A 72,089-nucleotide genomic window follows, 5' to 3' on the forward strand; every position below is an offset into this window, starting at 1 on the left:
TTCTTCTGTTTTTGTCCCCTACCTGCTGCCAAGTCACTCTTTCCTGTGAAAGGGTTTTTATTATTTTTTCTTGTTTGGGCAGGCTCTGGACTCATCGCTGAGAAATTCAGCAGGGAGAGTAGTTACCACAGATGCCTGTAGGGCAGCAAATAAGAATGGGGCTAGTGTACAGAAATACAGTGGTGCGAGACATTTCCGACACAAGGCCTGCAAGGGAAACTTTTTGTGGAATAAAGATCCCTTAACTCAACTGACCCAGAGCTTCTGACTCCTCTGAACACCAGTCCCATCCTACCCTTTAAATCATGAATCCTATAGGAGGGGAGAAGAGGAACAAATAGCCTGAGTGTTAAGACACATTTTGTAGGCTTGAGAAACCTGATTGCGATTCTTGGCTCCTCCAAGAACTTCCTTCCTGACCTTTTCCAAGTGCTTTCATTCCTTCTGTGGAGCAATGCTTATTGACAGACTCTCCTCAGTATTGCTCAGACCCAGACCTGGAAAATGGGGACTGTATGACTTTTCTTCTTTTAGATATTTGTCAGGTCAACTTAGATGAGAAAGGTGTTTGGAGGGTGGAAAATGAACAACAAAAAGCAATTCAGCCCAAGGCATACATCCAGCATGGAAAACCTGAACCCAAACATTCAGCTTTGGCAAAATCATAAACAACTGAAAGCAGCAAGTGTTGTAATAGGAGGCGCTGGGGAGCCTTGCAAGTGGCCAGTGCTCCCAAGTCAGCCTCTAATAAAGTCACTGAGTTTCGAGCACATCATCACCTTGATTTTTGCAGAGGCTTTTCAGTGATGGTACGATGCCAGTCATCCCAAACTACAACACACTGTGGACAGAATAAAGCACACTGGGTGGCAAAAAACCCGATCTTGATAGTCTCAAGCCACCATGTAGAAACCTGTAGTCAAAAAGCATACTCAGGATTGTTGCTTGTCTCCCATCCACATGTGCCCTTTTGAAGCTTAAGAGCTGTTGTAAAATGCTGAAAGGGTACGAGGATCATCATGCACTCAGGGTGAGAGCTGGCACAGAGTGTGCTCCTGGTTCTTTCACTTTCAGGGAGAAGTTTATTATGGTGGGAGTCCTGAAGAACAGATTGTCCCCCTACTTCATAGAGAAAAGCAAAATCTCTCTAAAATAATCCATGCCAGATCTGAGCAATGGGAAAAAAAAGAAATCCCTTCCCAAAGCCAAATCTGGCAATGGGATTAATCTGGATGGCATGAGTACCTCACACCTGCTGTGTTCCAGGGGAAACTCTCACTACCTCTAGCAGCACCAAGATGCTTGCCCCACACCTGTCTCTACCTACAGCTCAGCCCCAAAGCACCAGGAAAAAAATGGGTAAGAAGAGATAGAATTGGGACTATGAATCATGGGAAATAAAATCCTCCTTTTCCCTCTGTCTAGCTGATGTGAGTCCCCTACAACTTCTGTAAACAACAGTGCAAATAGGATCAGCAAGGTGTCAATAAAATACTCTCACCCTCCCTTGCAGGAAGACACAAAAGACCTGTGCGCCTCCTCATTGAAACCTTTCTCTTAACTCCAGGTTTGCCCTGATCCTGCCACAGGATCCTAACTTCACCACGGTCCTCTCTGAAACCATGCACCTTCCCTTCCAGAAGGCTGTTTCTAATAGGCATGCAGGCTTACAGCTGTAAATGTTTCACTGCTTGTTTAGACTGTCACTGACCAGGAAGCATCTGCAACGATTTTGTATGGAGGAGGCTTGGCAGCAGTAAATTACCATCTGACTTGATGTTGTGGTTGTTTAGCTTTTTCTTCCTTTTTTTTTTCTTGCTCCTCAAGGAGATTTGGGATCCAGGACATGTTAAACATTATTTTGCTGACTTTAAATCGTTTTGCAATGTTGCAGTCAACTTGAATGCCAAACTTAAGCCTGTAAACTCTATTTTTAACCTTGACTTTGTCAGTGCAATGGATACTGTTATATCAAAGTATTTAAGGGTTTGTGGTAAAACTTCCTCAAACCAATTTTTGCTCAGATGAGAATAGTCTTACTGGAAGCCTATGCAGATAGGAGCTATAAAAATTGGGTTTAAAATTGAATCAGGCTGCAGGAAGAAAACAATCCTTTTGTACTATGGCAGCATAAAAGCAGGCAGTTTTTGGAACAGGGATGGGTTCCGTTCACAGCATACACATAAAACCAGCCTAACTCCAACACGGTCCTGAAAGGATCCCATGGATGAAAGCTCCTGTTCTGCAACACTTCTGCAAAATGCTGCTGTATTCATGTAACAGAGCTACCCCTTGTCAGCTGTGGTTATTTGCCTTCCTAGCCCTTGAGAGGTGGACACACACCAAGTTAGGTTTTGAGCACCTTTGTGGTGCCCTGAGAATTACGAGAAGGGAGGCTTATCCCTAGGCAGGTGGCTGGCTGGGCTTGCCTGTGGGTGAAGCCAGTGCTGGACATCCCACACGGCTCATGTTGGATGGCTGGCCAGCGGCAGCTGAGCACGGTACCAGCCACGTGGGACTCTGTGTGTGTAAGCCATGCAGAAGAGTCGGTAACAGCTGCCTGTAAAATGAGGCAAAAGGCGCTTAGTTTATAGGTATACAGAGTGTGGTCTTCATGGAGGCACCCAGCTTTCATCTTCTGAAACTGGGGAGACAACTGGCTATGGAGCAGGGAGTCTGAGTGCAGACGCACATCTAGGTCACTCCCATGCAGACAGCCATCTCTGCAGCACAGCAAGCACACAGTCAAGTAATTTCTCTCAGGAGCTCAGGTCCACTCTGCAGGAACCAGCTACCAGAAATATGATGCCACATGAAATCCCTGAGCTGTCACTGCAGCAGAGTAAAGCTGACAACTGTGTTTGAGCCTACTGCTGTTTTAGACAGAGACTAGAGGACCAGAGGGTTGGATGCTATTCATTTCCAGGAATATCACTGGGACGGTTGTTTGCGTGTGTGTATATTTTTGTTTGTTGGCTTGGTTCTTTATTTTCTTGGCCCTTCTGCACTAAAATACAAACAAACTGTGGAATTAGAAAGCTGTGGAAGAACAGATTTTACCCAAGAACCCAAAAGCACCTTTGTGAAATTTGATGGACACTCTTGGACTTGTCTGAAAAATAGGAAATTTTTCAAGGTAAATACACCATATCTACCCAACAACAAAGAATATAAATGGGTCTCATATGATTACAGCAAGGCTGGGCAATACTGATGGTAAAAAAGTGAGACATAAAGATGAATAAAAAAAGACATTACTGTTGAAAAATTGCCTTTGAGTATCACAGCAGTTTACCATCTACTTAAACTGCAGGACCCTTTCAGGATATCCTAGCTGGACAAAAGGATACTGCCATGACTAGATTCTTATTGATGATATTGTAAAGGAAAAGATGAACTAAAGAAAAAGATGCTGAGATCAGGAGTAACAGCCTGAAATGACTCTGAAGAGCATGTTAAGTGCTAATTCCCTCAGGTTTCCATTAGGACAGACAGATGAAGGGTTGAGGTCTGGTTCAGCTTCTCTTGGTGCTGATGGGGCTGCAGATACCCCATCTTGGTATCTTAGATAGCTTCTCATTCCACACTGGGCCGTGGGCAGCTTTCAGTTTCACATTGTCCCCCATCCTGCTTTGGCTATATCTGCACTGCTCTTGTGCAGGAGTCCAGAGAGCAACCAGGAGGACAATGTCCTCCCTTTCACCCACTTGGCTTTCTTACAGACAAGCTTCAGATTGCACCTATTTCTGCCTTCCAGCACACTAAATCACATCATGGACTGTGAAGGCATCAGTCACCTTTTGGTACACAATGGTGCATGGTCTAAAAAGCACTCAGGACTTGTTGGCTCATTGTCTGAGAAGAGACTCTAGCCCAGCAACAAGCACATTGTTTCAGAACAAGACTCTGACTGAGAGTTTGTAGGACAGATGCAAATGCTACTTGGGAAGCAACAGACCCATTAGAAGGAAATACAGCAATTAAAAGGTCTTGCCCTGAAAAGTCCCATGTGTTCAAGCAGAGAGCATGTGCATCCAACACAGTATGCCCAAAACACACATTTGTGCTTGCAAACTGTGCTTACGCAAGAAAGTGCTTAAAACCTGGCCCAGGTCAAGTCTCAACTGGAAGAAATTTCCTTAAATGATCCATCTGGAGGTGTTCAACCACCAGACTCTGCTTCTGGGGTATAAGCATTCCTGGCTTTGGGCACGCATTCACAGGCAAGCCTAATGGTGCACAGCTGCATCACACCCCCATGAGAAGGCGGCTCACATCTCACATCTGGACACCAGTCTGTCAGACCCACCACCTTGCAACCTGGCTGTGCTAGATACACCTTTCCTGTGTTTTCCCTCACTCTTCAATGACTTCTTGGCTCTGCCTTATGATGCTAATCTCAAGCTATAAATGACACAAAAAGATGCATTTCACATGTTTATGCAATGGTGTGTCCTCTTTCTGCCCAATGAAATCCCCAACACCAGTCCTTTCTCAAAAGGAGCTGAAAAATGACAAAAGGAGAAATGCCTGGCTCCTGCTCTGATAAGGTCATGGTTTTCTCCATTGGATTTGGGCTCACCAAGTGGTGCTTAATCAGCTTTCAGGACATGGCTGGTTTATAGCATCTGGATTCACAACAGTAAAACTGGGTCACAACATGCGTGATACATGATAGCCATATTTAATATTCATACTAGAACCAGATGCCTTAGAAACTGGACAGTTTGTGTAAGCGCTGAACCTCCTCTTTTCTTTAACCTCACCACAATTTCATCAGCACCAAACAGGCCGAAACATTCCTGTGAAGTGACCAATTAAACCACATTAATTATTTAAAAATAAAAATAGACAAGGTGGTTTTTTTCCCTTGTGTCTTCTGAACCAAGTGCTAGAAGGAATTTCCACCCCCCCAAATGAAGATTTATTTTTTGAAAAAGCTCAAATAAAAGAAGCAAAAGACAAAAATAAACTCTTTTCGTCTTTCAAACTAACATTGCCTTTGAGTAAATTGGAAATAATTCAGCCGTTATAATTTTAGCTGGAGGTGATGATAGCCTGAGAGATCTTATTTGTTTGCATGGTCTCTGACTGGAGGGTGCAAAAGTCTGTATTGCAACTTTCCTATAGAAACATGGCTTAAAGTATTTTTATTTATGAAGGGAGAGGGCACAAGCAGGCTATATAGACACATCTTTAATTGCTCATATTTAGCAAATAAGGGAGTTCGAGAAGGAGCTTTCATTCCTTCTCTTGTTAAACAAGTTGCAGTGATTTTTCTGGTAAAGAAAGTGACCTAAGAACAATGCTGGGAAAACATTGTTGGGAATGCCTTCAGCAGGGATGCATAGTCTCTTTCGTAGGATTGTGTCATTATTAGAGGGAATCCCTAGCAGGGGCTATTGGATTTAAGCTCTTCAGGTTATTACACACTCACAGGAAAGAAAAACCAAAGACAGAATCAGATTTTAGTGAACAGTTACAAAAACTGTGAGAAAAATTTTGGAAAATTTTTTATGTGATTAGACAGAATCTGAGCATCTTTTCTCAGTCATAGCAAATTTTCCACAGAATCTGGGAATAATCTCTCCTCCAAACTCAGTGGCATATGGGAAAGTGAATGATCACCCACAGGACATTGATGCCTTTGAGATCTTTAAGTACATGCTCTTTATGAGGTACAGTCACTCTTCCACAGCCTTGAATCCAAACCTTCCTGCTAGAATTGCAAAGAAGTTTGGATGTGATGCCCTAAAGCTGTGTGCTCTATGGGCTCCCAAGAAGCCGCAGCTGATCTGAAAGTACCAGATTTTCACATGATGGGTTTCAATTTCCCTGAGCTCAAATTGCAGAGGGTTAAGATTCATGATCACACTCCAAAGGTCATTCAGTTGTGCTTGCAGAGGCACACAAAGAGTTGGATATGGAACGGGCAAACACCTGAGATGTAAGTAAACCTGGGCAAATATTTTACACCCAGGAGAGATCTCATCTGAGTCACTTAGAAAATAGGATACTAAATGTTCTACTTTTGCCTTAAAGCTCAAAATACACCTCTCTTTTTCCTTCCCCACCACAGCAACTGAATATAAGGAAGATATGTTTGCTTTCCTCCTTGAGCATAAGCCAATGGAAAACAAAAGAGCTCATTCAGCAAGCATCCCTAGCAGGAAGCATCAGGAGAAAGAGCGAGGTTACAGACAACAGCAGTCTGTGCATAACAGGACTGCTCCTGATGAGCAAACGTTGCAAGATTTACTGGAAGGCATCTACTGCTTTTATACACTCCCATTCTCCCCTTACGTTTTCTCTTCCCTCGTCTGGCCATAGAGATCTCAATCCATCCTCCACAATTAATTGCCTTTACTTTTCACCTCTCCCTGAGCTGGGTGCTGGGAATTTGCTCGATGAGGCACTTTCTATTACTCTATTCCTGTTATTCCCAAGTTCTCCTCATTTTAGTGTGGAATGTGCTCTAAGTTATGGTGCTTACAGCCAGTTGCTAGTCTTTTATACAGGTCCCAGGGCTGTCTGCATTCACTCCGAGTATGAATGCTCAAGTTTTATGGGGAGGAGAAGAAAAATCCTTGTTCATTTTTCTTTCTGTCTTTGCTGCAAGACAAATGTTTAGCTGCCTTCCTGTTAGCAGCATTCAGACAACCCGCAGAGGGTAGGTTTTCAGCATAGACCAAGGGGGGAAGATGAGAGTACATATGGAAGGGTCTCCAGACTCCTATTAGCAGGAATTGCAAGGCTAATTCTCTAAGGTCCTTCCTAGAAGTTTGGCTCCAAATGTTCCTTTAAAAAAAAAAAAAAAAAAAAAGACACCCCCCCCAACTTTCTCTTGTTAATTTGTCTCTTAATTTGCCAATTCTGTCTCATGAATATTGTCCTGTCCCTTCATGTGTTCTCCAGTAATGTAGTCAGATTGAAATTTTACCCTTCCTGACCTACTTGGGAATTCCAGTCTTGTTTCTATTCCTGTTTCCTCATCAAGTTTACTAAAGGTCTTAGAGCACACTGCACACTGGACACGGACACAGAGGAATGCATTGAATAAGCAATTGCCCCAGCTATCCAAACAAGCTCCCCCTTTCCCAAGCCTTGCTGGGAGACTTTGGGTTCCCCCCGCTGCCCCGAGTACAGGCGCTCTCATGCACTATGCTAGTTGAATTCTCAGTGACCCAAAGACTCCTCTTCCAGTGAAAAATCATAGAAAAATGCACAGCTGGATACAGTCATAGGCTAATTTAGAAGATGACTGAGTGGGGACATGGTGCAATGTGACATAACGTAAATGTGTTTGCATCCCTGAAGAGTTCTTGGCTGGGTGAACCTCTCACCATGGATGTAGGTGTTTTTGGTTAAGCCACCCTTGCACAGTTGTCTTGGTCTTTTTTTGGACCCATATTCCTGAAGCTCAGGATATAGAAGGGGCTTTATCCCAGAGTACCAAGGGGTGCTATGTAAAGATACACCACACAGGTGTTACTCCCTGGGGAAGCTGTGGCTGAACTTGATCAGAGCAACAGCATTAAGATGCCTCATTAAATTCATATTGTTCTGCAAACTCCTCCTCTCCATGAAAAGTCAGAGCTCTGATCAACACTGTTGGGATGTTGTTGGTTATAAGGCATTGTTACCTTCCTCAAAACAAACAGAAGTGTTAGCTGATCAAATTTCTGACTGATTTCCTTTACTGGGACCATTTGTAGCTCTGTCACTAAACTAGTTTCAGAGCAGTGATTATTTATTTCTCAATCCTATTGACAAAGACCCACCAGTTCAAAGCAGTGAGGTTGCAGTAACGCTCCTTCCTCAAGATAACAATCCAAATAACGCAAAATCACAGACCGAAGGAGCTGTCCTGCTGTCTGTTCTCATCTGACCTCAAGCTATTGGCTTTGGCAAGCCAGGTGGCTTTGGCAAGGTGCTGTCCTTGGTCATCTTCATTGAGAAGCCACTTCTTAGACATGCATGCTTACATCTTTGTTTCCTTACACATGCTGGGAAGAGAAGCTGAGTTTCTACAACTTCATTCACCAGGCTACATCAGCAAATTGGCATAAGTTGCCATGAATTTTATTGGATATGTTCTTTTTGCTACTGTTACTCTCAGATTCCAGTTTTGAATTAAAATGCTGACAAGTTCTTTTCCTTCATCACTGTGGTTAGCAAAATAAGTTTGATTACTGAACTCCATATTACTTCTCTTCATTTATGGCCTAAAACTCATGCTAAAACCTTGGCATTAAGTTATTTTGGCTACATGGGCCTTGACAGGCGTAACCTTGCTATTAGAAATAAATTCCCCAAAGGCTTTTGGGTGCATCAGTCCTGCAGAAACCAGTGGCAATTTAGGAATGAGATTCTTCAAGTCCTAAGCCTAACAATCTTAAACAAGCCTAAGGATTCAGGTGACCTTTGTCTAGACTCATTCAACATTACTTAGTTCCTTACCTTGGGTTTCCTTGGACTTTTTTTACATTCTTCCTTTAGGTCCAGGTCAGTTGAAGAGTGTGAGGGTAGAACCCCTTGGATAGGGTAATTTCTAAACCTCCCAGAGAGTGGGATTGTTTAGGCTGTGCAACAAGAGGGGATGAAAAAAGCAGACACGTAAACACAGCCCTTGAGACAGGCAGTAGCAGCATACAAAAGTCACAGACCAGGAAACAGTAGCTTGCAGACAGACAGGATTGTTGACTAAAAGTGTTGTCATTAGAAAATGTTGCTGTTCTAACCTTCCCCCAACGGATCTTTTTACAAGAAAGCATCATTGTAAAATAAAACAAACCCAAACATTCAATAAAGGTGGGTTTCCCAGCTTGATGATGGAATTTCTGATCAAATGTAGATACTTTCAGCTCAGAACAGCTGCTAATATAGAGGATATGTGTCTTGGAATAAGTATGACCATGTCTCAGACTAGGAGGATGATGTTTTGGGGTCTTACCACCTCATTCATAATCATAAAAAGTTGAAAGAACGTCTTAAGCCTGTGTTGACTTCACAGGGGTAATGGCTCCCTCCCCAGCTGATCTCTTCGCTATTTTAGTCAGCTGACTCTTTTCCAGAGAGAGATAGTTTTTGTTTGTTTGTTCAGGGTGAGGAAGGGAAGAGGGAGCAAAACCCCCCAAAATCCCAACTAAACGAATCAAAACCACTACAAAAGAGTTTGCGTTTGTCCTGTGGTGGGACATGAAAAAAATCTGAAGTCTCAGAAAGCTTCACAGGATGAGAAAACCATTATCTGCACAGATTTATTTGCAAAGAGACATTAAAGAAAAAAAGAGCAATTTGAATTGGCTTTTTTCAAGCAGATTATTTAACTCAAAATAACTTGGACAAGTCCATTTGTCCCTAAGGTCATTAAAATACCATCTTACAGACACTTTTTTTAAGATTTAAGTCATCAACTTTACTCCGAAAGTGAATTAAGGTAAATCGGACTGAAGCCACATTAAATCCAAATGAGATCGTCTAACCAGGGGTTCAATGTAGTTTAAACATCAGCTTTAAATTCACCCCACTAGTTAATTCAAATGAATGATGCTGCATGCCCCTGTGTAGGCAAAGCTGTTCCGTGAGTTTCTGACAGCCTACTGAAGTCCAACAACATCCTTTCCTGCTTACACCCTGCGAGGAATGTGCTCTGGAGCCAACACTAGTAAATTATCAAGTAGTTGGCAAGATCACATCAGATTCTTGTTTGCAGCCACTGTTTTTCTCTAAGGGAAGATGGTGGCAACTCTTGTGCCTCTACTCACCCTTTCTGATGATTCCCTGCTCACTCTTTGGCATGCCATCAGACCTGCATTACCTTTACTCACTTTTTCTTTAGGATATATATACCTTGCCAGATTTATTTAGGGTATATATTTAAGATATATATTCTGCAGAACATGACTCTGTGTAGCTCACTGGCACAGGGGTATGATTGTCAACCAAAGTTTTGTCATGTTCAGTAAGAGCTTGAGCATCTGGGATTGCAACAGTGAATCCTAAACCAAAAATGAAATACATCCTACAGCTGTAGGATAAAAACCATTCTGACTATCAAAAGTCTCCCCATAACCTATGGCTTTTGCTCATGGGGTTTCTTGCACTTATCCTAGAGCAGCTGCCACTGGTCAGCATCATCAGACAGACCAGTCCTCATGATCAAGAACTGTTTGTTGTGGGTGTGAGAGGCCTGTCTTATTTCATGTTTCAATGCTAACACATAATCAAGTGCACTAACCCTTCATGTGTCATCTTGGAGGAACAGCCTATTTGCAAAGGCACATGAATGAACTTGAACGGTCCCTCACAGGTCTTGATCACAAAGCTCAGACATGGCTTCCTTACACTGCCAAGTCCAAAGGCAATCAGCTTAGTGCCTTGGCTTGCTAGCACAAGGGAACATACTTCTCACTTTTTATTCATAGCCTCTTTATTAAGCTGTCACAGCAGCATGCTCTGCTCCCCCCATCTACCCTCCTCTTCTTGAGAAGTGCAAATCCAAATCTTGTTTAACAGGGACTTGACACCTGACTATATTAGCAGACTCTTTGGATAAAGATGTGTGTCTCTCATGTCTTGGTTACTGTGCAACAGTCAGCAGATTTTCATTGCTTTTCAGTTTTTCCCAGGTGTAATGCACTTTCTGCTGACAGGGCAGATGCTGGGGGTCAAGCCCCGGTTTTTATTGGGGTGGGATGTGAGATATCCAGGAAAAATGTCGTCAATCTTCAGAATTCAGATCTTTGTTGGCTAACCAGGGGATGGCCACGGGGTGGACACAACCTCAGCCTGAACTGTAGAAGGAGAAATATCATCAACTGGTCCCAACTGGGGCACTAAGCTCTTTTTTCTTCCTTAAGGAATTTACACTCGTGATTTAGGTAGGGTTAAGTAACAAGGGGATTGCTCTGTAGTAAAGAAGAAAGCTATTAGATGGAATTGCCTACTTTCCAAAACTGTATCAGATAATGGAGGAATGGAATTTAAAAAACCCACTGTTTCAAAATACAGACAAAGGGAGGAAATTCTCCTTCTCTGCCTGAGCCTGCAGAGTGTTTCACTGTTTGGACTGTAGGTCCTTTGGCTATCAGAGGTAATTCAAAGCATCACAACTATAGCTCAGAAAAAATTCTGAATCTTCATCCCATGGGAAAATCTGACATTTTAAAATTTGCTTTAGGTTCCAAAACATGAGGTCAAAGAAAAAGAGAAAAAAAATCCATAATTTCTAATCTGCAGAAAATGTCAAAAGTTTTTTTATTAGTAGTAAATGTCAAAACATCTTATTTTGACATTTAAAATGTAAATAATGAACGCACTTCATCCCTGAGACAACCTGCAGAGGATCCCTTCCTCTGAAGTAATTTCAGAACTTAGTTTCATGCTTCAGCAGTGCGTTGCCTTCTGGGAGTTGTTGTCCCACCCTGTGTTTTCTTCTGTGGGCTAGTGACCAGATTGACTACAGCTCCCATTAAACTACCCAAATAGGAGTGGCATCATGTGCCCAAAGAAGCTCCAACATTTGCTTGCCTTGTGGGATATGTAGTTTTCTAGGAAATCTGCACTCCTAAGAGTGAACATGGGCACCTGATCTTCTGCAAAGTACCATAAAGAAACATACCATAAAGAAATTCCTATTTTGTTGCACAGATTTAGAAATAAAGCACTTTGAGATCACGTAAAGAAGGACACATTTGGGCTGGAGTTGAAGCAACTGAAACCCAGTCTGATTTTCTCCCTACCTCTAAAATAACATTTTTCCACAGAAAGGTTTGATATTCTTGTATCCCAGTGGAAAACCTCAGGTAAGCTTTCACTGCAGCATTTCATACCTTGTGCTAGTAAATGCACAGCTACTGTTCAGCTGCTTCTGGTCATCCAATACATAAATCGGGGGTGAGAGGCGGGAAGCAAGGAAGATCTGTTGAGTTCATTCCTTGAGTCAACACTGAGATTTAGATAAGACATTTGCTCAATGATACGAAGCACTGCACAGCCAAGGCAGCCAAGGACTAAACCTTGCCCCTTTACTGGCCTTCAGCAGAACTTGTTTCTTTTCTAGAAATTGCTCTCATTCCTGCATAATCCTGAGTTTCAAGGATCTCCCCATAGCTCGAAACCTCCATCGATTGCATGTTTTCCTGCAGGTCCCCCAGTGCCCATTTGAAGAAAGTGTCTGCATGTCTCAAACTTCCTCACTTCCTAACCCGCTCTGGGGGCTCACTGCCTCTCTGGCTGACATGTAGTTTTGCTGCGTGGCCTAAAGCCCTGGGGCGGTCATGCCTGGACATCAGGTCCTGCCCTCAGGCAGGAGCACATCTGCTGCTGTGCATAGGACCACTCACTTTCCACAAATATTATCCTATGTGTGGTGGCCCACTCTGCTCCCCAGGACTGAATTACATGCTTGAGACACGCAGAAGGCAGTTTTCTGTCCCAATACACGTGGATCTCCCAGCATTGCCCAAGGGTCAAAAGAACACATAGGTGTAAACTGCAAACCACAAAGGTTGCTTTAACCAAGGCAAGGTTAAGAATCTCCTGAATTTAAGTGTATACCTGGTAGTAGCCTTTGTGGTGCTACTAACATTGTCTTCTCTGGGTCTTCCTTCTCACCCAGGAACCTCAATGCAGTTTATAAAAGGTAGAGAAACCAAAGTCTAGAGAGGGAGAAAGTGACTTACCCAGAAGGAGTGACCCAGTTCAGCAACCTAGTGAGAGGGCATGGAGTCTGGAAAGCTAGAAGGGGGAATCTCAAAATATCTGTGCCACATCTTCACATCTGTCTTCATGGTGTGAAAGATTAGAGGAGAGAATGCAAATTCCTTGCCTTCAGTATATAGCAAGGACTAAGCTATTTCCTCCTTTGAGTAAAGTTAACTGAGACGAAAACATGTCAATGGAGATTAAAATTTGTTCAGAAAAAGAAATTATTCCTTGATGGATTGGGACAGCAAGAAAAGTGTGGGAGAAAGACTTTTTTAGAGCTTATATATTTTACCTGCCATGAACTGCTCACTGGTGAGCTGTGGGATTGATTTGTGCAATGATTCTAATGACTGTAGAAACACAACTGCACTCAGGATGGGGCTTCATCTCATTTGAGTATAAGCAGGATGAATTAACAAAAAGGCTGAAGATTTCAAGCCAGTGCCCCAAGGCTCTGTCTCTAGAGAGAGAAAAACTTCATCTGCAGAAGGTGCCAAGACCAAAGTAGCATAGAGCAGCTGAGCTGGGTGGAAAATGCAGCAGGTGGGCGAAGAAAGCAGGTCCCTTGGGTAGAGATGGATTCATATATGGTCTCAACCATACTGCAGCTGGCTGTGCCATTACCACTTGACTGTGGATTGCTATTGAAAACAAGTGAATGGATTGGGCTCGTAACTTGGAACCGATTCTTTTTGGGGTTGGGGAAGTGGGAGCATTGCACTTGTTCACATCACCTCTCTGGAAGAGAAAGAAACCTTCCCCTCTTCCCCAAGCAGTGCCTGAGAACTTCTCCAGGCCTTTTCCAGCTGACCTCCAGCAGGATGATGGGCCACCGGAGGCCCTGTGAATGCTGACGGCTCTGAGCCCTCTGCCAGCAGAGCTAATGGCCCGGGCCTTGCTGGCGAGAGTGCAGAGCAATAAATGTCCCAGAGATGCTGCCGAGTCGGTCCGTTTCCTGCACGCAAGCTGCACATTGTAAAAACTGAGGCTCAGATTCTTTTTCCTGTTTGCACTGGAGCAGACCGCAGAAATTGCACAATCCCCCAGGCCAGACCCAAGGTGAATCGTGACACGATAGGTTCCAAGGCAATATTTCACACTTGCTGAAAAAGTGATACAGCCCAGGGGAGAGGGTTGTAATTAGGGAGAGCAGTGACAACCCACAGACAAAGTGGTTCCATAAGCAGAGGAAGAAATGAAAGCTCATTCCAAAGGCTCTCACTTGCGTGGATTCTCTAGTGTTCAATAAAAGGTGTGATCCCTGGGTAAGAAAGTCTCTCTCCTTTCTCCACTTGCTTATTTTGATGAAATATGATAGTCACAGTATTTTTAGGCATTCTCTCCTGCCTGTCAGGTTACAAAGCTGTTAGCTGGAAGTTGTACGGGCTGACACATAAACAACATGATCACATTGAACTCCGTTTCCCAGGGAAGCCACTCAAGAGTAAAAGTTTTGATTTGGTGGAGACATCTGGAAGGGTGGTGGGGAGGAGGGTAGCAACTTTCAGATAAATAATGATAGGGGGTTGAAGAGAAAAGAAAGTTTCTTTTTCTGTCTTTGAATGTCTTCTGGAAGAAGTTTTTCTGAGGACTTTCTAAAAAATGCTTTTTTAATGTTGTACTGGAAAAGAAGAAGGGAAAGCTGATAAAATCAGCAAAACACTCATCAAAATGTTTGGTTATACGTTTCCCAGCAAATACAGATAGATAAATAGATAGATAGATAGACAGACAGACAGAGGGAAATACATAAGTATTTTTAAAACCTGAAAAGTCATTGTCTAAACATGAAGAATTATTCAGAAAGTGTTTGCCTTGTCTTTTGCATAACCTGGAAAAGACTGCACAAGCCATCCCCCAGAAAATCAAGCTCACTCAGTGCCTGACTGCTGACCCTAGAGGGTCAAAGCTCAGAGAAATGCTGGAGCATTATATGAACCATTCAACATTAACAAGAATTCATTCAAGAGCGTAGCTATCTCCATGAAGTAGATCTTCTCCTCTACTCTTACTTTACCTTCAAGGAGGCATACATTCCTTAGGCTGGTAAACCTGATCCTATGTGACCAATGCTTCCAGCAAGTGGACAACTGTTCTATGACACCCATGGTGTCATTAAACTAGCATGAAACTCAAGGACTAAAAAAATGGCAGTTTATTCCTGGACATGAGAGAGAAAAAATTTTAACATAGAAAGAGAAAGGATAAAAGTTATGCCAATGACTGGAATCTGGTTGGGAGATCAGCAGATTGGCTCCTGTGGAGGTGGAGACAGTGGACAGCTCTTGGTCAGATGGCATTTGTCCATCTAATCAAGGCTGACTCCATGTTCTGGGAAAGGATGACCGATTCTGCTGGTGTTCAGATCTTCTGGGGTGGATGAGGGACTGACTGCTAGTAAAAGAACAAGACTCATACTCTAGTGGTCTTAGCTAAGGTGCCAGAGCCATCACTGAATGGCATGGCAAAATGATTGTGGCTATCTTGACCTTGAAATGTCACTGTTTTTTCCATTCCTCCCACTCTGGAAAGGGCAGACATCCACAAATCTGCTTGGGGATGAAGTAGTGGAATGACTTTAGAAGTCCTGCTTTACTACCATCTTTGCCCCTCTGACTCTGTGGCCTGCAATGCTGCTAACACTTGTACTCCCTGTGCATCCATACACACGTGCATCCATCTCTCTCTGCAGCTCTAAACTCCACCTGGCAGATGCAGAGAACCAGAAAGAAAATCAAGTGCTATACCAAGGTAAAGAACATGTGTTCCTCCCAGTCTTGGGGGCTTATTTCTGCTGCTTGCTCTGGTGCAAGTCCCAGCTGTCCATTCATGCAGGGACTCTGTGCCACTCCATGTACAGGGGAGTGCAGGGACTGGTTTCTAAGCTCCAGAAGAGTTGTGTGTCATCCTGGAGCAAGGTTGTTTGTGTACCTTCCTTAAACATAAAGCATTCAGCAATGTCAAGCCAGAAATGAACACATGAAGGTGGGAACAGGACTGATCTAGCATCATACTTGAGATTAGTTTCAAAAGTCTTTTGTACCATGAATGGATAGACCTCAGAAAACATAAGTAGTTGTTGACAATGGTTTGAACGCAATTTCCATTCTAGGGAAAAAGTTTCCTCTTGTCACCTTTGCATGCATAAAGAACAACTACTGCCATTTACTTTTATCCTGAAAATCTATTTTTAGCAATGAAAAAACAAGAAGTGACTCCATCTCTCCATTCCCAAAAAACAAGAGCAAACAAAAGCGAAGCCTCTGCAAGAAACCATGATGAAGAGGAATCTCTTCTGCAGCAGATTGCAGGAAGCCTGAAAATAAAAAGATTGCTGTAGTTGTTAACAGGTCAAGCCTTTAAAAAAATAAAAGGATCATGTATGACCAACACAAGAACCAGTGTTTCTAGTATCAGACGGAAAACTGGAAAGTTGTTTGGCAGGGTCAGTGAAAGCCTTCTCTGGAGAGGCAGATCTAGAAGAGAATGACTGACACTAATACCTTACACAGCGTCTCCTCTTGAAGAGGAGACCTTTTTGATAACTACTACATCACATATGACAGACACATTCATATAGTCTCTCTCAAAAAAAGGCATATTTATTTCCTTTTCAGTGTTGATAAAGCCCAGCTATTTTGCACTGAATATTTGTTTTCAAGGGTGCATTGCTAGAAATAAGTAACAAATTTGTAATAGCCAAGCAAATACCCTGGCTCCACGTCTCCTTTCCAAGATTCAGTGTGAACATAAAACAGATGTGATCCCAACAGAGAGGCATCCTCTGATGTACCAGATGGGACTCCTGCATCACTTTCCCATTGGCTAAATATAGTTGAGGGGGAAACAACAGTGCCAACACAGAGCACTGAGGTTGAGTGATATGAGGCAGGATTGTTTCCTTCATTCTGGAACCTAGTGATGGATCTCTGAATGGGTGTTAAGTGGGAAATCAAAGAGTAAATTTCCCCTTTTTTTTGCCCTGCATAATTCTTCTGCCTGGTTGGGCATTATGGACTGCAAAGTATTTCCTAGCTTTGGTTTTGTTTTTAATTGCAATGTTCATCCTCATTTCAACCTTAACTGCTATAGTAGGCCTTTGCTATTGCTGCGTTACAGACAACAGCAGCAGCAGCAGGAATTTTAAAATAGAGCAGGAAATTTAACAACTGTAAAAAACTGCTTACCCTGGAGAGCCATTGTTTATAATCCTTTATGTATGCTAGCAATAATTATACTAAAGTCTGTTTAGGAAAAAGGGTCCATTTTACATCAGAGGAGAAAATGTAAATTTTTTTTTCCTCCTAAACTGAATACAAAGACTGTTTCATTAAATGTGGCTTTTTGGTAAAAAATGGAACAAAAAGTCTACCCATAAAAATTCCCATTTGAAAAAAGCCTTTTCCATCCAAAAATCCAAACAACTGAATAAAAAAAGTGGATCTCTCTTCTTTAAAAAGGGGAAAAAAACCCAAGTTGACCTTAGTTTTCTCTCTGTTAAACAGGGTTGCTGTTTGAGAGGCACCGCACAGACACACCACATACTCCGACCTCCCGCATGTGTCATCCAAAGCAGGAGTGCCAGGCTCATCTTTGCTGTATTTCTCTAGTATACTCTAACTGATGAAATTACAGGTTTATTGTGGATATACACCAGCCCTGGTGAGCGTGTGCCCAGAAATAACAGTGAAGCAGTGGGAGGTCTGTGGCTTGAGTGATACAGCATTAAAATACTGACAGCAGCCTCACAGACCCAAGTCGATCATTAACGTACCTTCTCAGCCTAAGGAAGCTTTTCACCATCAGGTTGGCTGAATATTTCCTAACACTTCAAACAGAGCTTCAAGGGATGGGTTCTTCTCATTTCAGAGACAAGTTTCACCCTCTTCTAAAGTCACGAGACAAAATTCTTTCATTGCTTGAATCGAAGTGAAGGCTTCACCCAACATATCGACCTCTCCTCTAAACTCTAAATGGCTGCCACAGCAATGGAGCAATTAGGTTCCACTTCGGGTGGAATGATTCATGCTTCAATAAATTCAATTTCACCAAAACATAATTACGGTGAGTCACATAATCACAGATTAATCACAGCACCTCCCATTTAGAAGTCAAAACAGTGGAGGATTCCAAATGCGATGCATATGACGTTTCTCCTCAGCTTTTGTTTCACTTGATTTAATCTCTGCTTTATAGGTTGATCTTACACAAGCTCTAGGAGAAGGCTTTTGGGGTTGCACGCAGATGTGTAAGATAGCATGGTGACTTCCCTTACTGTTTTCCATGTGGTGAATGAACCTGAAAGATAATGAATGTTGCCAAAACCAATGATTTCAGCAAAAACCTGAGGATCTCCTGTTTGCTGCTGAGCTCCCCTTTACACAGTGCATTGTTAGTGGGGATTGAAGATACCCAGTGACTTCTGTATCTGAGCGGACACAAAAGGGGCCTTGCACTGTGAATTCTTCCGTTGAGTTAGTTCTTCAGAGCTGCAGGGGATGGGAAACTTCTTCACACTAATGTCTGAGCATTCTGTTTCTATCAGACATAATCAGGATACTTGAAAACATCTGTTAGGGATTCCCTCCCGCTCAATGCTGGTCCTAAGCATCTTGTGTCTATGCTGGCTCCCATCTCAGTTGAGGTATGGTACTGTCTTCTCCTCTCTCCTTACTCCATTTTTACTGCTACTGAATCTGGAGACTGAGAAGGGATCACTCACTTAGCAGAAGCTGTGCTCAGCTCGTCTCATTTGAACATCAGTCTTAGCCTCACGTACACTTGCCACAAACCAGTGAGGGGGAAATTCCTTCTTTGTGATCAGACAATTTGTGGCTGCCCTTTACCAGACCTCGAGTAGGAACGTATGCAGTGGTTTTTCCAAATATTGTAACCCAACTTATTCTGTGTGACCAGCTCATTTTGAATTGCAGTTGGATCATTTTATGGAATTGTTTTGCTTTCAAAGCTTTCATTCTCCGAAGTGGTTAGAAAGGGACTTATTTTATTTTCCTTTTTATTGAATTTATTTTTAAGGTGAGAGTGGTGGTGGGGGAGCAGAACAGGAGGGTGTGGGTTTTGACAAGAAGAGTGAGAGGGGAGGTTGTTCTTTGACATTTTGTTTCACGCTACCACTGATCAGTATAAAGCTTGACAAGCTGAAATTTACTTCTCTGTGCATCTTGTGAGTTTTCCCTAGAATTCAGTTTGTTTTTAAAAGTTGGCTAAAGGATCTGTGGAGCGGGTGGGGTGTTGATGGAGATGCCGGTAAATTAACATTGTCAGCAAACTAATAAAACCTTTAAAAGAAAAGCCTTCGAGGGCAAAGACAAGGTTTCTTTCATCTTTTCTTCTCTCTCCCTCCCTCCCTCCCTCCCTCCCTCCCCCACTTTCCCTTTGCACAAATTGATTCTTTATTCATTTCTTTTTCAGAAAAGATTACATTTTTTTCTGTGCACAAAAGGATAGCAAACACTAGACAATACCATTTCTGGAGAGTTAATAATGTTCTGACAAACGGCAGGTGAAGGTGAATTGACAGGAGTTGTGAGGCTGGGTGCGTGCAGAAGAGAAGCAAAGGGATCACGGAGCAATACACGTTTGTCTTGGGCACTGCAAAAATTACACAACACGAGTAAGTGTGTGAGTGAGGCAGGGTGGTGGAGAAAAGAGAACAACCTTGCAAAGGAAACGATGTGAATTTGGTGTCTGAGTGGGGTGCGGGTGGCCCTTCAACCACTCAGCAGGCAGAGTTCCATCTCTGTTGGCATGTATGATCTGCGTCTCTCTTGGGTTTGACCAGCCCACCAGCCCCCAAGGGCCTGGCTCCCTGGTGGGACTTCAGGGACCCCAGCTGTCTGCAGGCTTCTTTGGAGCCACGACCATGGTGACTTTCAGAAACGGTCTGCGTGGTGGTCACAGACGGAGGTGCTGTTGGATACCTCCATACCGGGGATTTCTGAATCGGATGGGAAGAAACCAGAGGAAGTTTCCGACTGACTGTTTGTACTCTCCCGCCAGCAAGCACAGGGTGCGGTTTTGAGTGGAGAATGTTGCTCAGGACAACTCTAAGCCCAAAAAGCCACATTTATTCCATGGCTCAAGCCTGTATCCACAGTCCCAGGAGATTATATTACTCACAGAAAAAGCTTATTAAAATCTCCCATGCATCATAATATATGCCACCCAACAGGAGGTGGTGATTCTGTCTCAGCCTTAGTGGCATCCGAGTTGTAGAGAAGAAGAGAGGCGTCCAGAAATGACTGTACGCTCCCAGCAGGACCTTCTAATTTCCTAGCGTTTACAGGCTACAACAACAGACCTCCAGGGAGAGGTCTGCTTTAGAGATGTGGCCTCAGTAATTCCATGGACACATCCTTCTCTCCAAGTTAAGTCTGAACCAAAATTAATGCTAAGGTGGTTTCAGAGGCACTGTGCAGCTGAAAGGTCTGATGGTCCTTGAAAGACAAGACGATTATTTTTTTAAAACTAGAGTTGAGATGTCATTCCAGCTAAACTGTGTGAATTCCATTATAAACAATACCATGTGCCCCCTGAGCCCTCTATTGTACTCATTTGATGAATTATTCCCCTTCATTTCTTCCCAAATCATTCCCTGGGTTTGCTGCACACTACAAACCCATTGCATTCCGCCTCCAACACAGCCACCTCCTAGCTGGGATAGAGATAGTGACACAAAGACCCCTGCTTCTCAATGTGCCTACTCCCACTGACGTCAGATCAATTTGGCTCGGTTTTGCCTGACTGGACTCTTGGCCTGTAAAATATTTTGGGTCCACTTCCAAGCCATAGGAACAGAAACCATTCCCAATACCCCTGGAAGCGCGCAGAGGGTGGTATAGAGTCACGGAGCCAGCTCTACAGCCTAGTATCAAAAACAAGAGCAGACCTGGAAAAATATTACAAAACTCTTCCACTGGCACCAGCAGGTCAGTGTCATTACAGGCAGCGGTGTTGTTCTCAGATACTATTTCATTGGCTTCCTTCTCCTTTTTCCTCTCCCTCTTCTAAAGCACATTTTCTTTCCCTTGTATTGCACGGTAGGGTTGTATCCCTGGAGATTCCCAGTGATGAGGAGGAGTAGGCAGAGATCAAAAGCACTTCTAGCTTTGAAAAGATTATTCCTGGCCTCAAACCAAGTATGGCAAGCTCCAATTCATCCATCTTATTCAAACACTGTTTCAAAACTAGTCACCCAACCCTTTTGGATTTTGCTTCCCTTCCAACTTTATATGGCACACAGAATTTTTTGATTTTACCTTTTAAAGCATGGCACTGAATTCTTTACTAGCACAACTGACTGCTCTTATTTTTCAAACCTGAAGCTGCAGACTTCTGTGGTGTTTTCAGTCCTGCTCAATGTCTTTCAAGGCCAAAATCTCTCAGTTGCTTCACAAATCAACTACACCGATTTTACCTTGGCTCATTGACCTTTCCAGAGAAATAAAGCAAAAAAAATTCACTGCATTGCATTGGAAACATGCTCCTCCAGCAATCTGAAGTACCAAAGCAATAACAAAAGAGCCAATAATAATTACAAGAAGTTCGCCAAAAAATGGATACGGTCTTTTTAGAAGAATGCCAAGATCTACAACATTTGGCTGAAAGAAAATTTAGTTTTATCGGCTGGGTGGGGATAATAGCAGAAGATGCATGAGTTGAGTACATTTCTAGTATCTTTAAAACGTACAGTATTTTCAAACAACTTTTACATTGACAGGGTGGCTATCACACAGGAAGAGATCAGCAGACTTCATCTTGTGCATCTTTGAATCACAAGTTCAGACAGTCACAAAAAGACTCATGTTTGGGAGTATGCTCACTGGCTGTAAGCTATCAGAGTTTCAGAAATCACAACTTGTTTTTCTCATGTATTAGAAATGTTCTTAGTCCAAACCTCCTGAAGTTACACGTGCTTAGTAGTCTACTCATCCATGCATGACTGCTATGAGTGGTTAAAACAAAATGATTCGGTTGGCTAGTTTTATCTGTGTATCATGGTGCATAAACAAGTGCAAATGGAAGACATGTCTCAGTGTCACATCTGCTGGATAAAATAGTAAAATGCATCCTGCAAGTTATTCCAGAGAGACAGGTCACAGTCTGACCATGCACTGGTGTGCTTGGAAAATGAATGATTATCCAACATTGCCTAGTTTTTGGAAAACAACCAGAAAAAACTAAATTGCTCAAGAAAACAACTCCTCTCTCAAATTCAAAATGTTCTGAATGGATTAAGAAGGAACAACATCAGTGAAATCAGACGTTTTATTTCTCCCATATGCCTTGGAAAGTAGTAGGTCATGAATAACGCTTTGTGGATTTTAGGGATGAAATGCGCACACATATCTTGGTATGAGCATTCAAGAAATTCCAGAGAATGTAAAGAAAGTTTTCAATGGTCAAGATAAGCTCATTTACCATGTGACTTCTCCAAAAATATTAGCATGTTGGGAAAGAGGTGTGTCTGTGGAAGGCAACAAAACATGGGCCAAGCTAACATGGTGATTTTACTGCAAGAGTATTGAGAAGGCCGTTCACTTTCTACAGCTTTTCCTACATGAGATAAATCCAAGACATCATATTCCTCCACTGCAGGAGGCCACTGTCAGTATATACAGCCAGAAACGTAGCTAAGAGAAGACAACAGCCAAAAGAATATGGTCTGGATAGATGCCATTGAAATTGCCAATTATTTGGTATTGGTTTTCCTCAGCCCAAAAAAGGGAAGACAAAACAGACCAAAAAAAGTAATTTCTATGAGAGATTGGCCTTATTAGCAGCAGATAAAAAGATTATTAACTACTGTCATTAAAGGTTCAGTTTTGATCAAGTAATAACTGCAGTCCAGTGTGCCAGAGCCCCATGAAGACTGTTACAGCAGAACCTGCTGACCTTGTGTCATTCCAGACTTTTTTTTCACCTGGAAAGAAGAAAAAAGAGTATTTAAATAAGTATTAGTCATACTAGATGACTTTGTAAGTTTTGCCTCAGCCTGTTCAACTACCAGTAAGTCAATCAATATACTGGCAGCCAAACTTTCAATGAATGCTTTTTAAAGCATTTTTCCCAAGAGGATTATCCACAGCTAGGATGCAGAGGTCAAATATAATTTGTTCAGAAGGTTACTGTACTACCATGAAATTAAAACATCTCACATAGCCCTGGTCAGTACCAGGTAGTTCTTAGTTTTAAATTCTCTGAATCTAGGCCAGACCATTAGAGTTATCTGATTTGACTGCCTGTGTAGTTCATGAATACTAGGTGCAGTTTTTCTCCTGGTCACCATCTAATAAAATCCATTAACGCTGCTCAGTGAAAATGTGTTTTCTAGAGAGATGTTCAGGTCTTATTTGGAGACGACAAGGCATGAGAGAGAGTTCATGGTTTCTGCAGGCAGATTACTCCAAATAGCTGATTCTTCTCCCTTCCCCCTCCCAGTTAAATAATGTGCCAAGTTTTAATTCAATTCCAAGCTACTGATTCTTGTTCTGCATTTCTCTGCTGAATTAAAGACTTCTTTAACAACCACTATTTTTTTCTTGGGAAGGTAATTATAGAGTAATCAAGTCACCCCTCATCTCCCCAGTTGCCGTCATGATTAGTTAAACAGATTGATTTCTTTAACTCTCCCGTGGTGAGGGGATTTCTCCAGACCCAGAATAACCATGTGGTTCTGTTCTGCAAAATATTGTGGCTTTGTATCCTTTCTCAGGTGTGGATTCAGAACTGGATGCAACAAGCTGGCATCAGTAAATGTCATCTGCAGAGGTAACGATGTCATCTGTTAGGTTATTACTTCTCTTTCAACGTACCCTACGACCTCAGCAGCCCTGTTTAGCTTGTCTTCATAACCAGAATGAACAACCTTTTGTTAAATTCTATCTTAAGTTAAGACATTTGTGGTGAGGACCAGTTTTCTGTAGGTATGACATACTGCCTTTCTCTTAGGCAGAAGCTTTTATTGAAATATTTAATTTGAATTTATCAATTGATTGCTTTGATTATAAGTCATTGCTCCAGCAATGCTTGTGTCACCCAGTAGCCTTTATCAGCAGGGATTTTATACCCATTACGAAATCAGTGATGAAAGTGCAGATCCAAAATAAGCCTCATCCTAGAACGGCAGCACTAAAAATACAGTCATTCAGGCTTTTCCCCAGATTGAATTTTTGAGATCTGTCAGTCAGTTTTTAATTCATTCCTGCTCTATATATTGTTCAGTGCTCATTTGTTTTAAATCAAAATGTGGAGCCTTAACAATTCAGTAAAACTAATGACAGTAATCCAAACATACAACATTTCTAATGAGCTCTCTAATGAGCTCTCTAATGTGCTATGTTGAATTAATGCTGCTAAGCAGTAACTGGATAGTCATTGCTGTTTTCAGAAACCATACTAACTTAGAAATTTTGTTAAATTTTTAAAGGATTTCTGTGTCCTCGGTGGGGACATGACTCCTTTCTCAGGATGGGGAAGTTTGTTGCATCAATACCTGTATTTTTAGAGGGTCCCACACCCTACCCTCCATGACCATGCCTGGCTCTTAGTTGTGTCAAATACCAAATCACAAATACTCACCACCATGTTCTAACAGAGGATTCAGGATGGCAGTGAAAGGTTAAGTAGGTGGGAACAGTAATAGTTTTTCCACTGACTTGACTTACCTTATGCCTTAGAGTCAGACTTAAACAGCAGGTTACCCTACAGAATGGCATCAAGACCTATTGTCTGAAGTGGTTTACTTTTATGATATTTATTCCACATTTCTTTAATCAGGCTACTTTATATATAACTTTTTCTTTTTTTTTTTTAATTAATATCAATTTCGTGAGTTAATAGCCTTCTGAAGGCAAACAGAAATGTTGAAACAGGTTCATGTGGCTAATCAACAGTAGGATCCAAGGAAGAGAGCTATCAGAACAGTGCCTATACCTGAAAAGATACCACAGTATTCAAGTTACTTTATGAAAGGCTACCACATCTCCATCGGGGATGAAGGATCTACCTTAAAAAAGGAACAGTAAAACAAATTATAGTAATGTATTAGCACTAGAAAGCTCTCAAACAAATGCTATTCAAGATTAAAAAAATCATTATATTTAAAGATCTTACAGTAGTAGCATGAGAAAATGACAAGAGTATTTGTGGGAAATAATTCAGAAGAAATTGAGCAAACTGACTTCTGGATGCACGAGTTCATAAAATGATTGTAAAGCTTGAGGAATGAGGATAGTTCAGTTTACACAGTAAAAAACAGAAGAGGGAAAAGGGATGTTTCAGGTTTCTCACAGTAGTTTATTCCCTTCCAGTTTTTAGCAAACCTTACCAGCTTTTAGCCCTGGATATCATGTAAGCTATACCAGCTGCTAGAGAGAGAGGCTGCACAAGGCAATCCATGCCATAGGAAGTCGAGGAGAATAAGAACTGAAACTCCCTCAGGTAGCAGAAGGGAAGACAAAGTCCCCTGCAGATTTGTCTTCATGGTAAGAGGTCTCTGCAGAAATAATTAATTCATGTTGTGGGAGTGAAGTTGATGTTGATCAACACTCATTACTCAAGCTGTTGAAAGACCCAAAAGTGAAACAAGACACTGGGGAGGGTGAAACTGGTAATGATCTCTAGGAAATTATGAGAAAGAGTATTTTGATGGCCAAGACAGCCAGCCCCGAGGATACTGGCAGGTGAGCATTTAAGGCTTATTGTGTAGACAAAAGGGAGATACAAGTTGAGCATGCTTCCCAGCAAAGAAGGATGGAGAAGGCAGCTGTACCTGATCTAAGAGCAAATGCTGACACTGTGGCAAGCGTCCCTCCGATACGTACTGGAGCTCTGTTCCCTGCCTGCTGCTGTCCCACACCAGATATCCATCCTCTGTTCCTTGTGCCATTCTCTACTGATAGACCATCAACTTCAGATAAGAGGCTGGCTTACAATTGGAGACGATCATGGGAATGCAGAATTACTGTTGGATGAAAGATGCAAAAAGTGACTGTGTTTCACTCCATCTCACTCTGGAAATGAAGGACAGCCTTCTTTCAATTACTACCCTTGGTGGTTTAAGTACTTGCTGAAGGCCAGTGACTTCTTTAAATGTAGCAGACTTTCCTAAGTGCCTTACCATCTGTTCAGTGCTTTTGACAATGTGTTTATGTTGTCAGTCACATAGGGGAAAAAAAAAATCAAAGTGCTTCATATTTTTTGTTAATGGAATCTGTTGAGCTGACATTAATCATACAGACAGGGAACGCTCAACTCATAAGTGAATGCATGCGTTAAATACTAGGGCTGTTAATGGACCCTGTTTCTGATCACTGCTGTCATAAGTGATAACAGGCCTGAGGCCAATTAAACCACTTTTCACATTTTTCTCAAAGCGAGGGAGTGCTGGGAAGGGATCCTGGCACCAGCAAGAGTGCTGAGGTGAGGGGCTTAGCGCCGTGGTAATGTGATCTCTCTCTGCTCAGACACTCCTGTGCTCCTCTCCACTGCACGCTACCCAAGCTCCTGTCTGGAGCTCGGTCACGAGGCTTGGCTTCTCTGCAGCAAGGTGAGGACAGAGCAGGCGGGAGTTACCAGTTATCAGTAACCTCGCAAGATGATGGCATCAAGGAATTCTCCAGTTTTAATGCCCCACCTCAACTTTTCCATTTGCAGTGGGAAACCTGAAGCAGAAGCAGAGGTCCATCTGCTTTGGGGTACACTTGCAGTTGGTCGAGTTACTGGGGAAGCATTGTCTCGCGAGACGCCTGCCATGTTCTGAGTCTCTCTCTGACTTGAAGTACACCAGTGCATGTGCAACAAATCCAGACTTGTTAGTGTTTTGCACAAGAAGTTCCACCTGGCTGGCCAAAATTTTCCCTTTTCCTCATGAACAGTATAACCAGTGAGAAACAAATGAAGATGCATCCAAAGAAGCTTAAAACCATGGTCACCCTGAATTTGTAAGGTCCTTGCAGGTAGTTGGCAGTAGCACAAGGCAGGCTGGTTTTGAATCAGCAGGAATTTGGTATTAGTGTATTTGTATGCTAATGTGGACTATGTTTGGACTTTGAAAGCATAAGGCCTTAGTCACATAACACACAAAGCTACTCTTCAAAATCTCTGTATATCCTCACTCAGTCCTGTACAAGGTCCCATCTTACAGATGTCAAAATAAAAGCGACTTGAGATGATCTGTCTAATAGGCAGTTCTATGGATCCAAACACTTCTTTACTGTCTCCTCTCCTGCCCTTTTCCCGAGTTAAAGACTGTATCTGCCAGGCGAACACTGAGTTGGGATGGTAGCTCGTTTCGCTGGTATGAGGAATGCTGAATTTTTCAGCAAGTTGTGAAAGCCAAAGTCCTCGCCAACTTTCCTTTAAGCTTTTTAGACCCAGTGTTTGCATTTGCTTTCTGTTTCAAGTGAAGAGAGATGTGGCAGGACAGCTAGGGTCTTGGTCCCTTTGAAAGTCCTGCGGCAAAGCAGGATACCAGGCAAACACAGGAAAATGGTGGGAATCACTTTCTGATGTCTAGCTTCCTGATCTGCATGTGTATTTCCAAGCTGTAATATATAACAGTAATAGAAATCAAATTGAAAAAATCAAGAAAGTCGGAGAGATACAAACCCTCCTTTTCATTATATTGGGAGATTAGGTAAAAAGAAAATCCTGTGATTTTTACGCGAGACATGTTTTAGGCTTGTTTTTCTTGCCTTCCAGGTTCTGAACCCGAGTTTGTTGTTTGAACTAGTATAAACTGTTTCTTTTGTGAAGGTTTTACCCCCAGAGATCTTCAAAATCTATTGCAGATTTGAAGAGCCTCTTTAACCTTTTCTGACATTTAAAAGAAAACAGAAAGCAAGCCCTGCCAGCTGAAAAGTGAGTTAAAGGAACCAGTCCAGTTTGTGTCCAACTGGATGAAGAAAGGATAGTCAAATTCCTTCCATTTTACACATAGTTAGTCATGAAATTGTACAAGAGAAATAAAAAAAAAGACAATAAAATAACCGTATTGTAACAGCTGAAGCAAACCTTGGGTAACTGTCAGGAGTGAAATGTCCAGAGAGCATTTGTACCATTCCATTTCATTAAGCTGAAGGGTGGGATTGCAGACTGTAAAATATTATAGCAGAGCTCTTCAGAAATTTACAGCTCACAGCGCAGCGAAGCACGAGGGAAGTCTCCCTTTCTTGTGTACGCAACAGGGAGCCTGGGTTTTGTCTCTCCGATGATGATGTGTAGAAGAAGGTGGTTGCTAGAAGCACCAATGAAAACTGAAATGTGCTCCACGAACCTTTTTTCTTCCCCATGGCTGACAAAATGCACTTGCACAGTCAGTTTTATTTACTTCCCAAGCTCTTGACTTTGTGGGCTGGATTAGGACAGGAAGCCTTATGGGTGGTGTTCAGGGCAATGTCATGCTTTGGGTGTATAGTGCATAAGAGGAACAAGTGCAATGAATGCCATGGGAGAAGGGACACTTCTCTCATTTCAAACAGTGTAACAGCAGGAGCTACTCTGTTTTGTACCTGCTGAGGATCTGGCCCTAAGACCTTCACTGAACTGCAACAGGAAGCTTAAATTCTGGGTAAAATAGGAATATGTGTCTGCAGCCTGCTGCTCTGTAACAGAGCAAGTACACTGGGAAGTTATGTTCTTCTTTCTCAGAAATCTCTTTGGTTTCAGTCTCCTCTCCTTTTATACAAGAGCATCCCTTCTTACGTTGGTGGAACTCTTGCTAATGTGCTGCGGAGTAAGAGAAAATTTAGGATAGCGGTTATCTGTCAGCAGAAAAGACATAGGGCTGGTGGGGAGAGGGTGAGAAAGAGGAGTCATTGTAGATGACTAACAACCCTACATACTTTTACTGGTGAAGTTTGGCAATAGCAGCTAACTTCCTCTGGCTCCTTTTTTCCTGCCTAAATTGATTCACCAAAAATGCTGGATTGTGCTTGTCCTTGCCAGAGCGGAGGAGGTATCTACCAACAACAGAGGTGATCAAGAGATGTACACTGGTGCAAGTTCCCAACAGGAATAGCAGTTTCCACCAAACTGATTTTCCGAAGTGAAGAATTTTCAAAATTGCAATGGGAATGATGCAAAATGAAGTGTTGCAATCCAAATGAAATGCAACCCAAATTCAGAAAAGCTTGGTTTTCTTTTTTATTTATATAGAATAATTAATTTTTGTCTTGAGTCACCACGGCATTTGAGTTAATTTCCTTATTTGAGCATTGCCTTGTGGGAGTTTTAATTCACAACTCTGTTCTCTCTACTATGGGCCCATAGTCCTTTGGAGGACTGCAGCTCCCAAGAAATAACACGTACTTGGCTTGGCCTGAATTATCTGCTGTGTTGGATATTCATGTGACTCTAGTGTTGTATGAGCAATGTAATTTGGACAGAAAAGTTTAGCCCATAGGGAAATCTGGAGGTTCTGGCCTTTTAACTACAAAGCCAAAATAGAGACCCTCAAAAAATGTGAAGTTCAGTATTAACTGAATTTCAGGCAAATTGAGCACGTGTGTCAAATCCAGCAAACAAAAGTAAACATTTCAATATAGGTAATTCTCCATTCTCACTTCTACTCAAGAGCAATGAAAGTATTGGCAATTCTTAACAGAAATTATAAGAAATTTCAGTTTTTGTGCAAATTGATTATGTTGGAAGTACTTGCTTTAGCTTAGAATAATAAGTTTTGACACACTGGAAGTTCCCAAAGAGCAGGAATTCCAACTTTCTCACTGCTGCAAGTCCATGTTCATTAATTTTCATGGTTTTTTATGTGCAGGCGCTCCTCTGTGGGCTATAAAGGCTTGAACAGTAAAGCCAAAACCTTTACTGAGGATTTGTACATGGGTAATTGAAGGATTTAATTCTTAAAAGTGGAATTGTGCTTAGTTTGGTTTTATAACCAAAAAAATTTTGATATAAATTGCATAGGTCAAAGGAAGTGTTCTTAATTGTGCTGAAGTGATCCCACAAAAAGCAATGTAAATGGATGAAAGAACCACCAAAGTCTGTAATGGAGCAGAGTTTGGACTCTTCTACAACCTTTCTTTAGTTTTACACTGCAAGTGATTAGTGGTGCAGGCTTCTTGTGCAAAATTGTCAGTTCAGACTGGTTTCATGGCTAGATTTTGAATATGTAAAGAAAAACATTTTGTGTGTGCAGCTTTGTGGACTTTTGCGCTCTTTTGCAGGCACATGGGTCTTTTCCCCTCAACAGATCTGTTCCCATATTGCAGAAGTGATCCCTTTGATCACCAAAAAGACTCCAGAGAGTTCAAACAACCTCAAGGATTGATTTCCATTCTGCTTAATGTGAGTTTGAAGTCCCCAACCTAAACTGTTCCACCTTCAGATTTGGATTTATGTGAAATAACCTTGATTTCAGATCAGCCCTCTGAAGACCTTCAGATATACAGCAATGGACACAAATTTAGTAAATGTGGATGATTTACCCTTGGGTACTTCCTTTTCTGCAAGGGAAGTTAAAGGACTTCTGAAGCTGTAAGAGCTGATCTGCCTTCAAACTCCAATCAACAGTTTAAATCATGCCAACTAGTAAGATAGGATAATAAAGTTCACCAGTTCTCTCCCAGGCCTCTCTACTGCTCTGGGTTTTGGATATTATAACAATGACAGTTTAGAACATTCTGAGGACAAAGCGGTGAAGCAGTTGAACTGGCAGGCTTAGAACACTGTCCCTCAACTCTCTATTTTACATACCTTCATCTAGGAGTTAAAGGACTGCGCAAGGGTTCCCCTTCACAGCTGCTGCTGGGATACTGTGAGTAGTGACAGTACTGAGGAGAACAGAAAAAAAAAAGAAAAACATCCAGATCAGAAGACATGAGGATTCTTCTGGATGAAAAGTGTGAAGACCAAATCTTGAGGAATACTTGCCATTTTGCAAAAGGCAATAACCAAACATATAATATATGTCTAAAATGACATGCAGTTCTCTGCACAGGGGTGAAACTCTTCTAGACCAAGAAAGAGGATGCTAAAGTTTATTCTCAGTTCATTATGCAAATAGAGAATACAGTTCAGTGGTTTTCATGAGCTCCCTAGATAGAATTTGGCTCAAGTTGATCCTTCATGTCTTAGTGGGGACAAAGCCAATGACCAGCCTACGGGAAACAAAGGAGGAGATCCATCCAATAGAGGTGAACAGAAAATAAACTTTTCTTCCCTTTCCTATAAAAAAGGTGGATTTTTGTATATAAAAAAATTAATTCCTGTCAAACCAGGAAGCATTCTGGTGCTTTCATGAGAAATAGGACAGATTCAAGAAAGGTGTCCACTTTTCAGTAAAGGCGTGCATTTGGCTGAAAGGCCCTAATAAATATATTTTCCCTTTTTTGCAACAGTTCATTTTAAACTCAGCCTCATAGGGTTGCACAGGACAATGACAGGAACTTCAACATATGGGAAAAGCACTGGCATTTTGATCTCCCTGCAAAACTTGTTTAGCCTTGATGGTTTTTGCCATCACTGCACCTTGCAGCTAAGTACCTGAGGTTGCGTTTTCACTTAACTGTTCCCACTGTGAGCCTTGCTCTGCTACCAGTTGATTGTCTGGTAAGGGTCCCAGTTCTTCAGTGTGAGCAGATTAGAGATCCACATTGATTTTCCATGTTGTGGGACAGATTTGGCCCACAAGCATCCAGAGATTAGGCAGATAATTCTCATAAAAACCCTCTGCTCCTGCTGGCACCTAAATTTTGTGAAAAACTCAATGGGACAGTGAGAGCTGGTGGGTGAAGAGCTCTTTGTTGAATAATTTTTTTCCCCTGCAAGAGAAGAGAAAATTGGGGTGTTGAGTGTTTGGTGGAAAACAAAACAAAAACATAACCCGTCCTCTACCAGGCCTGGATCCAGCCCTGTGACAGTCTGTTTTCCACTGGCTCTCAAAATTTATGTAAAGAATAAGGCAAAGAATGTAACTGTTCTCTTGCAGTTTCTGCTCTGAATATGCTCCTAATGAGTTCCCCTTTTTAACCCATCTAATTGCCCATCCTACCCTGGCACTCCCTGGGCCTTTGAGACTCCAGAGGTCCCAAGCATCTGAAGACATAAAGCCAGTGTTAAATGGCATTTCACATTCCAGGAAGCTCCCAAAGAGCCACCAATTTCCCCTCACCCCAGGAGGCTTTGCAGAATCCAAAGAACAGCCCCCACTTTTCTGGGGAACCAGATCAAACCACAGCACCAAACAAGCATGGAATTGCCAAATATTTTCTTTTTGTCTTGGAAAAAAAAAATTAAATTAAATAATAAAACCATTTCTAGTTCTTAGTGAATTTCACATGTTTGTGATGCCAAGGGGAAGGGATACTTTCCTTCCATTAATAGCAAGGTACTGAGACATCAAAACTAGTGGAGCATGTCAAATCCCAGCAGGAAGGGTGGGATGGAGTCGATCTGTGGAAAGAAACCAATTGTCACAATCAGGATGGGGACAAGACAAAGCAATTAGGTAAGTGTCTAGCTCAGATTCAATTTATGCTTTGGATCACCTCAGCATTCATATCTGCCAGCAATATGCTAATGTTTATTTAATTCCTCTGCCCACCCCATCCTGGCCCACCTCTTCCTACTTGTCCCTCAGTGGAACAGGATTTAAAATTAATTTGAAGTCCATTCAAAGGGGGAGAAGAAGACTAAAAAGGTGGACTTGGACCAGATTCTGGATCTCAGACCTTCATCTGTGACTGGCTAATTGGTTAAGCCAGGATCCTGGATTCTGGGAAGCTGGTGTGATCCTCACCTGGTTACAGAGCATGCTGCATGGATACCCGCCCTTTCTTCAATTACAGCTGATCCTCCTGTGATCATCTTGCCATACACACCCTTTGACTACTGCTGCACAGATGCTCCCTTTTAGATGTCATCTCAATCTCCACATGCAAGGATACCCCCAGAGACGCCACATTTTGGTGGCACCCTGGGGAGAGCGTGAGCACCTGGAAAGGGAGGAGGCTGTTGACAGAGGCTGCTAACGCTGAGGTCAGCTTCTAACCCCTAAGACCAAAAAAATGCCACTGAGATTTCAGTGGGGTCAGGTTTCACCCGAAAATTTCTCCATATTCCTACCAATGAAAACATTGTGCTTCTGAATCCTTATCTAGATGATTTAGGGGTGCACAAAAACAATGCTTTCCTTCATCCTGTCACCAAGAGGAGCAAGAAACCCTCCTATTAGAAAAAGGAAAGAGGAACAGTATTAGTTCAGTCAAATGGCTTCATTTAGCAAAACTATATCTGTGTTTGATGGCTTCTGGAGCAGATGGGGGCTGAACAGTGTCTGTCAGAAGCAGAGACACTGTGGCGTGGAGCAGAGCACAAGTCCATGCCCCTGTTTACAAAAATGCCCCAAGTGCTCACAATGAGCATTGCCAATCATTGTTTTCTCTAGTGAGATGTATCAGTCCCTTACTAGGAAAGTCACCCAGTCCCTCTTTTTCTCACGGACTGTAGCACTGAGACGCAGCAGCAGAGGGGCAAGCAATGTAGTTTCAATTAAGACCCAGCAAAAACAGCTCTTACTATGTTATAAATTCTATATTTATCCTGAAACACCAGCCCCATCCTGAGCCTTTCTCCCCCTCCTTTAATTGTTTGCAGAAAAGTTTCCATTGTGTTTTCTTTTCCATTTTTTAGGACCAGTATTGCAATATAAATAGTCTTTTTTCTTTTCCTCTCTCTCTCTCTCTCTCTATTTTTGCTAATAGTTTGGTTTCTCTACTTGGCTGAATGTACATGACTGAGGTTTTGCGATATAATTGCATGATTGCTTCCAAATTTTCCAACCAATGGGGCATCTAATCAGTTGAAAAATTTCATTATCCACTGATATATGCTGGAGGGAAGGCAAAAAAAATGGTTTCTCCATGTATCATTTCCTTCTCTCTCCTCCCCGATATTTAACCTTCTCCCTCTACACCCAGAGCAGGGACAAAGTCAGTCCAGCTGCAAAAGAAACGACTGCAAATCTGTTAGTTCAGGGGGGTTGTGGTTGTACCATGCTCCTTCACATGGAGATAACCCACTCAAATTGGACTAAGGAGCAGTCCAGCTAAAAAAGCCAAGTGTGGTCTGACGTGTGGTATGGAGACAGGTATTACTCTTATTCCCTAGAGAGCTGGTCTCTGGCCTGAAATGTCTGATTTCATTAGATTTGGTTATTTTGTTCAGTCTTGCAGTTGCAGCCCAAGAAAAAGAGAGAGGCATTTTTAACTGTTCCTCAACCAATTTTTCCTCTTGTACTGGGTTATTAATCCCTTTAGCCCTGACTTAATTTTAATTACCACACAAGGACACTACAGGTGTTCCTACATCCTTTCACATGCCATCATTTTTCTGTTGAGGTGTCTAACTTCAAGGCTCTGCTACATTGAGCAAATCAGTTAAGACCATAGGTTAAGAATAAAAGAGGGGGAGGGAGGAAGGAACATCATACTCCTTCCTCATCCAAAAAAACTTTCAGCTTTCTTAAGGGATTTAAGTACACTTGGTGAAATAGGAAAGCAAAACCCCTTGTCTCTGCTTCCCTTTGTCCTTGAGGGAGTGAAGGCTGGCTTTGGTCCTCTTAGTGTCATTGCATCCCTCTCCACCTCCCAGGTTGTCCTCAGGGCCTTGCATGCTGGAAGAGGCAGAGGCAGGAGCCCAGCATCCTTTCTTCCTCTGCCCTCATCCTCTGGCTGTTGCCATGTACAAAGCATAAAACCTCCTTCCTCCTCAAATGACTATTTAAGGATCAAAATCTGAGCTCAAGATTTCAGCTTATTTGAGCAGACTACCTAAAAAAAATCATCACTACCACTTCTAAAAGCTCATTTATAGGTACCAACATTTGTACTATGTTTTGAAAAGCCTGAATTATTTCAAGGTGCAGAATGCTAAACTTAAAAAAAAAAAAAAAAAGAAATCCGAACAAAAAAAAAGCCCTCTCAATTTGTCTTTTAATTGAAAGCATCTCATGAAAACTGGAAATTTTCACTTACAATGAAGTTTGGTCCTTGCTTTCCACTTTCACATAAAAATAATCCCCTTCCAAATATTTTAGAAAAGAAAAGAAAACCTTTAGCTTCTCTGAACTGTTCAAAAATAATAATCAACTTTTCCTGGTTAAAGTTAAAACTACTCTCAAAATTTTACTTTAAGTCATTTGTGAGGCATGAGCTCAAGTGCATTTATCTACCTACAATATCAAGAAGTCATTTGCAACAGGTCTTTCTAAACAGGACTTTTTTATTTAAATATTCTTTGCAGGCTGTTCTCTGGAGTGCCCTGGATCTCATTAGAAGTGTGGTATTTTCGTCTTTTTCTAAAATTAAATTTAGTTTCCAATTAAAAGCTGGCCCTTCTGACAGACACTTTGTTTCACTTTCGGGTCCAGATTTCTTACCATGTTGACCCTACCAAATGCCTCCAGTGACTTGTAAAAATAATAAGGATTATGCACAGCTGCACGGATCAAAAATCCCCCCAGCATTCAATTGCTATCATGAGTCTTTTATCAATCTGCTCTAGAGTAGAGAGGGAAAGAGTTTTCCCACCCCATGAAACTGAGATTTCATATACGTTCCCTTTCCGCATTATGATGAAAAAAAAGACCTTTCAAAGTTTTTGATTCATTTTGTAAAAACAGACTCCCGTACCACAGGGGAACACTAACCGGGTGGTTAAGAGATTCACTGTGTTATGGACTAGCAGCAGGGGCAGGATTTCCACCTGCAGTACCAGGCTATGTGAAATGAGAGAATAACTTCAGGAGACCCACAGTCACATCTTGGTCCACCTCAGACTTCCTGCTGTGTAATCTTGGGCCAGTCTCTTCAGCCCTCTGCTCCTGAACCCCTGCTTTCTACCTTTCCTGGTGTCACCTTTTCAAGATGATCTTTACAAGTCAAGAATGAGAACATAAGGCAAAAATGTGGGCAGCTGTCACCTAGGATAAACCCCATTCCCAGAGCATGAGGTTGCTTTGGTTACCAACACCAAATTCATGCTAAGAACAACTCCTGGCTCCTTAGTAAACTAGAAAACTTCTTTAATTTGTATATAATTGAATGGTGCCAGCTAATTATTAGAAACATAAAACATAATAGCCTGTTACATAATCACAACAGCCTCAATAAATGTGGTTTGAATTATTACGTAGTACTTTATTAATAGACAATAAATACAATCTTAAATCTAAATTAAATCCTCATTTGGTAGGTGCTTCATTTTGAAAGGGTATCAGAATGTGTCACTGAAGTCAAATGTCAGCATATTTAAAGTCATGTGACAAAAATCCTGGTCCAGATGTTGTTTCAGATCTTGTTCAAGGGACAAGTGGAAGAATGTCCTTGGAGAACAGCTTCATACAGTACAGTCTCATCTGTTGCTCACACGTTTTGTCTGAACATTTAATCCCCACCAGCATATAAGCATTCTGGAGGTCACTTCTGGGCAATATGCTTGGGAGGATCTCAGGAAACAGCCAGATGGTGTGAGAGCATGGTGGTATTTCTAGCTGGATGACCACCCACTTCCTCCTATAAGATCCTTTGAATGTAGGAAACAAAAGCAGATGGACTTAAAGCCAAGAAAGAGGGAAGTTATTTAAAAATAAGTGTCTTGATGGACAGCAACAAGGTGGAAATTGCTAGTTTCCTAAAACCAGATGCTCACAAGCACTCCTGAGGATGCCCCACCTCAGGGACTGTAGGGGTACAGTGCCTTGTTCTAGGCAACCAAATAGCGTTGCCCAGGGAAAGGGTTTTCCTATCACTGTGGCTGGCAAGGCAGCTCCAGCCATTGCTTTCTGCTGATAACTCCTTCCACAATAATTTACAAGCTTTCACAACCTAGGGTTCGATTATTGCCATCTGGTCTACCTGGGTCAAAACCAAGAAAGGCAGGGAAACCCTGCAGTCTGCACAAAGAAATTAGTGAATAAACCAAAGGCTTATGTGAAAATATAACTGGTCTTTCCACATAGACCTGACGGCTAGATTTCCATGTGCTTTAGAAATTTCCTGCAGGCTTCAGTTATGCTGACAGGCAAGGAAGAGAGGACAGAATATTCTGCAAATATTTACTCCCACTGCATTAACTCACTTTGAAGTTCATCATCATTTTCCTTCTTCGCACACTGGTAGCCTGGCAATAGAGGACAACAGTAGCAGAAACTGCAAGTAGTCCTACTGGCTATTTGTCCCAATGTTGCTTTCAGGAATGCGTCTGTGAAACCAGTAGTTATACGACCAACAAATTTCTTTAAAGGCTACAAGGAACTGTTCTGATTAGTCAAACCTCCAGGGAAGCCATGTAAGCTAGACCCCCGAATAAAGCTAGCACAGATAAGAAATGGTTCCCTGGCTACATAAAGAAGAAAAAGAAAGGAGGCACCGTGTGCAGATGAGTGAAGAGAGACTCTAGGTGGGTTTATGACATCGGCCAAGTATCTACTGGCTCACCAGGAGAGGGTGGGATATAGAAACCAGGCTAAAAGCTAGAGCTGGTGGAGTGGGGATCAAGGCTTCAGAGCTACTCTTAGTAAGAAGAAAGAGGCAGAGAGACCACATGAGTGAACCAGCACAGAGATCAAAGCCTCCTGGAAGAGAATTTTAACAACTGATTTAGAAACCAAGTCTGATTTTGACAGTCAGTTCTACTAAATTAGAGCAAATTCCCCCCGGTCAGTTCTGAAGGTAAGGAGAATCCAGAAACCATATGGACACTTTGCTTTGGTGTTCAGGGAGAGGAGACAATGAGTACCTGACTAATGGGAAAGAGCACAGAAATGAAAACTTGCACGGGTGAAGTGAAAGCAGAATAAGAGTAATGTGTGTAAATGCAGGGTTATAATCTAAGCTCAATTCTCACATAGTGAAAGAACTAGTGTAATCAAAGTCAAGTAGCAAGACTTTTTAAATAACATTGGCTGCTCTGCAGGTTCATAAATTAAGAAGGAAGGGAGGGAGGGCAGACGTGAACTGCTCAGCTGCAGACCCTTTCTCAAAGCAGCCACAATAAGTAAGGGTGTGTGGGCATAGGGCAGATGGAAAACTTGAGCAAGATGCAAAATACACTCAACACTGGGTTTTCAAACTAACATATCCAGTGAGATACCTGTATTTCAAGCCTTTTTTTTATTCCCCAAAGAAGGAATGCTTGTATTGTCAGAGTGATACATACCTAAGTGAGTGTCCATCCGCTCTACTACCTACTGAATGCCAAGGCCAATTTAAGCCAAATTTGGCTGGAGGCTAGCGTCTGAGTAGAATCAATGTCTTCCAGTAGAAATAATGGATGTAGAAAGCCTTTCTGAATACCAGACATGCAAGATTTATTTTTGCTAATACATAGAGGATGCCATTGTTTGCAGCAAAAGAAAAATTTCTTCAGTTCTAGGTTTGTAGGCACATCGTATGCCAGAGACTGTCAGCCAGTGGTGCTGGTATTAAACCCTAAAACTTCTGTCCAAAGCCTGCTGTTTAGGAAGGAAGAAGTTCAGTCTGTAATGCTGGTGTCCTGGTCACTTGGACCATGAGCACATCCTTTGGGAATTTGTTCAAGTGGTAGATCACATGCAGGTTTGGAAGAGAGAATTTCTCACGTACTTTGAGCTCTTAATGGTCTGGTAGAAATTTTAATAAAATGCAGGCTCATTTGTATTTCTGCATGCAACTGACATGTCCCTGGCATTGTTGCAATGAGTTAGAATCAGTGTCGTAGCCCTTTTCCCTCAATCCACCATGATCTTTATCTGCTGGGGAAAAGACTTTACCTCTCTTCCCTGCTCCCCAAAATGTTTGTATAACACCTAGGATGTTGTTGGCATGAATGGAACATATTAAGAATAAAAGAGGAAACACACCTTCAAACACAGTAGGCAGGGATACAACAAACACTTCAGGAAATGCACAAGGCATTTCCACCGGGGATCACAAGAGGACAGATACAAAGGAGTGTGGAAAGAAATCCGTATCTGTATCTAGGGCCTGATCCAAGGTCTTTCTGGAGCTGATGGAAAAATCCAATGGGCTTCAAATAAGGCCCTTATTCCAAAAAGGGGAAAGAGTTTAGAAAAAATGAATAAAACATTAAAAAGCCAAGGGGAAAGAAGAGATAAATAACATTTACCCAAAACAAACCAGATGTTTCACCTCAAATCCACTTTCTGTTTCCATGAGAATAAAGACAAAGAAAATAATGGCTGTTAGCCTTTTCTTTGGGTCGGACGGCAGAGGCCCAATGGGTGACGGGCTCTCAGGCATGTGACCCTCACATGCTTCCTGTGTCATAAATGAGTCACGGCAGTAGCATATTCATAAATATATTGGAAATAATAATGTTAGTCTAAATGGTTTGATTCAAGCAGAGGCAACAAAAGGCAAAAAACATCTTCAGCTTGCCTCTAAAAGCCTGTTTCCTTCCTTTTTCTTTTTTTATATCTACATATATTACAGAAAAGCTCTTAATTCCATTTTCTATCTCAAAATGAGCAATGTTTGGGAATGGATGAGCAGCGCGGGTTTGCTGACTTGAGCCATTGGAGTTACAGTCTCTATGGAACTTTTAAAGTTGCTGAGGAAGCAAAGCCAAAGCAATTTTCCAAGCAGAGATGACAGGACTGCGTAAAGCTCCGGGTTGCTGGCAGGGCTTGTGCAGGCACATTGCTTTCACAGGACTTGCTGGAGGTCACTGAGCCACAGCTGAGGTCAGAAGAGAGCACCTGGGTGTTCTCATCCTAACACCATCCTTTGGTGCCTCCTGGGAACTGAGGGATGAATAGAGACCTCTGTCTTGCCTGCATTTGCAGGCAGCAGCAAGGTTGTCTCTGTTCAAATATGCTCGTACCCCTGAAGAAGTTGCGGGTTCTTGAGCTCTTGACTTTCCATACAAATCAATGGTAGGATTTGGGGTGATATTGGTGCTGCTCCCACAAAGAACGGGAGAACATTTGCACGTGGTTTCCTAAACAGCACTATCAACTCATGTTTTGTAAGTGTAGGCAATGCAGATGATAGCATTTAACATTTTTTTCTTGCAGAAAGGCCTCTGCTTTATCATTGCTTTTAAAGCTATCACGCTGAAATGGCTCAACCTGAAGTTTTCCATGACACAGCATCTGCTTCAGAATGATTTTCTTTGAAGTTTCAGCTAGAACAGTTCCACTCCCAAGGAAAAGTGAAAAAAGGCATCTTTTTGTCCAAGTGAAAAAAAGAAATAAACAACTTTTAACAACAGTTCCATTGAAAAACTGCAATGCCTTTGCTTAGAGTAGGAATGTAAAATTTGACAGGAGGATTGCCCTGCTCTCAAAGATGGCACTTGTACCATCAATGTTGAAAACAAAAATCTACATAAATATGGTCAAGTTGTAAGCTTCAAAAAAACCACAGGCTTAATAGAAAATTTGTCAATGTTTGGCAGCTAAATTATCAGGCAGCTCAACATGCAATGAGCATGCTCTGATTCCTTACTGCTCTTATGCATGCAGCATGCTACTGCTTTGCGTGCCAACAGCTGAGCAGGACTTTCTGGTACAGGCTGCTGGAGAACATTGTGGCATTGTATTGCAGGTAGACAGCATCTTCTGTGTTCCCATTTCTTCTCCTGTCAATATCTACCCAGACCAGAAGAGGAGCAGGCTGCGCACATTAAAGAAATACAAATAGGACAATGTGTCTTATTTCATTAAGTGAAGACTGTGATAATGTATAACAAAAAAAAAAAAAAAAAGAAAAAAAGAAAAAGAAAGAAAAAAGAAAAAGTTGAACAAAGCTTGACCAGGACACCTTTACGTCTGGCTTTCCTTAACTTATGAATGTTTCAATTTTGTAGCTTTACTGTTAAATGTTGTGGGTTTTTTTTCTGTTTTGGCTGTTATATAGCCCTGAAACCCTGGCAGCTGAGATTTAGATTGAAACTACAAGCAGCAAAATCTTTGTGTCCATAACAGGTCCCTCCACCCCCACAACACAAAGAAATTATTTCTTTTTGTTTTCAAAAGGGAGAGGGGAGTATTCAGGGTGTCCCTTTGCCAGCAGTTTAATAGAGAATTTGTCTCTTTCCCCACCCTTTTCTGGGTAAGATGGGTGAAATTTCTTTTGCAAGAACAGCCTCTGGCTGGCCTCCTGGTAGCCTAGTTTGTTTGACTTTGCTCTTGGGTGACTGCCTGCCTGCAAGCAAGCAAAAGCATGGAAGCTGAAAACAAGCAGCAAGCTGATGCAATGGACCTGGCCCTTTGGGATCAACTTTATGAGAGCTAAGCAAAATCAAACAGAATTGAAACAAACTCTGCCAAACACAAGCTAACGGACAGGATTCCCTTCTCTCTGCAGCTGATTAGAAATAAACTAAAGACAGGGTGTCTAAAGCAGTGGCCTGGTTTTGGCTGGGATAGAGTTAATTTTCTTCCTAGTAGCTGGTACAGTGCTGTGTTTTGGATTTAGGATGAGAACAATGTTGATAACACACCAATGTTTTAGCTGTTGCTAAGTAGTGCTTACACTAGACAAGGACTTTTCAGCTTCCCGTGCTCTACCGACTGAGAAGGCTGGAGGTGCACAAGAAGCTGGGAGGGGGCACAGCTGACATCATGCTCAGTAGATAAACTGGGGAAAGCTGGCCGGGGGGCTGCTGCTCAGGGACTGGCTGGGCATCGGTCAGCAGGTGGTGAGCAATTGCATCGTGCATCACTTGCTTTGTATATTCTTTTATCATTATAATTATTATTTTATTTAAATTATTAAACTGTTCTTATCTCAACCCATGAGGTTTTTTTTTTTCCCACTTTTACTCTTCCGATTCTCTCCCCCATCCCGCTGGGGGGGGAATAAATGAGCGGCTGTGTGGTGCTCAGATGCCGGCTGGGATTAAACCATGACAAGCAGGATCAGTGTCTGGATGAGAGAGTGGCAGATGCTGCCCTGAACACTGGAGGAGAGGGTGGGCATGGAGGGCAAATGTGCAGCTGAAGGTGAGGCAGGCAAACCCACACATCATCTACAGAGCTCAAAACACAGTACAACAGGGAATAATTTGCAGATGATGCTCAAGAAAAGGTTCTTCCCAGGAAACCCTTTCCTGTCTCTCCAAAGCATCTTTGACATATAACAGCCTTTTAAAAAACATTTCTACTAATCACCTGCTATTTTGATGTCATGAGGCTTATTATGTTAAGAGCCTTAACATGCCAACCTCCCATGCTGTAAACACAGAAAAAGTGGATAACCATTAGAAGACCTGAGACTGATGATGTCGGATCCCAAACAGTGCCATCCCAAGTCTCCCCTTCCTCCCTTTTGGGATACACAGACAGGAGAAAGCCAAACTGATCAGGACAATTTGTATGGTGTTCAGAGGTAAGCTACAACTACATACAAGTCTAAGCTTTCCTTCAGGACCAGGGTTACTCCTCCTCTGCAACAGAAACCTTGCAACAGACCACAAACCTGATCTCTGAAGTTCTTGAACTGGGAATTCAGTTCCAAAGCTTTAGCTCATGCAGTGGAGGCACTTCATGGGTAAAGCCAGATATGTTCCTTTCTCTCTGTGGCACAGCAGGATCCTTTGAGCCCGAGTGACAACCATCAATAGTGTGTGGAAAGCATGTGCCACAGCAGATGATGCCTCTGCCTGGTCTCACATTAGTTATTCACTTACAGTGCAGGCAGCCACACCATTTGCAGTCTGAGCCCCGCAGATGTTTCTCCAGAGACATAGGTAGTCCTATTTGGTACAGGGAATAGAGCCATTCCCTTGGGTTTGGAGCTGGTTGAGCCGCAAACTCCATACCACAAAGCAAAATAACAGGAGAATACCTTAACAGCAATGATAGACAACAGTTCCTCTCCCCTTTCACAGCTTCTGTCCCCGTAGACCATTAACACAGCCCATTCCAAACTCCAACACTTTCACCTTATTTTAATTTATTTCTTCAGAGGAGAGTTGCTTTTCACAGGAAATTCCTGGTTGCCTGAAGACCCTCTGTATAAAACCCACTGCGAGCTGCATTCCACAGGTCTCACTAGAATTTGGACTTTTGTTTTGCCCTTGAAAGCCTGCTCTGAGCTCCAAAAAGGAAGGGGAAATGATTGAGGCATTTGTGTCTTGCAGAAGCTGAAGTGAGACATGCTTATTTTTAATACAGGATATAAGGGATTCTTTTGACAATATCCATTCATTCTACCAATGACTGGATTAAAAAAAAAATAAATCTTTATTACCCCTCCAGTGGCTGCTGCACAAATTATTTTTGCAGATGTATGTGGGTCTGTTTCAAATTGCAACAGCACTACAACTGTTGACAGAGTTGCTCTGATTTTGGGATATCCTTTTCTACCAAAAGGGGATGAATCCACCATTTTCTCCTGAGTTGTCCACAATCCCCTCTTCTTAAACTGTATACTTGTCAAACCCAAGTGTACAGTTCTGGCTAGTCCTCTTCAAGAAAGATGAAGCAGGTGCAGAAGATAGCCTACTAAAAGTGGAATTAAGCTTTTATTTAGTAGTAGACTGAAATCATTCATCAGGAGGGGAAAAAAAAAAAAGGTATTTCAGCCAGCATTAGCTCAGAGAAAGATATAGGGATAAACCGGCTCACAAGAGACTGTCACGTGAAAAAATTTTAAAAATAACTGAGAGGAATAAGGTCCTTGTAAAGTTTTCTAACAGAAGAAAAGGTGCAAGAAATCATTACTGTTGGAAGAAGAATTAGATCTTCCCAGACAGGACTGTATGATGTTCTCTGTACAGAACTACATATGATGACCTGACATCTTTCCTGGTCCTAAATTTGACATTCAGCTGTCCTTCACTGATATCCATTACAGGTCCAGATCAGGGAGTTACCCTCCTTCTGGACAATGCTGTTGCAATCTTCCACAGTCACATTGATCCCTCAGTTCCACATCTCTGGAAAGCTATGTGTATGTACTTCCAGCATGCTGTCAGTCTACCAGCCAGCAGACTGCACCTAGGTCTACTGATAAGGGTCTTTATAGCCATCCAAGCAATTCAGCAAGGGAAATTGAAGTCTTCACAACTTTGGAGTCTTTGCATCCAGATTCAGACTCCACGGAGGACATTTAGCCAGAGATTTTTTTTTTATATCATTCATGCAGCACTGATAGAAAGTTCCTTTTTAACCTTATAAATGTGAAGTCAACAGTCAAAGTGTCTGGAGCACCAAATAAAATATGAAAACAATGTTGATGGAGGTCATTGTAATACAGGTTAAGATCCTTCTCTTCTTGTGATGGGAAAACTGAGGCTCAAAGTCAGTAAGAGTTCCATCCGGGACAGGTCACTTATATTAGTGGTGAGTTTGCACTCCTGGCAGGTAAGATATCCCCTAGTATAAAACAGAATGGTACTTCTCTTGCAGCTTGTTTGGCACTGAAGAGCACATCCCATGACTATTTTTCCAATTTTTAAGTAATGTTCATGTCATCTTCCTTATCCGGGAGTCTGTTTAAACCCTTACCATGGACCAGCATTGTGTTGCTACCTCAGCACCTCAAAGAGCAGTTCTGCAAACAAACAAAAAATCAACTGGCAGAAAAGTGAGAAAGACTGTTTAAGAAACCTCAATTTAGGAAAAAACTGAGTTGAGAAGCACAAGTGTTAGCTCTAGAAACCTGACTTTAATAGTTGTTTTTATTGCTAATATAAGCACAGAATAGAGCTGTATGTGCTTTGTGCCCCATCCAATATAAAATTAACATTCAAACTATACTGGTTAAGTACGCAGAGACAGCTTCTCCAAATAATCTCAATATCAAAAGTCTATTGCTATCATTTAGTGTACTGAATAAAGTGAAGAGTTTTCTTGTAGGGGCCTGTAGACACAAGAAGAGCCTCACTCCAGAGCATTAAAGGAAAACCATTTCAGCCAATCAAATCTATTTACATGTATATTTATAAACTGGCATGATTTTTGAGCTGCTAAAATTAGATTTAGATCTTAGCCTCCAACTTCCAAGTGAAATCAGTTCACTTGTCACTAGGATGGTACAACATGATCTGAAATACACAGGGACAAACATTTTAGTCTTAGTCTGGGTGTCCAAAGGACATGACAATTCAGTGATCACACCGGCCAACTGTCCCCCTTCCACCACTAATTTCAACATCACTTGACAGAAATATCAGGACTGCTCCTTTTTACTCACATCTGTGAAAACCAGCATGTGATCACAGAAGGACACCTGGCTTGCTGTCATGGAGGGAAGTAAAAAACTCAATAACATTAAGGTACTCACACAAACAAGTGTGAGACTCTCGTGAGACTTTTGGGATTTTTTTATTTTTTTTTTTTTAAGTTCTACAATTCAGAGTCACTTGGTTTCTTAATGAACACAGAAAACCAGAAGTATAGCACAAGCCCTTTAAAAAGGAGCAGAGGTGGAGGAGCTACTGCATGAACATAGCAACACAGGATCATCTTGCTTCAAAAACATTTTACTGTTTTGAAACAGTACACAAAGTCATAAAAAATAGCAATGGGCTTTGCCAAAAAAGCATCCAGAGGAGAAGAGGCAAGGAAAGAACAGAGCAGGAACAGTGGAAATAAATCTTTCCAAACAAAGTGACAAGTCCAAAAATAATGAGAACTAAAGTTCAAAGAAATCTAAACTGAAGTAGAAAGAGAGAATAACCATACAGAGGCAGTGGGGGCATGGGGGGGTGCATGTATGCTGGTGGGGCATACGCAGCAAACATCTTGTGCTGCCTCCTCAGCTAGCATTAAGGGTTCAAATCAGGACATCAGCACTTGACAGACATTATTTAAAAATTCATGTTTATACATCCTGCTGCAATGTCTGGCCCTCAAAGTTTTCAGATCCCATCAAACACTTTAACCATTAGGATTGTTTTCTCCCTACACACTGAATTGAATTTCCAATTTTTTTTTTAGCCTGCACAGTGACAGTATCCCATACTTACATTTTGACACCTTCCAAGTTGGTGACAACTGGGTGGTCTGGCTGATATGTTGTATTTTCCCTTCCTTAGTCACACTTCCCAATGGCTTCCCTCTCACCTTTTATTCTCTCCACAATCAGGATAGAAAGAAACACAAAGCAGCACAAATTGAACACACAGCACATAGAGGATGTGGTTAAAGGCAGAGCTTTTAACTATAGCTTCTGAAGCAGACAACAGGGTCACAGGCAGCAGATTAACTCCTTAAGAAGGCACAACATTCCTTATTTATTCTGTTGAAAAACAACAACACAGGTGACCATAATACAACTGTGTTCACTACAGGATTTAATACACTTAGAGCAAGCTCATTTAGCAACATGATCTGTGTTCAGAGCCTACAGTTCTCTGCAGAGACAGAAAAATAAGGGTGCTGAGTCATGGTGCATTGCTTTAGGTGTATTTTGGTTCAAACAGCAGGTATTTCCTTTGGGGACCTCAAGGACAGGCAAGTAGCTTTCACATATACCAGGCTGGGCTACATTAGTCATCAAGGACAACCCATCCTTCCCCACCCACTGCAACCGAAAGCTCCTTTGTTGGCTTGTCATGAATTTTTAATCTTTGCTGCTCCTTCATATTGTGTGCTCTGCACTCCCCTTCAACTCAAAGTACAGGGACACTAAACAGGCATAAGATGAACAGGTACAAAAAAGCTTTTTGTATGATAAAACATATCAGAGAAGAAATAAGAGCTAGTCTGAGAAAGTATTCTCACTAGTAAGTGAGCAGCCTCTTATTGATAACCAGATTCTTGCATGACCCCCTTTGGAGTCATACAGCAGAGACTAAGTTAGCAATACAATAGTAACAGACAAAATTTGCCTACCTAGGCTTTCAGATATCTATAGCAGATCTGATTTTCTTCTGTTTTCTTACAGAAAACCTTCCTTTTGCTGCAGCAAACCATTAACAGCAGCTCTGCAGAAAAAAAAAAAACTTATTTTCCCCTATTTTCTTCCCAAGTGAAGCACTTCCCTTCCCCCCCAAAGTACTACCAACCTTCCTCTTTAGCAAAGCATCTCATAAGATACAAGCTGGCCTAAGATGAGGGTTTATATAAGAGCAATGAACCACAGACACTGGAGATAACATTAACAAGCCACAGATGTTGCCAGGTCCAGCTTTGATTTAAAAGGGATGAGGTAGGGGGTAGGGAGCTTTTGGGGCTTGAAGAGAAAATAGAGGTTCATGCTATGCTAAAAGTTGTTTGTTTTGGTTTTTTTTTTTTCCCTCATCCCAGAATTTGCTCTTTTACTATCAAGCCTGATTTCCTATTGAATAAGTCTGACCTTATATATATAGGCTCTTGTGTGTAAAGTTGCTCAGGCATGGAACAGCTATTCTAATCCTCTAAAGCATAAATTTAAAGAAGAGCTGAGGGTAAACTGGGTATCTAAATCTAATCTTAGGTTCTTCACTGTGGCTTGAAAAGGTTAAATCTACAAGAGCCTCAGGCTAGATCCTGGCACAGCTGATGGAACAGCTATCTTAGTTGCAGGGGTGAGATAGCTCAAATGCTTGGAAATCCAGGCATGAAATGCAGTTTAAGGCCAGAACTTTTTCTTTTCTGTTAAGTTATCCCATACCAAAGGGTAGTTTTAAAGCAATCTTCTATATAATATGTGCTGGTTTTCCCTATGAAACAGGAGACTAAGTGATCTGAGTTTCTAAATCCGTTGTAGAGGGACAACAGAAGTGTATTTCTGCTTTGTAGTGGCAGAAGAAAGAGCCATATGTTAGTTGACTTTTGTATTGATTGCTCACAGTCCTTGTTGTAAAGGCTGGCAGTTTTATTATTGCATCTCCTCAAAATAACAATGCTCTACATAAGAGGGAAGAAAAAAAGACTTCTGACTTGAGTATTATTTGTATTAAAGTAGTGCCCAGATGCACTGACAAACTCCAGGACTCTTACGCTGGATGAGGTAGGAATGCAGGATAAGAGACAGCTCTGTTGTAACGTTAATATTTGCTTATGCTATAATGAGGCAAGAGTCACCAGGGGTATTTTGTGTGAGGGGCTGAAGTTTAGGTAGACTAAATGATGTGCCTGAGGTTACATGAGAATTTTGAGGCAGAATCAGGAGATTAACCTGTCCCTCTTAAGTCCAACTTTGTGTGCTTCACCAAAAGACTATTCTTTTTTTCCCTTTAAAGGGCTCTAATTGTGCCCAGCCACTGCCTCAGCTCTCTAAAGCTGGTAGCTGCAAGTAATTCAATAACACAAATGTTCTGACAAAGTCATTTTTAGCTTGTTAATTATTCCCAAACACATTCTTTCCCCTTCAAGTGGAGCTAGATGACATAAAAGCTGTTTGAGGGATGGAGGAACACTTGAAGTATTAGCAAGAACAATGGATTAGACTATCCATTTTATTCCAATTCATTTAAAGGGGAAAAGGTTGGATGTTAGCCAAGTTTCACCTTGAGAACTGATAATAGAAAATTATTGGAAGTCCAGCTCTTACACTTGTTGTGCTTGTACAAGACAGTGTTGTGGGAGTCCCAAATTACCCATCTCTGCTATGTTATGCTAATAGCCTAGAAAGGGACGTGTGGGACTAAGAAACATTGCTTGGAGATTGCAGGGAGCTCTCAAACTCAATGGGCTCCAAAATAAAGGATCTACCACACTTCTACAGTCTGGTGTAAAATTGAGAATAATGCCATTACAGAGACAAATATGGAAAGAAGAGACCCCTTTGGAAATGAAGGCTGTGTTGCCTGAATCTGTTATTATAGACACAGAAGGTAATAGGGGAATGGTCAGATAGAGAAGCAGTTTCTACAGCATCCAGCTGGGATGCACATTCAGTTCCAGTGGAAGCCTACTCTGAAGTGGTGGATTTGCCTCTTTGGGTTTGACCTCCTGAAGCCTACTAAGAAAACTCATGGACTGCATAAAATCCTGCCGGACTGACTGCTAGCAGAACTTCTGAATTAGTATTGAAAAGGGTCCTGTCTTAATTTCAGCCACATTAGCTTTCTAATGCTGGATCGAGCCATGCTCTAATTACAGGGCAAAAACCTCTAATGGGGGTTTAGACACACACTCACTTAGCAGACAGCAGTATGGTCAAGTATGTCACTGCCTTCCCCTTCAACTTTCTGCCAGTGCTAATTTGGTGGAAGGGGGCATAAAAGCACTCCCAGAGAAGCAGGGATTTCTCTCCTCTTCTGTGTGGCTTTGATGTAGACATATGAGTAACACCTGGCTGAATCATGTAAGGCCTGAATGCAAGTCTAATGAAGTCATCTTATCACTGGAGCCAGGGGGGAAAAAAAAAAGCTCTAGGGAGAAGTGGTAGAAGGAAAATTGAAGGAAGTGAGATACGACAGATCATGCTTTTATTTGTGGTAAGGCTTTTTGCAGTCTCACGTGGAGAAGGAGGCAATCACTGTCAGAAAAACGATCCTGGTTTTTCTACACCCTGTAAGATGCAAAAGAAATTATTTTTTATTTGATTTGGTGGGTGTCCGCTGTATGTTCAAATAAACCAGAGCACCAGAGCACCAGATCTTGTGCTAAATCTTGTCGATAAACTACTGAATGCCTACTTACAAATAGCAAACACACTCTGGCCCAGTGGTCAAAGACTGTGCATATAAAGTCCTGGTGTACAGCTCGTTTACCTGCCAAAGGAGTAACACAACAGTGTGGAGATTCCTGTTTGTTTAAAGAGACAAGAAGTTAATTTACCACGCAAGGCATGCAAATCCTTTCCAAATGCAGTGACTGTCCATGTTACTGGGGCTCTCAAGGGTAGAAAAGTCTCATATCAGAACCTTTCATCTGGTCTGAGGCTTGGGGGCATGAATATCTCTGGGCTGTTCCTGTGCTCTGCCTAAATAAGGGTACGTCAGGCATTGCCAGCCAGTGCTGGCTGTACGCTGAGAAGCATAGAGCAGAATATTATTGTAAGGTGACTGAACTTTGTAGAGTTAGGCTTCTAAATTTTAAGGGCTAGAACTTAGCTGGAGAGTGGAGCCATTTGTATTATTGTTCTAACCAAACAACTCAGTTTTTATGCAATGTTTTTTAATAGGGGAAATCTATAAATAGTTTTTTTCTTAATGTTATTGACAAGAAACATGCGTGGAGAATATTACAAGTGCATGCATCAACAACATTGAAATGAAAATAGGACTGTGTTTGAAGTACAGTCTAAATGACTAAAGGCATTTTGATTCTTTTCAGATCAAAATGGCAAGAAAATGTCAACAGCAGAACAGTTGAATTTCATAGTCTAGTGGCATCATTTTACACTAATTTCTGAATTTTTGGTTACTGGCTCAGCTGTCAGTAACGTGATCAAAATCACAGCTCTGCTTCTTTTTCAATTTCAGGAGATGCTATTCAGATTGCAAGTTCTTCAGCTGCTGCTTCAGTAAAGATGGACTTTTAAAATGAATTTAATTTTCTGAATTAACATTCTTAAATTTGTTGCCAATAAATAACACAGTCTCAGAATGATCAGGATATTTAATAAATGTACTCCAATACTATATAACAATACCAAATGGGATCTTCTAAACTGTCGTGGTTTAACCTCAGTTGGCAACTGAGCACCACACAGCCGCTCGCTCACTCCCCCCACCCCAGTGGGATGGGGGAGAGAATTGGAAGAGTGAAAGTGAGCAAACTCGTGGATTGAGATAAAAACAGTTTAATAATTGAAATAAAATAATAATAATAATGATAGTAATAATAATAAAAAGAATATACAAAGCAAGGGATGCACAATGCAATTGCTCACCACCCGCCGACTGATGCCCAGCCAGTCCCCGAGCAGTGGCCCCCCTGGCCAGCTTTCCCCCAGTTTATATCCTGAGCATGATGTCACATGGTATGGAATGTCCCTTTGGCCAGTTTGGGTCAGCTGTCCTGGCTGTGCCCCCTCCCAGCTTCTTGTGCACCTCCCGCCTTCTCAGTCGGTAGAGCATGGGAAGCTGAAAAGTCCTTGACCAGTGTAAGCACTGCTTAGCAACAGCTAAAACGTCGGTGTGTTATCAACATTGTTCTCATACTAAATCCAAACCACAGCACTGTACCAGCTACTAGGAAGAAAATTAACTCTATCCCAGCCAAAACCAGGACATAAACACAACTACCTGGTAATGGGGGGGTGAGTGCCTATGGATACGGAGACTGCTGCAGAATTCTTGCTGCACCCTTTGTTAAACAGAACTTCACCTGAATTGTTCAGCAAAGATAAAAAATCAGGGTGTTTTGCAGTTGGTATTTCTTTCCATTCTTCTTGTAGGTTGTCATCGCAATGGAGATCAAATCCAGGTCAGCTGTAGGACCTAAAACCTTAGTGTAATCAATTCAGGTGGAAAAATGTGTATAAGGCCTGTCTCTATTCTAGAAACCTGCCAAACATGAAAGAGGAGTCTTTTGAGCTTGCTATAACCCAAAATGAGTTTCATGGTTTGAGACCTTCTACTTCCAAAACAAACTGGAACTAGGAGAATGGTAACAAACCAAGTCAGACTTCTACAGAAATGTCCCCGCTGGAGTGGAGAGAATAACACAGCTGTACAGAAAACAGAACTTAAAAGTCTAGAGTTTTAGTAGGGTACAAACTGGGGAACATGAATTGGAAGCAGTGCTAAATTCAGGAAACAAAAATGAAAAAAATGGCCCAATTTGCTCTCATCAACCCTGATGTAAACCTGGAATTATTCCATGAAATCGCTGGTGTTAAAGAGCCTTTATGGCTTTCACTTGGATCTCAGGATGATGCATCTCAGGGCTACCTCCTTACATACCAGAGCATCTCCCTAACACTAGCACAAGTTAGGAGGGTTCAGACTAGGAATACCTTGGCAAACTAAGTGGAAGTCGTGGCCTTGGTTGGCTTTTTATGTTGAAGGTGTAAACTTTGTTTACTGAGCACTAAAGCTGCATGTCTCCAGCAAAAGGGAGACAGGAGAAGATGACCGTGCTGCTAAAGAGCCACTAACTGAATTTGGATGGTGCAAAAAGGAGCTTTTAGGTATGAACATGGGATGTTTAGAGGTGGATCTGAGCAAGCAGAAGACAGAGGCGAAGTCATTACAGTGCTCTGAATTGGTGACATGACTCCTGGCAGTGGGGATAAAAGCATCAGGAAATTGCTGGGAAAGTGATTTTCAGTGATTGGTTCTGGATCCAGCTGTGATTTTTTTCACCTGAACCTGCTTTTGAACCTGTTTTGTATCTCCTATACATCTGCCTGTATCTGAGAGAAAGCAACAGCACTGCAATAAACCTGAAAGAGAATTAATCTCCTCTTGTTCCTAGTAGGGTTTTCTCATCCAACAATTTCTTTGTCCTTAGAGTCAGAAAATAATAATATTATCTTGCACCTTCTCCCTTCCCATGGTGATAGGACTTTGTTCCAGTAGGCACTCTCCTGCAGAAGGCCACCAGAATATAGTTTCTTCAAGAACAAGTTATTTAAAAAGATCAAAACATCCAGGAGGAATTATCTTGGCTGCCCTTTAAAAATCTTCCTTTCTCATCCTCTTCCTTTCTTATTTTTTCTCATTCCTATCCTGTAAAATGAAGCTTTTTTGGCAGAAACAGTGGCAGATCCGAAATGTATGAGCTGAGGACAGGATACTGGATCCTCGGTGGGAAAGAGATGGAACCCAGTGCCCGTGTCCATGTCTCTCTACCACGTTCAGCAGGGAAGTGACCACAGCGGAGCCTGAAATTAAACACACTGTTGTTGCTGTGAGTTTTATTGTTGTTGTTACAATTGTTGTCCTGTCCCAGGGCAGCAGAGCTTTATAGAGGAGGTGGAACAGAAAATGGTGCAGATGGAAGGAAATGAAAAAAAAATATTTTGTGGATTAATTTAAGGGCTAGGAATGGTCCACTAGGCAGGGTATCAAACCACAATGAGCTGGAGAGCTTAAGGCAATTTACTGAAGTATAGTTTATAGTTCCTGTGGCTTTTCCAAGTTGAGATTTTGCCCAAAAGATAAGAGCTTTCTTAATTTATCTGCAGGTAAATTGAGGACATCTCAGAATCATGAAAAGGGGGAAGCAGGAAGCAATGTAAAATGGTGATATGCTGGATTTCAGGCATGGCCCTGGAGCTTGTTGTGAATTCAGCATCCAGTCAGGGTTCACCCAGACTAGCTGGTCTTCTGTGCCTGAGAAGATTTTAGTCCGAGACTCTGCTAGGAAACAAGTTCTCTCCAGCACAGCTGGTCTCTGGCATGTTGTTCAGGATGAGATAGAGACTTTAGATATACTCATGGTGGCTCACTGTAGGAATAGGTGGATATAATGACTTCCAGATCCGGATATGGGAATGCTGGAAATAGATTGTCCCCACCAAGGAATCTGCCCTGAGGGGTGCTGGAACAGCAAGTTGTTTGTTTAGCTATGTTGCTGTAACACACCAGAAGGTGCCTGTTGGTCGTGAGTGGATAGCATGGGATCATAGCTGCCCTCTCCGTCCTTTATTGCTAAATAGATTGGAAAGGGAGTCTGGCTACCCAGGTGGTTTTTCTCTGAAAGATAGCAAACTTTTTGGCTCCTACCTTTTGTCCTGCGACAAATTTCATTTTGTCAGATTTTTATTGTGATAGACACAGTGCATCAGTGTGTAACAGGTAAAGACTGAACAGTTAGGATTTCTTTGTAGCTCTATCATTGTCTGGTGAGGCAACCATAGGTCAATTGTTTGATCTCCCTCAACCTCAGTTTCACTGTCGGTACAATGGCAATAATGATATCAGCTGTTTTTATAAACAGCTGGGAGATAAGGACTGATAAGGACTATCCAATAATAATCCTTCAATTATTATTATGAATTGCTCCTCTGCTTTATTCGCTTTTAAATCTTAAGCCTCGTCACTTTGTTCCCTCTTGGTTTGGTGGGGCTGTGTATGAAGGGAATGTGTTGGGATTAATCCAAACCACACATGTCTTCATCCTGTCTTATCAAAGTGAAATCGTTTTGTAAGAAGTTTTAGGTTCAGCAAGACATATTTGGTTTTGAGCTCCTGGAATTAAGGCAAACGGGAAGGAACGTGGAGGAGTGGGAGGAAATGTCTCCTTTCTCTGTGCCGTGACTAGCTAGTTGCGTGGGTTGAGGAGTCCCACCCTCAACTCATCCTGTGTCTCCTCCTGTCCTGCACTAGTGCAGAATTTTCAGTGGTTATCTGTGAAAGGAATCTCTTCCTACCAGGCTTTGTGTCCTGCCCCATCTCTGGAAATTTCCAGAAAATATTATTAGAATGAATTTTACTTAAATTAGCTAATAATTCTTGCAACACCTGGATTTGGCTTTTCAAGACACAAACTACTTCAAGACATAAACCAGTACCAATTGTTTTTAAAGGCCCAGCTTTGTTCCCCACCGCTTGCATGATGGACCCATCCTGAATTGCATCCAGCTGAAAGTCTGCCTTTGAAAGACTTGAGGCACATCAGCATTCAGAGATTCTCAAGGTACAGAAATTTGGCAGCATCTGTGCATGCCTTCACACTCCAGTGTCCTCCCCTGAAGGGTGAAGACCTGCCAGTTATTACGGGTTATTATACAATTAACCCTGTTGGGAGAAATGTCCACGCCATCGTGGATTGTAACTGTAAAGCTTGTAACAAATCATCACAATGCAATCAACCTTACCAGTGCTGAAAACCTTTCCCTTTTCCTCTGGGGCATTTAAAATGTCATTTGCTATGCACATTTTTCCCGTTATATGTTTTATTATTAATAATAATACAATAATGATGAAAAGATCCTCGAAGAAGCCTCAGGAAAGGAATTTTATAAACATAACAGTGGAATAAAATAAGTGCATTCCATTTTATCAGGACATTTTCCATTATAAATGGCCAGCTTTCTCATCACCCTGCCAACAGCTTTGCCTGCCATCTGTTCACTGATGTCATACCATAAAGTTCACGCACAAAACTGCTTATTGGGAAGCCCAGAGTTGTGCTAGAGAAGTTTTGTTTAGGAATAAATATGCTGGCATCTCTCAATTTTTTTTTTTTTAAACAGTGACTTTTTTGTTTGTTTCAAAGCTCAGATTGCTGTCTTCACTATACAAAGATAATGACCAACATTTTCTGAAATTGCTGGAGATTTTGGCTCTTTCTATTATGGAGAGATTAATGTGGGACATCTTGAGAGAGAGAACCCGGGAACCGGGTTTTCAAAAAGTGCTGTACATTTGTCTTCTGGAAAATAGACTCAATTCAGGCAGGCTAAGTTGGGCATCTGAAATTCTTAACCAATGCCTCAGAAAATACAGGTCAAACAGATCCAGTTAGGAAATGAAAGGGAAGGGGAGAGAGATGTATCCCTCAGGAAAAAATATTTTTTTTGAAAGAAAGAGATATAAAAGAAAGAAAAGCAAGCAAGCAAGCAAGCAAGCAAGCAAACAAGCAGATCTCCCCTCATGTCTCCAGTTTTCAGAAAAACCCACAGAAATTCCAGGTGGGAAATGAAAATATTATGTATTTAACACTTCCTTTCTCCCAGGAGAAAGACAATTGTACTTAGAAATGACAACAAAAACATAATGGAAACTTGATGTCAGGGCGCTGCTACGGCCAAGCTCAGCCTTGGCTGGACTGCACTTTCCATCATGCATCATTACCATTTTCTAGTCTTTCTAAACTCAGAGAAGCCCACACCTTTCCTTTGCCACCCTAGTCACAGCAGCACCAAGAAGCGTTGACTGCATCCTCCCCTGTCGCCCCAACACTGGCCAGCCTGCCGCTCGTCACATGCTTCCAGTGAACCTGCCCAGACCTTCCTGGGAGGTGGAGACTGCATGATTTGAAAACCAGGCAGGCTAGACTGTGGTAGGAATTGGGATGTAGCCCGGGCCAGGAGTGGTTAGGATGCAATGCAGGCAGAGGAACAAGCTCCTGGGCTTTGAGGTGGTGGCAGGTTTTGGATGGCAGTGCAGGAGCAGGCGTCCGAGGTGGGGAAGGGGCTGGGAAGGGTAGGGAGGATGCAGATGCCACAGCCACACTGGCTGGTGTGGGGAGCTTTTGTGAGGTGAAGGCAGCCTGGCTCCATCCCATGTGTGTCTGTAGAGGGTCTCCCATGGGATTTCCTTGCTAGGGAAGCCATCTCGCTGCTAACATGACGAGGTGAGATGTGGACTCCCTGCCTGCGCCATGGAGGTTTGGAAGAAGCATGGAGATTAGCCCAGGAGGGCACGTGTTGACAGGCTTAGGGTGACGTTCCTTGGTGTAAACCCACGTAAAACACTGTGGGCAGAGCCAGAAGCTCCTTCTGAACTTTTCCCCCAGGGCTTGCTGCCAGGTCATCCACGATACCTCAGCCTTGATGCTGTGGCCTTGAGTGGGTATCTGTGGCCAGAGCTTCTGTTTCATGACCAGACTTGCAGCCTATTTCTCTCCACATTAAACACTGAGGCTAGCACAGGAATAAAATGGTAGGACTCTGGGAGGAAAAAGGGCATTGGAGACCCTGTTTCATAAGAGAAGGCAGGGAACTTTGCTTGCTTTTTGTAGGAAAACAAGGGTCAAGAAAGGATGGCTTAACTTTCCGTGACCATGCTGAGGTTGGAGAGAGTAAGATGCCAGAAAGGGGGAAGAGGTATTTAAGTTGAAGTAAAAATGTTTCATACCAGAAGACACAAAGATAAATGTGGCCAGGAATAAACTGGAAAGAAGGAGAGGGTTTCTGACCATTTGAGGAGTAAACTTCTGGCTTCCCTAAGAGAGGAGTAGGGATAAAGAATCCAGCTTGCCCTCCAGTGGAGCTTTCCCCTGTATAAGAAGAGGATAACACACTTGTTAGCAGGAGACCTGTGGTCCCAGGTGGGCTGAAGGGGATGTAACGTCTCCATGCTTTCTGCTCTTCTGCCCCACAAAGCCAAAGTGTTTGGCCCCCTGACTTCTGAGCCGTCTTCCTGCTGACTCCAGCATCGTTGCCTATCTAAATTGGAACACCACATTTGTAATTAAGTCTCAGGCAAGATTTGTATTCAGTAAGTGGCCCTAAAAAGCCCTTTTTTTTTGTCCTTGGCCAGATCCCAGATCACTGAAGAAAGCACAGAAGCTAAAAATGAGTGAATTTAATAGAAAATGGGAAATGTTCCTGGGTCAAGTGTGCATCTGTGCCTCTTTATATATCCTAGTCTAAATATAGGTGCTCTGAGGGCTTGCTACAGATAACTGGAGAAAGGAAGGTGAAAAGAAAGAAGCCACTTAATTTCCTCTTGCCCTTCCCCCAGCCCTCATAGTGTTTTCAAACCCCCGAGCTGTGCCAGTTTAACCTCTTGAAGGCTCTGGATAGTGAAGCCACAAAACTGGGAGGATTGGAGGAAATTCCACCTGCAAAGTCGAGTGGCAAGGAAAGGCTTTTCTTTTTTAATCACTGTGCTTAATCCTGCCTTTCCTAAACACTGTCAAAGGCTGGAGTTGGTCATTTGTTTTCTTAAATTACCATAAATTGGAATTTATGGGCCAGGTGATTCTCTTTGAAAAGAGTTCTTGTGTGCTGGAGAGGGGAGGGTGGAGCCGACCTGTCAGCAGGGAGCTTTTGGACTACTCCAAAAGCAATTCTTTGTTGTTCTCTCTTCCCATCAGTGTTCCCCCATAGAAAAATAAATAAATAAAAGTGTTTGACCTTCTTTTAACAGCTGCCCACAAAGGTTCCTTTCTTAACTCTTTTTTTTTTTTTTCTTTTTATCGGTTCTCCTGATTCCTTGGCACAGCAAAGGAGGAACAAGAGAACTCTAGAGACAGTGGGATCCTCTTGGGGACACCTTGCTTTCAGTACTTTCTTTTTTAATGTAGGCCATTCTGGGGACAAGTAGGTGGTGTTTTCCCCTAAGGAAGATTTCAGGGTATAGCTCAAGGATGTCTTGGGACTTGCAGCTTACCCCTCTTTACCATGAACCAAGTATATTCTCTTTGCTGAGAATGTTCCCAACATCAACACGGATTTCCCTGGGCTAAGTACTCTGAGCTTCTCTACATTGCATACTGTACACTTTTAAGTGAGGCTTATGCTAACATGTTTTACCTTGTGCTGCCTGGGGCTAAGAAAGGGAATAAATTGCTTTCTGGGTCTCCTATGGTTTGGACAAGAAGTAATGGGATTAAACTGCACTGAGAAAGAGTCAGGTTAGACATCAGGAAACACTTTTTCACAGTCAGAATAGTTAAATGCTGAAATACATTGCCTAGGGAAGGGGTGGAATCTGTGTTATTAGAAATTTTTAAGAAGAAGTTAGAAAAGTCTTTGGCAGAAATGGTTTAATAGAGCTGAATCCTGCCTTAGGACGGGGGATTGGACTTAACTGGTGTTTCCTCAGCCCTTGCTTCCCTTCTCCCAATTAATCCAAGGATGACTTCACCTTTCTGATCCAGGAGGAACCACAGTTCACCTAGTGCAGTGTTTCTACAGTAGATTTCACTTCCAGCCTACTGCAAACTGAACCGTGTTACTGTTGTCATCCCTCCCCCCCTCCCCAACTTCCTTGCTTGCTCCCACATGTGGAAATGAGTGTATATGCTGGAAAATTAAGTTGTTGCAAAGTTTCCTGGCTACTGCCTTATGCCTACCAGACCATGGACCACAGACTGAAGAATGCTGGCTGTAGTGACCTCCTGAGGTCCATTCCAGTCCTAATTTCTCTGATCCTAGCAGTGCTCATGCGGTTCACCACTGTGGCTCTATTGATGCATGATAATTTGAGCCGTGGTAATAATTATGCTCCTGAGCCCTGGGAGAGAAAGGACTGTTCATTGGTGAGATAGACAGTCTGGAAACAAGACAAGTAACTTAAAATCTTAGCCCCTTGGTAAACCTGCTGTTAGGAAGTCCCTTAGGTCCAAACCTTAAGGTGTATCCTCAAATGAAATCAGACAGCCTGCCTTTCCAGCCTCTGGACACGTGTGGCATTTCTGCCCAGGGACAAAGGAGATATCTGAAGTATCACATGCCAGCGGCAATGAATTGCAGAGGCATTCACTGAAAATTGAAAAAGGCATAGATAAAATCATTATGCTTATCACTTGGGCTTACTTATGCACATACCTAGCCAGGTTCTTCAAGGTTTTAAAGGTATGATGTAGTACTTCTCCTGGTTAGTACGAACATCCAGGTGAATACATATCAGAATGTACCATGAAAACTTTTATAGTTTCCCCATAGAGAGACCCATCAAACATGTTTAAGAAATGTTTGGCCTTCTTTGCCTTCTTGGGACTTAATTCTTGGAAGAGGGGTTTATTTCATCTGAGTTTTTGGAAAGGAAATCTGAGGCACACAAAAGACATCAACCTGTCTTGTGCTCTGAAACATTTCCCAGCTATGTGGCTCAGATGGAAAGGAATCAAAGGGTGAGGCTGAAGTCAGGCAGTGGAAAAGTCTAGCAGCATCATGATACTGCTATGTATTTCACACCTATAGTGAAACGAGTCCACTTTCACCCTCTGACTCCAGAGGAACCTGAGAGACCTTGCCATTTGCTCCAGAGCTGGCTCAACAGTTGTCATCATCCAAGAGTTATGCTCGATATTGGATATATCTGGCTACCCAAAGAGGTTGTATAGCTCACACAGTCCTTCGATAGATACTGTTTGTTTTTTTCTGCCAATCTCTCCATTATCCACACTGCAGGAATCTCATGTATCCAAATAAATATTGCATGGTTCTCCATCTAAAGCCCTGGGCACTCCAGTTCACCTGCCCACACCTGCTCTGCTTGTCCTCTGCCCTTGTGTTGTGCCCATTGGTCATTAGCTGTAATGGTTTCTGGATGCTGCCTGTGAGACAGGAACTATGCAGCACAGCAGATCTCATTCTGGGAGTCTGAATTGAATACACAAAATCAAGCCAGATCCTCATATACTGGAAATGGGTTAGTTCCTCTGAGTGACACAGAGCTCTGCTTCTTTATATTAAGCAGAGAACTGCTTCTTTTCTCCTGCCCTGGGTTAGGGACACTTAAGATACTGGATTTGCATTGTCTGGGATATGTTTGTGAATGTCTGCTCCTTTCTTCACACATCAAATCCTTCAGCTTTAATGCCACAATTCCTGGCTCAGAGATTTGTGCTCCTTCCTTGTATTCAACACCACTGGACACAATTTCCAGTAATCTCTGGAAGAGTCACATGCTTGCTGTTCTCCTGACCCAAATCCAAGGTGACAAGAGGTGTAATTCACCCTGCATGTTCCCAGCAGCCAGAGGCCTTCAAGGTCTTTGCATCCAGGAAAGGATGTAGAGTAGGGTACGTCATTCTCCCTTGCCTCTGGGCTGTGCTTTCCCTTCGCTCTGCAGGGGAAACCTGGATGTTTCCCAAGGCCGGGAGAAATCAGATTTGGGTGAATGTCTGCAGGCTAGAGGGTGAACAGTGCCCTAACAGGGAAGTCAGATAGATAACATATTCATGAGAGCTGACTGCGTGGCTGATGGAGGCACTACAACTTCATGTCTGAACTAGATTCAGGATTATCATTTTAATAAACAGTTTTTCCTAATGGAGCCAGGTTGCTGGGCAATGCAAAGGCTAATGGAATACCCCATCGTTTCTGGAGCACAGGAAAGGGATTTGTTGACCTTCATAGAGGAAGGATGATTTTATAGGGCAAGCATTTGGATGGGACCCCCGGGACTCTCTTCTAGTTTTGCCACAGATGCAGGCAAGTCACTTAGGCCAAGACTTTCAGAAGCAATTAATGAAGGAGGAGGGAGAGTAGCTCAAAATGGCAATGTCCCCACCCATTTAAAGTGGGAGCTGGCTTGCTTTGGGGACAGCTGACAGAAAGGGTTTGCAGAGAAGCCCAAAAGCAACAAGGTATGAAGAGACTTTCAAAATAAAGGAGGAAGGTTGACACCTTTGCTAGGGAAGCATGATAGACTGGGATGACCGAAGGCCTGAAATCACCTCATTGACCTTTTTAAGATAGAAGTTCCTTTGATGAACTTCCAGCAAGGTTTATTTTTTAATACTTATTATCTGATGTTTGTTTTTCTGTAACAGCTAAGTAATGACAGGCTGCCAACCTTCCCTGTTAGGTACCAGGAAATATGGATGGTGAAGAAGTCATGACTCATGATATAATCTCTTCGGCAAACTTGAACACTGTTTATGCAAGTGGCTTTTCTGATGCCTAATACAGCGTTACACTTACATATCTTAACATTGACTAAGTATCTCTTCTCTAATGGGTCATCTATTTGATTTCAGTTTAAAGTGTTTTGAGACCTTTGCTTAGCAGTTTTAGCTGTTCAATATCTCTAATAATTGACCAAAGGGGACACAGTTCAATCATGTAAGTCTTGTCTCCTTAGCAAAATAAGGTAAATATTTATGTATGTATTTGACTGCTTTTCATCATTAGGATCTGAAACGAGGCAAGAGATCCACCAAGACCTGCAGGGGGATAAAGTCAGTGCCTAAGAAAGGTCAGACTCAGAGCTCCTGTTCTTATGTGGTGGACCCTGAAAGTATGAGCTGGGTACTCGTACCACTGGTACGAACCATCGAAATAAAAGAGGAAGAAGAGCGGTTTACAAGAGAGGCCCTTTCTCATCCCCCTACATCGCCTGTCCTGAAATGAGCAGTCTGAAGACTGCTGCATGGTTAAGAGGTTACCTCCACAGCCTGGTCTCTGGTCTCCTTCCTGAGTGCACAGTGGGAACAGGCATCCTGAATTTCACACTGCAGTGATGGTGGACACACGGGGATCTTGGTGCCTCCTCTGACCCCTGGTGTGTTCATTTGTATAGGAAGTGCCTTTCCAAGGGTGAAGGCACATACACGCCCGCTGCCTTCTTAGCCCTCCTTTTGTGTAGGATTTCTTGGTGGGTAGGATACCCTTTGCTGGGAAGAGGCAGGTGTGAGGGAAGTAAGTGACTGTCTTCCAAACTTAATTTGAATGACATTGCTGGCCTGAGTACCCAGAGAGTTTTCAAATGTGACCGCAGCAGGGTTTTGTTGGTTGATTTGTTATTTGGTTTTGCTTCTTTTTCTTCCCTCTTGAGCACTTTGGCTCATATATGTCTGGTTTATTCCCTCTTCATGTTTATACAAAGAACAGATTTACTGGGGAACAGGGCATCTTCATTACATGCTGCCGTCAGGTCTCCTCTGTCAGCCTGGGGCTATCCATGTTCTCTCCTATGAAAGGGAAAGAGGGCCTGGGTCATGACATATCTTTGTCCCCATCAGCACTGCAGCTGCATTGAGCTCCGTTGCTGATCAGCTCTGAACCATGAGAAATACCTCAGGGCCACATCCTCAGGCACTCTGAGGAGATACAGCCCCACTGGTTTTCAGATCAGAGGCCAGATGAGTGAGTCCTCAAGTCAATACATCTGCTTGTAGCTTCTGTAAGTAAGCAACTGATTAAATCCTCCGGAGCATGCCAATGTCTGTGCAGAAATATACTGCTAAAGAAGGGGAGGGTCGGGAGGGGAAGGAGCTCTCTGAATCTTTGGGGAAAGAGAATATGTTGTAAATAAAGCTACACACCATTAATTAACTTAACATAATCACCCTGTAATTACATTGATAATCATTTATCTTGGGCTCAGACCAAAAAACCTTAATGGGGAAAATCCATCATATCCAATTTTTGTCCAGATGCTTAATTCCACTACTAAACAAATCCTAACAGTCCTGTCAGCTTCATTATGGTGCCATTAGAGATAGAAAACTAGAAAGCGCTTCGAGTCCCTCTCACACTTGTCCTAACCCATGGGAAAGAAGGATGGAGGGGAGCTGGAAAACCCGGGCTACCATATTTCTAATGGACCTCATGAGTAGTTGTGCAAAAACTGTTTGGCAATACTTTGAAAGGAGGTCACAAGTAGGGGACTGATTGGTCACTGCTGGCACTGAGTGAGGAAATCTAGGGGTTGATGTTAACCCCAGGTGAAGGTCTGGCATGAGGCAAACATATTGCTTCAGTCCTTCTAAAGCCTTTGCAAAGATTCAGATCTGGCAGCATGGAAAATAGGAATGGAATTAGGCTTCCTGGGAAAATGTCGTTTTTGTCAGTGCTAAACTTGGTCTGAAGTGCCATGACCCTAAAGTAGCACTTGAGGCATGTCTTGATTTGACCACTGTGCCTTTACAAAGACATTATAGAACAGGATAAAAAATTGTCTGTAAGCTACATGAGGAATGGATAACAAGATATTTGACCATGCTATTTCCTCAACTTGAAGCTGCTACAATTATCTGTATAAATTTAAAATTTATATAACTGTTGCAGGCACTGAATGATTGAATAATTGGTTGATTGAAGAAATTATTAACTCAAAATGAAAGAAGGTCTTGACCAAAGTGCACTAACTCTCATGGTTTAAATTGTCAGCCTGTGCTGGTTTTGGCTTAAACCATGACACAGCCTTAAAGATCTTGTCTTGTTATGTGACCAGATGATTTTGTAAAAGATCTTCCCAGTCGTTCCAGATCTTTTTCTTAGCTTGCAAAAAATGTTGTGTAAGTCAGGTCCATGTAGGACTGTCTCTATTTTGCAATGCTGTTTTTTAGGAGAGAGACACTGCAGAATGAAGTCCTCCTTTGAAGGTGGAGTTCTTGTTCCAGAGTGGAATTTGAATGTTGGCAGCTTTTGTTTCATTTAGGACCTGCACTCTGTTGCTTATTATTTCCTGGTAAGCATTGGTAAAGAGGTCATATACACTGATGACTGCATTCAGGTCTCTGCAGTTAATTATGGCTCTAACAACGAACCAGCCTTCAAGGTCCTGAAACGCATCACTGCTTTCTTGAAAAACAACACCTACTTCACCTTCAAACGCATTCATGCTGTGCTCCTAAAATGAATTCTGCTCACCTTCTCCCTTGTCCCTTGCTTTTATTTTATTTTAGGAAATCCAAGCTAAGCAAAGCACTGTTTTTTTCCCCCGAACAGAGTTGCACTGAGATTCAGTTTGTTCTCTCCTATGTACAATCACAGATCTAGCTGCCTGAATTCACGGACAGCTTCTTTGTGTGTTTTAAGAAAATGGCTTCCACCACTGAGAAGGGACATATGGTCCTATGTGCTGCATTTCAAGGTGGTCCTGAAGAACTGGACTGAACCCCAGAACATAAGTCTGTCTTCACCATACAGCCAGGGCAATGAGTGGGAGAGCTGTGCTCATGTGCCCATGGAGGCAACACTGATGAGCACTCCGTGTGAGCTGGAGAAACACCAGACATTGCTTTCAGTCCCTACAAAGTGTGAACCTAGGGAAGGACAAGCATGCAGGAGGATGGAAGGTTACATTGGGAAGTGATCTACAGAATAAGGACTGATTGAGCCAGAAGCTGTCTTTGAATTTTTCTTCTATTAATTTGTCAACAGAGGTCAGCATTAGCTTCCTCTTCATCCCTGTTTTCTCTGAGCGGCTTCATCAGCCCTTAAGGGTAACAAGGCTGAAAAGGCTGGGAAGGCCCTCGTGTTTGGCCAGGCTGTTTTACGTACTGGAGACCTTGCTGCTGTTCTGGTTGTCCGGTCCTGAGGCTGCTGTTGTGGGAAGGAGGCAGACGGCTGCACAGGCAGGTCAGGTCATTAGCTGCCGCTGCTCAGGCCACCTTCTGGAAGAACCCAAGCCAGAAAGATGAAAAATTTAGGTGTGCATGGGGTGTGAATATCCTTATGAGTATATTACTTATCATAAGTGACCATTCTGTCACCTGTTCACAGCTAAGCCTTGTTAGTGGGCTCCAGACTGCATTTAACTCTGCCACTCCCTGATGCTTAAGAGCGTTTTCATATAAATTTTCTGGCCTCTCCAGGAAGTTGATTACCAGGTACGAAATCCTTTCCCTCTCTCCTCTGCTCACGAACACACACAGGATGTAGGTGATCAATGGAGACCTTAACGGTTATTTATTTAACAAGGGAAACAAACCTAAACACAAAGAAGGATGGTTAAAAAAAGAATTTTTAAACAAACTCCAAGAACAGCAGCTGATCCTTCTCTTTTGTAAACAAGGCCTTACTGTAATCTTTTTAACTCTTGCCACAAGCCAGATTTATCTTTGGACATCCTGCCCAGAAATCATTGCACTTCTCTGCAGCAGAATAAACATTCAAGGGACCCAGCCACATGGACACACACAGAGGAGGAGATAGGGGGACTTGGAGATCAAGCCAGTGCAAAAATGTTTCATTATGATGGCAAGTCCTGTGCTAGAGGAAAAAGGAAAAAAAAAAAGCAATGAAATTTAATCCCTGCCTTGATTGTGTGTGGGTGGATAACTTACTTCCTTCACACGCTTCTTATCCACCAATCCTGCACACAGCATGCAAGTACTCCAACTCCTGTGCCTCCCCATCATTTACTTCTTAAATCATTGCAAATATATACAGAAAAAAAAGATTTGAGATAAAGCTGGCAGAGGGGAAGAAATGCAACTTCCCCAGCAGAGCTGTGGCAGTGTGACAAGCTCTTGGACCCCATCCAGTACGCTGAAGCAACTGAAACTCAGGCCCGAAGCTGCTGAACGGCAACGGTTTGGTGAGGACTGAGATCTGCTGCAGGGACTGCAGGAGGCGGACGGGGCACCTCTGCGTGCAGAACATGTGCTTTGCTGCACGTGCACGGTCTTGGGGCCTCTCCACCGTGCCGCTGAGCACCCCAGTAGGACAAAGAAGGACACAGAACTGGTTTTTTATTTTTATTTTTATTTTCAAGGGCAAACTTCTGGGCAAATGCCCAGGCAATCAAAGCTGGGTACAGGAGCAACGACCAATTAAAGTTCTTTGTGTTACTGTAATGCTGAGATCGCCTTTATACCACTAGCAGAAGGAAGCTCACAGTTTTTCAGAAGGTTTATATTAGGTACTATAATAGATTTCTTAATAAATCCTGAAATAATAAACGTTAATACAGAACCTGATGGTGGAGAGCAGAGTTATATACTGACAGTTGCACTCGATTAATCTGAACATCCAAAATATTTCCAGATTTTGGCTGATTCAGAAACAGTCTATTTTACCTGTCCTATCTGGACAGGTAGGCAGGAGCCTAGAGGCAAAAAGTGGTTCAGGTATCTGGCACTGTGAAACAGTGGGTATACAGAGGGCTTATGTACTCTTACATGTTGGAGGGGTATAGGGCTGAACAGGATTGATCAGGAAGACAGGTGGCAACGTGGGACTGGATAGGAAAGAGACAAGTGAATGAAGTACAGTTGGACTGGGTGTAAGTTCTTGCTCTCTCCAGCCTGGCCACAGGCCTGGGAAAAGGGGTTCCCAGGGCCAGCCATCCACTGCCAGCATGTCATTAATTACCGATAAAATTCACTTGCTGTTGCACTTGTGCCTGGTGCCAGCCTCTGGCCAAGAGTGACATCATTTTGTCTGTGATCAACATCAGAGAAAGGGAAGAGAGGCCTAGGAAACCCACATAAATCTGAATGGAAGCAAACAAAGATGTGTCATCAACTCTGGCAATGGCACGGTAAGGAGCAAAGTTTTATTGCCACTTGTTTTGGGAGGACCTGTGCAGCTTGCTCATGGCTCTGCATGAGAAATGCGGTTGTCCTAGGTCCCTGACAGTGGAAAAAGAATAATTATATTGCAATGTCACATATTTCCTCCCTCTTCAGTGGGTGAGCTAAAAAGCAACAGGAAGTTCTCCAGCTCCAAGAACCATATTTTTGTCATTCTTTCATTGGGGAGCTGCTGTTTGTATCAGAGCTCCCAGATTCATGACAGGCCATCGATGGGGGCTTCCTCTGGTTTTTATTTTCTTCCTTACAGATGCAAAACTTGGGGCATCTTCACAGGCAAGCTGGAGGAATGAGTCTGCGGTAGGAAGGATGGTGCCTGTGAAATGATTTCTTAAAACGGAGTCCAAAGTCTCAGGACGTTATGCTTGGGTGACCTGGGAAGGACTGAGCTCCTACATAGCTGACGAGCATGTGACATGACTGTTGTTAGGAAAATTGCAGCTGCAGGATAATGGCCTGAAATTTTTTACAGGGGTAGCTTCTTTTCTGTTAGCATTCTTCTTTACTTTTAACTCAAAAGTCTCCCTAGGATTTTTTTACTTTAACTCTTTAATTTGGCTTTATGGTTTCATGCAACAAACCAGATATTTTTTAACTCTCCAGATCTCTCCAGTGCCTCCAAAGGATGCATGGTGACTCACAGACTTTTTTTCCTCTTTTAAGTTAAATCTGTTTTTTTTCAACACATAAAGCTATAAACAAGCGATGAAGAAATCCATCTTTTAAAAATAGCTGGAGACAGTCAGGGCACGTGTTCTGCTACTCATGCAGAAAAGAGGAGCATCTGGTTTGAAGAGAAGGCTTCAATGGCTCCAGCAGCAATTTATAGTCATGGAGCTGTCAGCTTGCACCTGCCCTGCAGAAGAGGAAAAGGATTTCTTTTTTTTAAACTCAGAGTTATTCAATAGAACTCATTCTGGTGCCCCCCCCCCCCGAGTCTTAAAATGCCCAAATTAAAAACTGTGGTGACTACGCTGAGATACAGTAGCTAATGTGTACTTTTCTGCCGTTGCCTTGGACTCATCTTGAGAGTAGCTGGCTTGTAGGCCAGGAACGTGATTTACCAGGAATGAGAAAGAGTAATTTGGCTGTGGTGCCCCAGTCCCACTAGCCTCACAAAATATGGCTCAGGTCTGCAGGAGAGAGGAACTGACCTCTCTCTTTTCCTCCCCCTCCTTCCTTCTGCACCTCTCTCCCTCTGCCTGTCCCCATACCTGCGCCCTCCACCTGATGTCTGAACCCAAACCTCAGTGTCTGTGCCAGCAGGGAGTGGATGTGAAGATGGACTTCACCCTCCAATGCCTTTCACTTGGATCAGTTTCCTGGTAAAGAGGAAAAGGAGCCCAAAGTGCCAACCTATAGGAGAAAAACCTTATCAGTGCAGCAGTGACCGGTGGCAGGCTTTTGCTTCTGTGAAGAACTCAGCTGAAGAGCTTTCAACAATGCTGTTGGATGCAATGATGGGACAGAAAGACCAAACTGGGGTCTAAAGCAGGGGTAATGCTTTAGTTGGGTCCAGGTTCAGAATCAATGTTGAGCTGAACTTTGCAGGTAAAGTTGTCAAGAATGCATTTCTCATCCTGCCAGAATTCCGGAGAGGATTTAAATAAATTATCCTGGATTGATGCAAATGATTAAAACCTCAGATTATTTGTAGAACGCAATTTCTGCAATTTCTTGACTTCTGAAATATTGAAGTAACTATGTAGGAACCTTCTATTTTGGTATAGTCCAAATGGAATACTACGCATTCTATATATAGAAATACAAATGGCTTAAAAAGTAGTGTTAGCATTATTTAAATGCTTTAGCTTGTAAAAAAGTAATTCAAATAAATTACAAGCTCCATGAAATGCTCTAAGAAAGTCCAAATTAAAGTCTAATTTCAGAGTTATTTACTCTCGTTGAAAACATATTCCAGCAAAGCTTGTCTATTTTGACAAAATGGCATTTCCTAATGAAAAAATACTCATATTCCTTGCTATTCCATCTTTTCTGCTTGTTGACCTGTTCATTTTTCATCTAAAATTGCAAATTCCTCTTTAAGGGAATTTTTCTTCTCTCCAGTCCATTGGAGACAAGTAAGTTGCAATTAACTTTCCCTAGTAAAATGTAAAAGCTAGTCTCTTTAATCATGCATCTCACACAAAATGTGACTTGTCAGAAGGGATTTCAAGCAAGAAATATTACCCATGAAAGAAAATGTAGTCATGTGCCAGGAACACAGAGATAGATTCCCAAAGGAAAAAAAAGCAGTGAAAGACTGAGCCAGTCTTGCAGAAGCATCGTTTTGCTTTGGCCTGGGAAGTAAAACACCCAACATACCATTTCCTCTCTTAACTAAGAGGGGCAAGGATTAATCAGCCCTTGAAAAAGTAATAATTTAAGCAAGTGGAATGCCAGCAATGCTTACTTTCAGGGGAAAGTTTATAGTGCTTATATCCTGTCTGCTTTACTTTAATAAAATGTAAAATACTTTCAAATAAACTATATTTAATGGACTAGAGAGACATACCCTCTGGCACTTTTCCCCCCGTGTTCACATCCTGGTCGCTGTATAATTCTGTATTTTTCATGTTGTGCAATTTCAGTGTTTGCTCTATCCTACTTGGATCTTGGGGGCTGGATTTCATGTTCAATCAGGGCAGTAACATTGCTCCTCTGGAAAGGAACGGTGGTGAGATTGGAAAGGTCCAAACTGTATCCCACAAACTTGTTTTGATATAGCTATATCTTTTTTTCAAAGTTCACATTGTTCTTCATCAGAGAGCACTAAAGCCCACATAGAGGAAGCCAACACAAAAGCAACGTGTTCATGGTTGTGTTCTTTGTCAAAGATGGTAACAGAAAATATAACTGGTTGACCCTACAGTAACTGACTGGTAGTCACAGTCCAGCCCTCAAGATTATTTATTTACAGATCTTATTTGTTATGGTTGTGCTCAAAAGATACCAAGATGCCTTTCTGATAGCTCTTGGGAAGGCCTTGAACAAGACAAGGATCCCACAGAAATAGGAAGCAGCAGCAGTGAAGGTAAATATTAATGAGGGCTGCCTATCCTTGGTGACAAGAATTTCATGTTAGTAAGCCTCTGGGTCACTGGGGTAGGAAGGGAAGAGCGCCAGAGTTAGAGCTGCTTTCAGTGACTTTGGAGGAAAGGAGCATGGACTGCAGGTTGCATAAGGCCTCAGTAAGACTATGAGGTGCCATCAACTACCCATGTGAAGCCTCTGCAACTGGCTCTGCTTTATTCCAGAGCAAATTTAGTTTTAAAACCATAGAAACCTGATGTCTGTATTCAGCAGTTGGAACCTAAGAGTGGAAACATTTTGCAATTGGGCAGTGGGGGAAACTGTTGGTGGCTTCTTCCTCTTCCTCTTCCTCTTCCTCTTCCTCTTCCTCTTCCTCTTCCTCTTCCTCTTCCTCTTCCTCTTCCTCTTCCTCTTCTTCTTCTCTTTTGCACAACTTGGTTAAGACACTGCTCTAAACCACTGCTGACAGCTCCCAAGAAAAAAGAAAGACTTTGAATGTCAGGAGGTCCAGGCTCATCATTTGAGTACTGAGAAAAGCAGATGGTTCAATGCTCTTGATGATAGACACACATTCCTGATGCACTTGCTCTGTGCCTGGCTCTTTGTGTGTTTGTCCCCTGAGAATGGGATGCCCATCCAGATCCACAGTTTCTCAATGGGGTGTTGCCTGCAACAACAGGCATCCTGAAGGGTTCTTCCCAGAGAATTTGTCTCCTGCACAGCACCAGAGGAGATGGGTAGCATGTCCACATTGCTAGAGCTTGGTAGCTGCTGATGACAACAAGGAAAGGACCAAGTTCTTTGCTAGTATCTCCACATTCACCTAGATGGAAACTATGCAGGATCCCACTGGGGTGTACAGCCAAGCCAAAATATCCTGTGGGCAAAAAGGATGATTAGAAAGTTAGCCTGTCCTTCTACCCTTTATCCAGTTGTCTGTGTAATGGGAAACTCTTTGTATTTAAAAGAAATGGGGAGGCAAGAATCCCTTCCAGTATCCTGGAGGCCTTATCATCTTTGTAAGGAGAAAAACCAGAACAGCTTTGAAAGGCAGCAGTTGTGTTTATTTCATTCTCTTCAGAGAGCTGTTAAATCTCCACGTACAGTGAGGTTAGTCCCTGGCTTTCATCTGGCTATTTTGATGAATTAGCAAAGTCCCTGGCAGATGCTGGCTGTGAGGGGTATGCCAAGACTCTTCTCTGCCCTGACCTCTTTACTGCTGTGCTGTGTTCCCAGGGTGCTCTGCACCCTAAATCTGAGGGCTTTTTTGCACAGCTCTCTTCTCATGTCTGTACCTCTGACATCTATATCCTATGTTGGGTTTTAATGGCATTTGTGGCTTCAGGTAAAGAGTATCCCCACCCTGCTTTACAGTCATCACAGACCTAAACCATCCAGGGACTTCTAGTCCACATATAGGGGTTGTAGGTTGCACTAAAAGAGATTAAAGGAAGAGAGGCCAAAGATATATGTGGTTTTGTTTTTGGGTTTTTTTTCCCTGTGACAGTCTGAAGAAGAAGAGGACAACTGTTTGTTGGATGTCTTCAGATAAATGGCTTAGGGCTGTCCTTGGAGTGGGCTGAGAAAAGGCATAAGGAAGAAGTTGAAGTCCTGGGAAAGTCTTTTGCAAATGTGTAGGAAGTGACTTTTGGTTCATGAAGGACCACATAACCAGTTAGAGAGGAAACTGAGGTAAATTCCTCATCCGATGATGAAAGGACAATCTGCTGGTGTTCAACAGGAACATGGTTACCCCTTCTGTCTTGCTTCTGTTAGTAGAGCAAGACTGCAGGCAGCATATGGGCATACCAGTCTTTTATCATAGACATGCCTGTGCTGTGAAAATGGAAAGTCTTGGGCCTTCATTTTGATGATTTTTCTAGCATAAGACCGATATTTTCTCTGTTGAGAGAGATTTAGTCCAGGTAATGTCCAGCTCAGTCCTTGCCAGCTATCTGTGTCTCTGTTGCTGCAGATGGGCACGTAGGGTACATGTCTCTTGCCCTTTAGAAATATGTTGCCCAGAGAAGCCAAAATATAACTAACAAGAAAAAAATGCTCTGCACAATAAAACAGAATGCCATAAAAGTGTCAGCGCTTCTAAACCTTTCCCTGGTGGGTCACAGCAGAAATATCCATAGTTCCTCTGGGACGCGCCTCCTGCCATCTGCTTCTCATTCACTTTCCCCCTCGTGTCACCCCTTGGAAAGATTCTGGAAAGGAGGGCTTGGCACCCATTGCCAGGAGATTTGCATCCTTCATTTTGATTTGAAGGGATCCCTCCTCTGAGGGAAAAACTGGCATTATCCAGTGACACAAGTTAAAAAAGGAAAACAAAGGGATACACCCAGTTCTGCTGCAATTCCCAGATTGATTTCCGAGATTCAGGTGAAAGGCAAGCCAGTGTTTTTCCACTTGATGGCTAAGAAGAAGAGCTTCTCTCTGGGGTCAAGTGGGAAACTTCTGTCTCTGTGGCTCATTTGTTTCAAAGCTAGCTTGGCCTGGTTGCGTGCTGGAGCTGGGAGAGGTTTTAGCACTTATAAAGGTGACCTGTTGCCTCAAGGCAGCTCTTGAAACATGAAGGCTATTTCCAGACTCTTAGGTCAGCCCAGGACTGCAGATTACAGCCCTCCAAAGTCCTTACTTGTCCCTTTTGCCGATGCAGTGGTTCCCTTGCCGAATCGTGCCCATTTGGTTCACCAGGTGGCATAACAGAAAGTCACCGGCACAACTCTGAATCCTACCCCTGGGGTGGGAAAGGGTTGATTGACATGGTTTTGGCAAACCTGAGCCTCACACTCTGGGGAAGCAAAGAGGGCTTTTAGTGCTGGTGTGTCCCCATCTGTCTCTGTCTCATCCT

The 72,089-nt window shown here is 42.4% G+C and overlaps 1 long non-coding RNA gene across 1 annotated transcript; it reads right to left on the reverse strand.

Annotated features, from left to right (window-relative positions):
• Positions 1-49,064: 49,064 nt before the first annotated feature.
• LOC143161685 (uncharacterized) lies at positions 49,065-50,515 on the reverse strand. The gene is made up of 3 exons (XR_012995569.1): positions 50,472-50,515; positions 49,277-49,347; positions 49,065-49,145 (listed from the first exon to the last, which is right to left on the reverse strand). It is a non-coding gene; the product is annotated as an uncharacterized LOC143161685 (long non-coding RNA).
• Between the last annotated feature and the right edge of the window lie 21,574 nt (positions 50,516-72,089).

This window comes from Aptenodytes patagonicus, chromosome 6 (genome assembly GCF_965638725.1).
Source record: "Aptenodytes patagonicus chromosome 6, bAptPat1.pri.cur, whole genome shotgun sequence".
NCBI lineage: Eukaryota > Metazoa > Chordata > Aves > Sphenisciformes > Spheniscidae > Aptenodytes > Aptenodytes patagonicus.